At 44.3% G+C, this 71,243-nt stretch overlaps 2 protein-coding genes and 1 pseudogene across 8 annotated transcripts; 1 reads left to right on the top strand and 2 right to left on the bottom strand.

Annotated features, from left to right (window-relative positions):
• Nucleotides 1-610: 610 nt before the first annotated feature.
• On the bottom strand, nucleotides 611-20,438 carry PPP2R1A (protein phosphatase 2 scaffold subunit Aalpha). Its single transcript, XM_061596683.1, has 15 exons — nucleotides 20,307-20,438; nucleotides 14,960-15,050; nucleotides 13,281-13,381; nucleotides 12,030-12,262; nucleotides 11,747-11,894; nucleotides 11,457-11,612; nucleotides 11,055-11,169; nucleotides 10,022-10,092; nucleotides 9,530-9,664; nucleotides 8,107-8,280; nucleotides 7,667-7,727; nucleotides 4,401-4,555; nucleotides 3,419-3,561; nucleotides 3,146-3,237; nucleotides 611-2,050 (listed from the first exon to the last, which is right to left on the bottom strand). Exons 1-15 carry the CDS (start codon nucleotides 20,382-20,384, stop codon nucleotides 2,034-2,036), a joined length of 1,770 nt encoding a protein of 589 aa, XP_061452667.1. The 5' UTR covers nucleotides 20,385-20,438; the 3' UTR covers nucleotides 611-2,033.
• A 15,668-nt stretch (nucleotides 20,439-36,106) lies between these two features.
• Nucleotides 36,107-70,115, top strand: LOC133370727 (sialic acid-binding Ig-like lectin 14). Of its 7 annotated transcripts, none has more exons than XM_061597426.1 (14): nucleotides 36,122-36,190; nucleotides 41,511-41,694; nucleotides 44,705-44,785; nucleotides 46,738-46,875; nucleotides 51,704-52,141; nucleotides 58,812-59,129; nucleotides 59,261-59,314; nucleotides 61,184-61,435; nucleotides 63,559-63,624; nucleotides 63,747-63,998; nucleotides 64,581-64,889; nucleotides 66,364-66,448; nucleotides 67,770-67,899; nucleotides 69,245-70,115. In XM_061597426.1, exons 4-14 carry the CDS (start codon nucleotides 46,764-46,766, stop codon nucleotides 69,440-69,442), a joined length of 2,214 nt encoding a protein of 737 aa, XP_061453410.1. In that variant the 5' UTR covers nucleotides 36,122-36,190; nucleotides 41,511-41,694; nucleotides 44,705-44,785; nucleotides 46,738-46,763; the 3' UTR covers nucleotides 69,443-70,115. The 7 variants fall into 7 exon arrangements, with proteins under 7 accessions (XP_061453404.1, XP_061453411.1, XP_061453410.1 ...); XM_061597423.1 differs by lacking the exon at nucleotides 36,122-36,190 and adding an exon at nucleotides 40,554-40,616; XM_061597425.1 differs by lacking the exons at nucleotides 36,122-36,190; nucleotides 44,705-44,785 and adding an exon at nucleotides 40,554-40,616.
• On the bottom strand, nucleotides 46,407-46,525 carry LOC133371050 (5S ribosomal RNA; annotated as a pseudogene).
• Nucleotides 70,116-71,243: the final 1,128 nt, after the last annotated feature.

The following is a 71,243-nucleotide window of genomic DNA, read 5'->3' as shown; positions in this document are numbered from 1 at the left end:
ACACAAAACGCCCTTTAAAAAGAAGAGGGATCCATTGTCTAGTGGAGACAAGTGTTTGCTTAAGGTTCAGTCTCTAAGTATTAGGCCACAATTGTCTGGGAAGATCTCTCCCGCACAAAGCACTACCGAAATGAATGGATGTTAACACAAATGCAGAACCATACTCTGAGGTGACACGCCTCCTGCAACTACCTCACCTTAAAGGAGAGGTGGGGAACCTTTTTCATCCCGAGAGCAACATTTCCTTCTGGGGGCCATATGCCAGCGGCAAAAATGGGAAAACCAAGAAATGTGGTGACTCTTTGTACAGCAGGCTACATTCCAGCCATGCAAAAGCCAGAGTTTTCACCCCCCCACACACACAAATATAGCTCCATCCAGGCAAGCAAGAAGCATTATCATAGTTCAAGCACACATTACACCTAGTCAGAACGGGATGGAGGGTGCAGGGCAGGGTGGTGCTGGTGGTGGGGAAGAGTATGGCCGGCTGAATTTGGGCCCTGGGGCCTGAGGTTCCTCACCCTTGCCTTGGGTTCAAATAGTTTTACTCAAGTCAAAAGGCTCATTGTCCCAGTCCCTCACCCCACCCTGAAGTGAACAAGATGTCAAATAACGATCGAGCATTTTATTAATCATAGAGAGGAAAAAATAAAACAAGTGTACACAAAAAAAAAATCCAAGTTTTAAAATGACATGCCACTAACAAAGGGTACGCGTGTGTGTGTTAGGGTGCGTTGTGTGGTTAGAACACACACTTGTTTAATTTGTTCAGTGCAAGAACTGCAGAGGCAGCAGGAGGGAACTTAAAAGTGGAGGGACCAGGAAATAAACGAGCCAATGAAGGAAGGGAGGAGGAAGTTGTTGGGTGTTTTTACAGTCACATGATAGACGCTGGGAATTCCAATTAGCTAACACCCTACCGGATAGTCCAAGCATCACTAGAGTCAGCTACCTGATTGCCCCTCATGTTCCTGTCGATTGATGTCTTTCTCATACCCCCTTCACCCCTCCAAATTTAGGAAAGGCCAAACTTTAGAGTCTAAGAGTGGCAGGACTATGTGACGAATTTTAGCCCAGAGGCAGTATCCCACATGATGAGGACACGCAGAAACTCAATGTCTGCTGGGTTTCATACCCCCCATCCCAGGTAAGATTATCTTCAAGTGCTGCTTCTCTGACAAGCTACCTACAGGTACTTCCTTCCAGCAGAAGGCAGCGCATGAAGGGGACACAAGATGAGCAAGAATAATAGCACGTTTGATCAACAGAAATTAAACAGCAGGGATTTATGCACCCCTTCCCACCCTCTCTGGGGTTGTGAGAGGAGAAGCCTCTGCTGCACTGTACTTGGAGCAAAAGAGAAGTTTAGCTAACAAAGGCACCCCCTTCGTAACCAGCTAATTTTTATATCTGATGTTTTCTCTAACTAACTGGTGTTAGACATGGAATGGAGAAATGCTGGGGCTTTTTAGTCACTGGGATGGGGGAGTTATAGGCACAATCAGGCTGCCTGTGGAGCAAAGATCATCAAGAGAAAGGCCAAATCAAAACCATGCACAGCTACATATAGTGCTGTGGGGACATTCTCATGCAGACTATGGCCTAAACAGCTATAGGGGCTCCAAGCAGGTTTTGCCTCCCCAAAGAGCTCACACGAATCATGCCAAGTGTGGGTTTTAAGGGGCTATTCTGCCTCTCTTGTGGGCTTGCCACCAGGGGGTAGGACTGGAGGGGAGCAGGTAACGGGCTGCCATTTATACCGCCTGGTGGCAGAACAGAACAAAAACTGAACCTGGCTAAGATGGGAAAGGGAGAGAATATCACAGCTGCCCAAGAAGGTTTCAGAACATGGAGCTAAGAGTAGAAGAGGGAGATGGACTCTAGAAGGGGGCAACAGTTGGCCACTGGCCGATATCACCATGTGGATCCGCGCTGGGCATGGGGCTGGTCATAGACATGCAGGGAAAGGGGGAAGAGAAGGATCGGTCCAATGGCGCCCAAGTGGAAGAGGCAACAGAGCCAGGTCCTCGGGCTCAAGCTAGCGCCAACACTGTGAAAAGAGAGAGAGAGAGAAAGGAAGTGAGTTAAATTGTAAGAGTTACTTGCAAAAAGTCATTTATAAATTCCTGCAAGCACCGGCGTTCCGGAAGACTGGGTTTCTTCCTTGCATGAACAATTCCAGTACGTTACCCCATGGGTAATTATCTATTGTAAGGGATAACCAAGTCCAGAGACAAGTGATTCTATAGCCAGAAACAAGAATGAAGGCTGTTCCACCCTCGTGCGCTTGTTGGCTGATGGCTGCAGTATGAATCGACGGCTTGTAGGCACAAAGGAGCCATCAGAAGTCATCCAGCCATAACATTCATGTCACCTCAACCACAAACCCCTCCAATGGAGTCAGTTCACCCAATTAGACAATACCTGCTGAGCTCTGAGTAACCAAATGATGTACATGCACTGTGCAAACTGACATGACAAATATTCTGTTCCAGTGTTTCAAAAATGGGAAGCCAAAAGTATTTGGGGGTGAGGAGAGCATCTGCTTCACAAAGAAAGATTACAACATTTGGGGCTTTTTAGTTTAGAAGGTGGGCAAGAAGGAACATGGGATAAGTGTATAGAATTATGAAAGGTGGAGAAATCAGAAGAAAAAGACCTTTTCTGCCTCTCAAAATACTAGAACCTGGGAACACCCAATGGAACTGAAAAGTGGGGAGATTCAGAACAGGCAAAAGTTTACTTCTTTACATTGCACACAGCTTAACTATGTGGAATTCACTGCCAACAGATATTGGCGATTGCCACAAAATTAGATGGTTTTACAAGGGGTCTAAACAAATTCACGTAAGCTAAGGCTATTATTTACTAATTGGCAAAAAGCCCTTGCGGTTTAAGAACGTACCTATAGCCAACAAATATTTCTATCAAACTTTAAAAAGCAGGGAAATTGGGCTGCTACATTGAATGTACCAGGGGAGCAGGAGAACTGACCTCCTCTGAGATATTGTACTGCCCTACAAATTTGTAAAAATGCAAACACAATTTGGGTTGGTCTTTCACAGTCCAATCCACTTCCTGTGTAGCATATGCTCAGAGGCACGTTACCAAATTCTTCCAAGCTACACAGGAACTCCCAACTCACCAGTCAGCGCCTCCTGGGCAAAGTATTTGACATCCACATCAGGGTCCTGCGTTAGTTTCTCCAGCACTGGCTTCACCTCATTCTGAAGGGTGCTGTGAGGATAAGAGGGGGCAAGACGGATGAGTAGGAAAAGCGAGCAGGAGAAAGCAAAGGTTCCAAGGCTTCAGTGCTTCCCTTTCTTTCCTCCCTGCAAATGCATCCTCTAACCAGGAGGAGTTCAGGGACTGTTGCCATAAATGGGCCAGCACAATGGCGCCCAGCCGTTTGCAGTACCTGTTGTCCAAGATTGGTCCAATTTTCTGGAGGGACTTGGCCACGTTGAAGCGGACATTTGCTACGGCGTCGCCCGCCATCCGCAACACGGTGGGAAGCATGTGCTTGGTGGTGATCTCCTGCCCGCACACTTCTGACAGCACCTAGCAAAGGAAAAACATTCTGCAATCTGAACATGACTGTTTACCATCAAGTCTGGAAAACAGAAAATCTCACTGGGGAAGAGCTCTTTTGGGCCTGCCATAGTTGTGTATCCCCTTCCAATGGCCCTAATTTCTCTCCTCCTCCACTCCTCAATGGTTCACTGAAGCTAGTTTACAGATGTTACATTCGGGGGAGAGGAGATCTAAAGTCCTGCACATAAAACTCCTCAAAGGTTGCAATTAAAAAAAAAATATGCACCCTGATTAATTTTAAACCCACAAACAATTTTATTATGTGATCATGCAGACACTGAAATCTCCAGTACAATTCTGGATAATAATTTATTATCAGGAGCAAGAATCTGAAACTGCATCCAATAGGAACTCAGCTATGTTCCTTCTAGATCAGAAGGGCTGAACAGAGATATGGGATGTGGAAAATTAGACTGATTAACAACTCATGACAGACTACGATAAAAGTAGAACACATTTTTATGTAATACAGCATCTCTTGAGATTAGGTATTGGATAGCACATCATAATTTGAGTAATTTAGAAATATATGATGCATATCCCAACACTAAGAAATGTACCTCTTGTGGTGAATTCTGAATTTATTCAGTAATTTTTTTGTAACATCTTATTTGCTTGGTAATAAATTTATCAATTCTGTTTAAAATTTAAACAGAAAAAAGAAAGTACACTTATCCAATTTATCCAATTCATTCCAGAACCAAGAGATTTGCCATTTCTAAACGCAGGATCAGCAGTTCTTGTGCAGTAGCAATCACCTCCTTCCTTTTGCCCTGAATTCATTCCCAGCTTCCTCCTCTACTCACGTTGATGCAGAAGAGGGTGGTCATGCGGTGCAAGTAGTTGGGGTCATTGGACATGGCCAGCACCTTGGGGATGATTGTAGCATGGGCCCAGTCCTTGCCAAACTTCTCCACAAGCTTCTTGAGATTGCTGGTAGCTGCCTCTCGGATGGCGTAGACTGGCGAGGAAAGAAGAGTTAGTTATTCCTTATTTATATCCCACCATCCTTCCAATACTGAAACTCGCGGCGGCTTCCAGATAAAAGCACATATAATTAAAACGTAAGAGGAACAGCGTGAGCCAGCCACGTAAGTTAAAGCTTAGAATTGCCTGAACTAGTGCTTTGGTGCAGCTTTTTCAGCACATGGAGTGGGAAAGCAAAAGTCCTCCCTGAAAATTGCAAAATCTCGGGGGGGGGGGGTCCCATCTTTTTCAGTTGCTTATTTTTCAACAAGACGGCCAAAGGTTCGCTCTCGCTCTCTCTTATAACAAAGCTAAGCCACTGCTCCACATGGCGGCTTGGCTGTACCGGGTAGTCCAATTGCCAGGCACTTTGAAACTGAGGGCCAGAATGCCCGATGGGAAGGACACCTGCCCACGGAGGCCCTCACAAAAGTGTTGTATCTTTTGCTTGATCCCCACAAGAGGAGCTGATATTCTCACCTCCACCTTTTCAGGGGACAAAGGGCCCAGTAAAAGGTGGGGAGAATTTTGCTCCGCTCTGGTCTATGCTAATGCTGCACCTGATGGGAATTTCCAAGGAGACAACTTCGACATTTTTGCACCCCCATCCCAAAGGCTTGTTCCTGAGGTTTACCAACAGAGTAATCAAGTGATACTCTGCTTAATCTACTTGCAGTGCATTCCAATACGTGCCTATGCAGAAGTAAGGGCCACTCCCAGGTGAGTGTGCACTGGATTGCAGCCTAAGTCTTTCCTGGGGATAGAGTAATTCTGGGACTTGTGAAAGTGTTAAAAACTAACAGGAAACGACACAATCCTGCTATGTGCAGTAGAGGACTGCATATATATACAGAGAAATGCAGGGAAACAAGTCTAGCACCAGAACAAGCCTCTAAATTGCTCTCTCTATGCCACATCCATGTACTATATGTATATATTTATCAATTAAAACAAAATTATGAACTGAAAGCCACCACTGGGCTCAATTAACTATGGATGCAGTATAGCCATTTTAGGCCTTGACGTCTTTATGGTAAAACCTCTATATGCGTTGCACTGAAAAAAAGGTGAAAACCTAGTTGAATTTTATACCACAAGTGGCATAAGGACTGAGTTGGGACTGTATTCTTTTGGTTAACACATGTCACTTCTTTCCTGCCCCTTTAGAATTTAAAGCAGGAGATGGGTGTTGAGAGTTCCATTAGGGAGAATAGGGATATTTCAATTGGCAATCTACATCAGATGTATTAGTAGATCTTCACTGGTTACCAGTTGTTTACCGGGCCCAATTCAAACTGCTGGTATTAACCTTTAAAGCCCTATACGATTTCGGCCCAGTTTATCTGAAGGAGCGCCTCCAGCATCACCAATTATGCCGCCTGACAAGATCAGCCACACAAGACCTTCTCTCGGTCCCACCAGTTAAAACAGCTAGGCTGGTGCGGACCAGAGAGAGGTCATTTTCGATTGTGGCCCCCACCCTCTGGAATTCCCTTCCTTTAGATCTCCGCCATGCCCCCTCCTTGATGGCTTTCCGCCGATCTTTGAAGACCTGGCTATTCAGGCAGGCCTATGGGGTTTCTGGGGTGGGTTAGTTTTTAAGGCTGCTGATTACATTTAAGAGTGGGCAGTTTAATTATTGAATGTTGTTGTTGTGGTTTTATATTGTATTTTATTGTGCTGTTGTACGTCACCTAGAGTGGCCGTCACCTAGAGTGGCCGTTAATTCAGCCAGATAGGCGACTCAAAAATAAAATTTTATTATTATTAATATTGTATTTATCGCTGTTAAGCACCTGTTCCATGAAAACGTTTGAAGTTAGCAGTGAGGAAAGTTAAGCTTTCACTGATTTTATAAACTGATAGCTCAATTAAAAGATTGAATTGGTCATTGATGCAATGTTTTATTGGATGGGGATGAGACTGAAAGGCAGAAATTCATTTCTGAATCATTTTGGATGTAGTGAATTTTAAAAAGGAAAGGCTAAAAAAACAAGTCGTAGCTTTTGTTTATATGACTTTTGGTCCTAGTGTTTCAACATTCCCCAAACAGCACCATATATTTAAGCATTAATAGCATGAAAAAAACCTTAAAATTATGCAAAAGAACGAGAAGAAAATTTAATCAGTTAACACCCCTCGCTGAATACACATTTGTCTCGTTCAGACATCTTATCAAACCAGGGAAAGCCAACATGGTGCCATTCTGATGTTCCTGAACTGTAACTCCCATCATCCTTGACCACTGGTCATACTGGCTGGATCTAATGGGAGTTCCAACATCTGGAAGGCACCACATGTTGGCTACCTGCACTAAACCATAGTCTCAAGCAAGTATCAAGGTCCCAGGCTTCCCCTCCGCTGTGGCTGCAGAGTAGTTCAGCCTTGCTTCCAACAAATTATAGTGAAGATTAACCACGGTTTAGCTTCTCATCTGATCTAAAAATGAAGCAGGCTTCACAGCGCCTCCTGATGGTTATGCCAGAGAAGACCGGGGGGGGGGGAGAATGCAAGCCCAAGGCCTGCTGCGGCTTGTTTAAACCTTCTCATGTGTGAACCAAGCCACTGAGTTAATGCGGCAAACCACCATGGAAACAAATTACACTACTTGTACATCATTATAAAATAATGGCATTAAACTTGAGTTCAATTGCTTCTGTGGCTGGAAAAGAACCCTCCATTCAACATACAAAAAATACAACCCAGAAGCTTTTATTCCTTCACTAAAAGCTTAGATGAGTCAATTCTCTCTGCTGGAAAAGGAGCTAACATGATAGACCCCATTAGTTTTGAAATATACTTTCAACATTAGAGATCATTTGTTAGATATAAAGCTCTGGATATTTTAAGGAGATAAAACACAAGATTCAAAGAACCACTTTAGCATGTACTCTTCTCCCCCGGCTATAGTTCCTTTCCTAAAAGTAATGGCGATAAAATCAACCCTCCAGCTAACAAGAGGAGAATGCATCTCTGTTCCTGTCCATATCTATTATCCTACCTTTCTTTATTTGGACAAATGGCATTCAGGTTAGAAATGGTAAATGCAATCAAAAGGAAATAAAGGCAAGGGAAGCAAGAGCAGTATTTCAACTTAAGAGCTTACCGTGATCCACCAGCCACGCCATGCAAAGGGAATTCAGCTTCTCATCAAAGAATTCTACACCCTATGGAGGGGAAATTGCAGAGAGCCCAGATTAACTTGTATGAATGCCAGTTATGGGATTCTCACAGCCAGAAACAAAACGTGGGGAAAGTGGTCACTGCTCAAATGGCAGGTAGGGGGCAAACCAGTACAAAGGTTACAAAAAGCCACAGGATTTTGGCTGAATGGCCAATACTCCCCAAAGCAAATTGACAGTAACAAACACCTCCCACCACGTTGGAATACACACAAGCTTTCACACAGTCTAAAAACGTGCCTGCAGCAACTCAGGTCTAATAGACCCAAGAACATTCAGGTCACAGCGTTCTCCTAGCTCACAGTGTTCTCCCAGCACATCAAGTCTGTTTCACTCATATCCAAATAGCCAAATGAGCACTTACGAGCTGCCCAGCCAACAGGGGCATGTATTCGATAATGGCCAGCCGCACACGCCACTTGGCATCCTCTGCCAACTCCACAATGGCTGGCAACAAAGACTGGGATAACTGTCGGATGCCGATGACCTCATTCACACAGTCCAGGTTGGAGATTATGTTGAGTCTGACTTCAGGGCACTACAGAAAGGGGAAAGGTTCAGATCAGAGATGAAAGGTTCCCCCTCCCAGCTGTGGCCCCTAAAATTCACATCCCTCTTCTAGAACTAGTACATATGGAAGGCTGTAAAGACATGTGCACCTTCTTCCACCACCTAGTCTGCAATCTTCTGGCCTGGTGAGGGGGCTTTTATTTATTTATTTGCTTCATTTTTATATCGCACTTCCCCCCACCCCATCATAGAACCCAAGGTAGAGTACATGTGCTTCCCAGGCAAACATCCATCTAGGCACTAACAAGACTCAGACCTGCTTAGCTTTATTAAGGTGATGGCCTCATGTGCCTTCAGACCATAACCCAATGCATAGCCTCCCATTTTGGAGTTGGAAGATGGCATAAATTGGCCATAAACTCCTGAACAAATACAAGGACAGAGACAGTACAATATAGGAACCTGATGGAGCATCCAGTTCAGTATTGTGGAGTCGCCACAGATCTTTTTAGCACCTGTTACACAGGATTTAACTGGCAATGCCAGGGATTGAACCCGGAAACATATACATATAAAGCAAGTGTTCTACTTTTCTATGGTCCCTTTTTAAAGAACCCATTCTCTCACAACTACAGCTTGATTCCCAGGATTCCCTTGGGGGAAGCTGCACAGTTAATTTACATCTGCAGCGGGTAGATATGTCCCTAGGCGCATCTGCAGCTCAGCCAACCTTACAAGACTACTCCCCCAGCATTACATTAAGCCATCCTTCCTCAACCTGGTGCCCTCCAGATGTTGCTAGACCCTAACTCCCATCAGCCACAACCAGCAAGGCCAATGGTCAGCGAAGATGCGAGTTGTAATCCAGTGTGGTGAAGTGGTTAGAGTACTGGACTATGACTTGGGAGACCAGGGTTCACATCCCCAATCGGCCATGAAGCTCACTGGGTGACCTTGGGCCAGTCACTGCTGCTCAGCCTAGCCTACCTCAGAGGGTTGTTGTGAGGATATAATGGAGAGGAAAAGAAACATATACTTCACCTTGAGCTCACTGGACTAAAGGTGGGATATAATTGCAAAAATAAAGAAACATACATCTGGAGAACACCAGTAGGGGAATGATATATTAAGTACTTCTTGGGTGAGGGAGCTAAGCTGCCATGAAATAATACAGATCAGGACAGGGAAATGTCCCATCCAACCTCACCTCCAAATAGTTTAACTAAGAACTGTTAACAAATGGCCAAAAGGAACGGGGATGGGAAGACATCACTCACCTCATCTTTGAGTTGAGCCAAGAAGAGAGGAAGAAGGTGTTCGATTGTGTTGTCCTTGCCCAAAATGGGAGACAAGCCCATGATCACAGACGCCAAAGCTGATTTTACATGTTGATTAGCATCTGATACCAGTTCCTGAATGGCAAAAAGGAGCATTAGAAAAAGATGCTTGCACACTTTAAGGCCACCCAAAACATTGTTCTCTGGGTGGCTGACAAATATACAATACAAGCAAATTGCACACAGTGAACACAAATATCTATGCAGTAACATCCCCAATTCAAAGCACACCTATCTAATTTCCTGATCCTCTGTGTAACAAGCAACTCAAGAAGAAGGCACCCCTATTTTCATAAAGAGATGCTTGCCTCCATGGTTTCTTCAGCCCCTTAATGTAAGACTGCTCCTGATTGGACCTATGAAAAAGTACAAGCTGATGCTTCAAAGAACAAATTCAAAGCTCACGAGAGATTGTCGTCTCCTGGCACATACCTTAATGCAGGGCAAGATCTGGGTCATAATGACATTTTCACGGCAATCAGCAGACAGGTTTTCACAGAACTCTAAGAGAGGAGGCAAAAACAGTAATCACACTGATAGGGCATCACAACTAAAGCGATGCAATGGGGGAAACGGATTTTTATCTCGCCAGAAAGGACCAATAAAGATATCAGCTCTAAGTTCAGCCAGTCCCTTTATCACTTCATCATCAGACTTGCTAACCCACTACATACAATGCATGAATTCCTGACTTCCATTCCAGAACCACATCTTTCTACCTCTGAACCTAGATAATTTTCTCATTTCTATGCTGCTCAAAAGGTTAGCTGCTGCAGAATCATAGACCCATGTAATGCGACACCTGCTTTCCTGACCTGTGTGTGGAGTCTCATATCTGTAATACAGCCATACCAAATCAGCCTTTCCTCAAGGCTTTTTTTAAACTGAATATCAGTTGCATTTTAAGCATGTTTCTAGCTCTCATAGTTGTGGAAATAGGCTTGAAAATAAGTAGGTGTCACTTTCAAATGGCTCCAGCACCAGTATATGGATCTTGAGTGCTCTGAATGGTTACACCGTCCCCACTTTCCCACTAGGATTTTAACCATCTGACTTCAACTGAACATTCATATTTCAATTGCTTATATTGTCCCTATTTTCTTCAAGACAAACAGCAGGTTCAGAATGAAGTATGCATATGGATTAGAATGTATATACAAAAAGAAAAACTCAATTTGCAGTATTTTATTGCATTGTTTAAGTGCTGACTTTGCTTTTTCTAGATCTGAAAAAGCAGTGTTTGTGTCATAAAACATGAACTGCTATTTATAGGGTTTCAGATAAATGAGAATATGGGCAGAGATAGATCACCTCTTAGATCCCTTTGATTTCAATCACTTTAGAAGGCACAGACCATCACACCTACTTGGGTTCCCTTCTCCCACCCAAACTGCTCATACACTGCTACAAAGAGATCCTGCGTGGCCAACAGGGCAGGACTCAAAGCAGAGTGACTGCAACTGACCTTTGACCTTATGGGAGGCAGCAGCTCGCACTTCAGCTTCACAGTCTTTCATGAGGTTCTGGAATGCTGGGACCAAGTCGGTTTTGGTGATTTCTGGTCCAACAGCTTTCTGGAGCTATAAGGAAGAAAAAGCATCAGATCTGAACATGCAGGAAGTTCCAAATGGCTCTACCTCCCACCCTGCCAGAAAGAACTGTGCTCTAACTGCAAAATGCTCTGGGACTGCAGAAACAAGGAAAGGACACTGCCTCTAAGCAGAGGAATAAAGGCGCTCTATTGGGGAGGGTTGCACCTTTTTAAATATGTTGTAGGTAGAGTTGGAGATTATTTGATCAAGAGGTATAAATCTTTAAAATAAATACCACTCATCCACTGCCAAGACATACAAGCATTTGTACTAACCTCTGTGAACTTGTCGGCCACCATGTAACGGACTCGCCAAGATTTGTCCTCTGCTGCTTGCCGTAACGTTGGCATCACCAAAGATTCCAGGTCCTCCTGGGGTAGGAGCTGTGCAATATTAACACAGGCCTCCACAGCCAGCAAGCGCACAGAGTCCTGCATGAGAGACGTGAAATGGGTTACAGAAAACTTTCCTCTCAGAGCACAGGTGACCTGTAGAGCACACCAGCCTAGACCTCCGATTTAACTAGCTCCCATCTCCTCAGAAACGAATGCGCCATTGCACAGACCTGCTCATCAGAGGCCAAGTTAGAGAACATAGGGATGATCTCGCTCTTGACATGCTCCAGTTCCAAGACCTTTGCAAATTCACCCAGTTTAGAGGCTGCCGCTCGCCTCACCATCGGAGTATCATCTGAGCACAAGTTCCGAAAATACCTGCAGGAAAGGGAGAAGTGACAACAACTGCTGGGGGGGAACTATGGGGACATCTGAAATTATTATCTGTCGCACTTTGACGTCCATGACTCAACTAACGGGCCCCAGCCTTTTCTTGAAAAGGATCTCACTTACTGTCGGAGCTCAGCCTTAACCGAACTGGAGACTCGAGGGTAACAGACACTGAAGAGGCCGCAAGCAGAGGTACGGGAGGTGAACCAGTCACCTCCTGCCAGGCGCTTCACAAGGGGCACGAAGTGGGCCTCAAGGTCAGATGGAGAGTGTTCATGGGAGATTGCTCGCAAGGACTCCACCGCTTTGTCCCGCACCACTGTCTCCTCAACGGTTGCAAGGCTCTCAAGGGGTGGCTGCAACAAAAGAGGGAAGATACATTACACATTAAAAAGCAATACTGACAACAGTATATCAATGACGGCTGTGACACCTCGAAGACTAACAAATGTGCGACGGCCTAAGCCTTTGTGGATTTCATATCTGTAACAATAAATAGAAATGAGTAAGAAAAATTGAAGAAAAATGTGATGCATCTAAAGAGGAGGCACTGTGAAGTTGCCTCCTAAGAGACATTACACTGGCCCCATCTCTACTTACTTTCAGGCAGGCAGTAAAAATGTTTCTATTCTTCACTTTTTATAATATATGAAGGTTTAATTCCACTTCTTCAGGTTATTTTCTGCTCTGTTCTTAATCTAGTTTACTGTTAATCTAACAAGGTCCCCAAGGCAGTAAACAAAGATAAAACCTTGGAACAAAGTTTAAACATTTTGGCTCTTTGAGGAGCCTCACTAGGGGCAAAAGACTGTTTTTTTTAAATAAGTAAGTAAATTGCTCTAGGAAGAAAACAGGCTTCTAATAATTAAATTATGTCCCTATTATAGTCTTGGGCCTCTGAGGAATTTCCAGAAAGCCAGAAATTATTTTTTCAAAAACATATGAAGAGGAGGAAGAAGATAGGGAAAGCAAGGAATGGGGCTGCTGTGTGTTTTATGTGTGGGTTGTGTCTGTGCATGTGCCCTCAGTCAACTGGGCAAGGAATCCAAGTACAAGGTCATAACATCTGCCATTTGGGGGCAACATTACTGGGATCAAACTACTTTGGAAAGGCATTCCACGTGCTATTAAACTGCACATTAGATGCAAGCAAAGGACAGATACAGATGACCATTTTGGCACATGTCCTCTCTACCAGTTAGCAATATTATCCAGAAACCATGCTACCCCAGGGGAAGAAACTCACCATTGGACAGCCTGGTAATCTGCAAAAGCTCAACACTTCCCCCACCAGAATTTGGAAGAAGAGGAAGCGTTCTCAAATTATTCCACTATGTTATATCATACTCTTCACCAGTCGTTCAAGAGGCTTACCAGTAAGCAATGGACATATTCAGGGCCCCCAACCAGAGCTGTGAAGGTTCCCAGTTGTTCCGCCAGAGCAAGTAGCACCTCGTCCTCATCATAAATAGTGTCTGCAGGGGCAAAAAAAAAAAAAAAAAGCAATTTAAGCAAACAAGGACTAAAATCTGCTTGTCACAGAGCACAGAATCAAGTAGCTAATGTGATGTGAGAATCTGAGGGCCAACTCACATGTGAACTATCACTTCAGTGCAGGAAATAACAAAACAAAGAGTCTAAGAAATCTATGAGGAGGCCTGGACCCATGCATGTGCGCTAACATGACTTGTCCTGCCCACTACTCAGTCACCCACACTCTCTTTTACCACACAGGGAAGAGCTAGATGCAAAGCACTAGACAAAATCTAAGACTTTGCTCAGAGAAACTGAATGTGCTCTATGTGGGGCTGCCCTTGAAGACAACTCAGAAACTTTAACTGGTCCAAAATGCAATGGCCATATCACTGGCCAGAGTTCCATTTAGAACTCATATAATCCCTGTTTTAAAACAGCTGCATTGATTGCAAGTTCATTTCTGGGCCCAAATCAAGGTGTCACATTAGTGATTGAAGCCCTAAATGACGAAGGCCTCTAATATCTGAAAGACTGACTTCTTCCCTACAGACTTCTTCCCTACTGACTCTCTTGCATGTTAAGATGAGCAGAGGGGACCCTCTTAGTAGTTCCACTGCTCTCAGAAGCTCAGGGGTGGTGGCCCAGGACAGGGCTTTCTCTGTGGCAGCCCCTAAATTGTGGAACTCCCTCCCTATAGAGGTGCATCTGGCACCTTCATTATACAGTTCTCGTATGCTGAAAACACACCTCTTTACCCTGGTCTTTGACACTTGAGATGCCTATTTTTAGGACCCACCCAATTCTTGCGATTGTAATTTGTTTTAAACATTGTTTTTTAAATTGTTATGACCCGCTCTGGGACCTTAGAGTGAAGGGTGAGTAATAAATTAAAATGTTATTATTAACAACAACAGCAGCAGCTTCCAAGGGAAAACCACATTTTTGTTTTTACTACAAATAGACTAAGGTTGAAATCCAAAACACGCCTATTCAGAAGTAAGCTCCACAGGATTCAGTGCTACTTCCAGGTAAGAGTGTATTAGATTGCAGCCTAACAGTCTTAAAGGCTAAGTAACTGAATCAGGGCATAAGCTTTCTTGGGCTAACCTACTTCATCAGATGCAGTCTCCAGTCCATGAAAAACTTATGCCACAATAAATTTGTAAAGTCTATAAGGTGCCACAAGACTGTCTTTCTTCTGAATTTAATCAGATGTTGTTTGTTCCTAAAGTTGCCAAAAACATTCACAAAGTGGAACACAGGAAGGATTCATCAACTGATTTCAGAAGCAGAACCTTTGACAATCAGAACAACCTTGAGCCAACCAAATTCAGCAAGAAGGTAGTCCTTTTCTTCTAGCAAGGCTCAGCGCTGCTTAAAAAGGGATTTAAAACTCGGACCTCAAGAGTTGCACATTATACATACTGCAACCCTCAAAAGGAAATTACTAAGGTGTCTTTGGCAAAGAGGCTGGGGTACTGCCCAAATTACAATTCACACTCACGTTAAGTTCAGCTTCCAGACTCAATTCCTAATCCCTAAAATCAAACTGACAGAGTTCCTGGTCTTTTCATTACCTGTGAGAAAAGGCAAAAGCTCGCTGCGCGTCCTCTCAACTCCCAAGGCCAGTGCAATGGTGGAGAGTTTCTTGATGCTGTTCAGACGAAGCTGCATATGGGAGAGAGAAATTCAAGGGGCAAAATCAAAAAGATGAGCCACTGAAGAAAATATGCCAGCAAGTCCCAATTCTGCATGAGATGACATTGATTTACTAGATTTGTAACCATTATTATGTCAGTCATGCAATTTGTTACTTTCACACTCATCTTCACAAGACACCAAGAATGTGGCAGCACATCTTCCTTTGGATGTTCAGATAAATTACACGCCAAGAGGTGCAGGGATGGTTTGCACTGTTAAATTCACCCATGTGATTGTGCACACACCTATGTGATCCTGTGGAGAAAGGCTAGTGTAAACCAGGCTGTATATACAAGAAGGTAGAAACCACCTTTAATTGCAGAATCTGGAAAGAGCAGGTTTGCTAATGGAAATAGCTGTCAGCTCCTTGCATCTATTGCCCACTGACACTAGCCTCTTCGCATACAAAGGTGTACCAGTAGACACAACAGTGTGGACAAATTTTGCCAGTGTGAGCGAGCCTTTAGAGACTCCACTTGGATAACACAGGTTGGGAACAAAGTCTTCCTAAGTCTTGGACACTATCCACTGATCCCCCACCCTCCTGCCTCTTTACTCTAAGAAGTACACACAAACACACACACAAACTACATAAACTAGGTCTGGGGCATAGCACATAGGTGGTGCCTGTGCTTTACATAGGCTGCTCCTTTAGAGCACTGTTTGCACAGAACCTGGCTTATTATCGTCATTCATTTCAAGCTGGTACTTCTCCATTTGCAGCTATAACGTTCACCCTGGGGCCCAAGGCTAGAACTGGATACAGGTACTTGGAGGAAAGCCCAATTGTACAGAGTGGAAATACTTAAAACATACATAGGACTGAGCCCTGAACAAGGCTGTTTATTTCCCCAGCGATTCCCACTAAGAAATCTTACACATCGACCAACTTCTGCTGTTGTAGGGCTGACACATAGGAGAAATTCATGTGACCAAGTTTATAACAATGACAACTGCTACTAACACATGAGAGCTGATTCACTCAATCTGGCAATCAAAGATTTGCCATCCTTTTGGAGATTTATAAGTCAGGTCATTTATCAAACAGACTCGTGGTGGATCACTGCAACTGTATGTTGCCAGATAAAGGCTTCCTGAAGATTCACAGTCTTGTCTTCCAAAGTCACACTAACATACATTGCCTGCATTCTTTATAAAGCAGCACAATGGAACAAGTGATGCCAGACAGAAAGAGCAGCTGCCGAAAAAGTAACAACTTTCTTAAGGAAGATGCTCACTGGGCCCTGTGCAATCATAAATAAGCATTGCCATAGCAAGTTCAAGCAGGACATAGTCGGAAAACATGAACAATGCTCAGGAAAAGGCCCATGGGAGGAAATACTGCAGAGATGAGCCCTGTAACATTCTTGATTACACAAAGGACAAAACTGCTACAAAAGGCGATTGTCCACTTATTGTTTTTACACTACTACGTGCAGTCAGTCAATTGAGGCAAAGTGAGGGGACAAAGGCTGAAGAGGGATAAAGAACCAAATACCTACCAATTTTCAAACTTTTCTGCTGGGAAATGATTTTCAGTTCTCAGAGGCAAGTTGGCAATTCCAGGCCTGAATGGTCAAATGGTCTTTCTTCCAGTTCAAGGAAACAATTCCAACTTGAAACTCTACCACTAGGAAGCATAATCCTTAACAACCAAACAGGCTACATGAACAGCTCCCAGTGCCTACATAGCTAAAGAACTGTGCCTCAACCCTGCAGAGGCACACAAAGTTTGCATGCTGTGACACCTGGCTGACCTGTTGAGCCAGCTCACTCGCACCCCCACCAGTGAGGCAGGCTTCTGGCTGGGCAAGATTAGCGAGGAACGGCACTTAGGTGAGGTTTGGGTAGGGAAACAATGACTGCTAGTAATATGGTCGTCTCAGGCTGGTGTCCAGAGCTTGATAGACACATTCTGGCTAATGGGCTCCTGGCCACCCTGGGCTCTGGGATAATGCGTTGAAGCCCTCCAAAACAATGAATTTGGTTAAGCAGCCCCAGTGATAGTCGAAAGTATTTATTTATTTATTACATTTATACCCTGCCTTTCTTTTTTCATGAAACCCAAGGCGGCTTACATATGGTTCCCAGGCAGTCTCCCATCCAGGCACTGACCAGACCTGATGCTGCTTAGCTTTAGCAGGGAGCTGGCCTTGCGTGCCTTCAGACCGTAACCTGGAACCAGTAGGAAGAGCTGCTTTTTTCTCATTAATCCCCCTCTACTTATGTGTGCGGGGTTTTTTTTTACTCTTTTTGTGTAAGGTGCATTAAACTATTCTTTGTAAATCCCACTGGTTTTGAATAGTTAAAAAGAAAACCCAAAACACAACAGTTATGTTTGCTCAAACCTTGCAGAGCAGACTAAGGCAATGTGCCCAGGAAACTCTTAAATGATCTGGGGAGATGCAGGGGCGGCGGAGAGGAATGGTGTAGAGTGTCTGACATGCCAGGTGGATTCATAGTAAAATCTCCCTCATCTATGACTTGATTGTGGACAGGGAGGCTAATCTGGCCTGTATTCCAGGGTGATGGAACTGGGAAAAGTTACTCTCTCCCAGTTGTGCTCTCTTGGGTTCAGCATCAGAATAGACTGGAGGGCTGGGTGAAGAGATTGATGTGGCCTCCTTTCTCCAGGCTTCCCATTCTTTTGATTGCCAATTTAAAGTGTTTTAACCTTGTGTATGACAATCAGGACAGACTGGAGACTCTGCTGGTATACCACCCACCCCGCTGTCCATCACTCTCCCTGCCTGAGCTAACAGAGATAATCTCAGTTCTGGTGTTGAGACCGCCCAGGGTGATTGTTCTGGGGGATCTCAAGATCCATGCCAAGGCCACCACACCCAGGTCAGCTCTGGATTTGACAGCTACCATGACAACCATGAAGCTGTCCCAACACGGCACTGGTCCAAGCCATACGGCACGGCACAGTCTAAATTTTATTTTCTCTATCTGGCAGGAAGATTGCGATCCAAAAGTGGGAGATTTTGTATTACACCAGCTTAGGCTGACACACCAGCTAAGATAAAGATAGGCAGACCTTCGTGATCCATGCCTTGATAACCTCCGGTATGCTTCACTGCAATGTATCATACTTGGGGCAGCCATTGAGAATGTTTTGCAAGCTTCTGCGAGTACCCTTGCAGCCACATTCTGTACCAACTGGGACCAGGTGTCATCCACATATTATGCCAGTAATCCATTATCTTCACTGGCTCCTGGTCTGTTTCTGAGCCCAATTTAAAGCACTGGTTTTGACCTCAGCTCCTGCAGGAGCGCCTTTCCTCACATGTACCTACCTATGCAGTACATCATCATCTGAGGCTCTTTCTTAAGTGCCCTGCCAAATGAGGTAGGGCAGGTGGCCATGAAGGAAAGACCTTTCCAGCAGTGCCCCCCCTCCACACACACCCAGCTGTGAAAGACCTCCCCAGAAAAGTCTGCCTGGCAACTACCAGGCAAATCACTTTTTCTTTTTCCCAGGCCTTTCAATTTATGTGGTGATGTAGCACTGCTTCAGCTCTGTGAATTTTTATTCCTCTGCTTTGTGTGTAATGTTGCAAAGTTCTGTTCCTCTACTCTGTTTCTAAAGTTGTTTTGAGCTGATAGTTCAGGGGGAGGGGTTGCTACATTTTATTGTAGTTGCAATCATTTAACTCAAGCAATCAATAACTTGTTCTCATTTTTATGTTGTAAGACTCCCAGAGAATGTTTGTTACTGGGCAGTCCATAACTACTGGGTTGTATCCAACTAAACTGGACTCTGAGTAGATCCATTAAAATCAGCCTAAGTTAAGCATGCCCATTTATCCAATGGGTCTACTCTGAATAGGACTAGCATTGGACAGAACCCACTATAAATAAATGAATATGGAGTATGCTGCACCTATTACCTGTATTATTATTTTTAATAGTACCCCCAATATTATGTAACACTGCAAGTTTAATAAACCATGAGGTAGGACTCTGCCCCAAGGAACTTACAATCTAACTTCAATAGTAGGGATGACAACATAAAGAGAGGGGAGAAACAAGGATAGCAAGGGATAAAGGTGTGCTTATGGTAGCCACACATAGTTGAGTCTGGTTTACAATCTCAAAAGGCCAGTAATTAACCACATGGAAATCCAAAAATGACAACCTAAAGCCCTGTTCTGTTCACATTAGGCCACAACTATTTAACAGCATCTGTTCATATTCTTGCATTTAAGTTTGCCATTCCCCCTAGCCCAACCCTTTACTGATATTTATACTGTAAACATCTCAGGGCAGAGACCTGTACTATGATATTCTATAAATAGCCATTTACACTTCTGCTGTTTTATATAGAATATTAGAATGCACCCCAGATGTCACTTCTGCCAGCCCCCATCCAATTACAGCACTGCAGCCATTTGGGACCCAATAAATAAATAAATAAATAAAATAAACACAGAACTTACTCTTGTGCCACTAAAGCATTATTGATGAAAGTGAGAGACCTGTCCATCTCCACATGGCACCATGCTGGCATTAACGACAGATTTTTTTTAAAAAAATGCATTCCCTATAATCAAAAACCCGAGGAAGAAGGAGAGAGAAAGAGAGAAGGGAACAACTCATATACCCCATACAATAAGACATTCTTATTGAGTGTCCCCCCCTCCCGGTGATAGGTCTCTTGATTGGCTGCCCTCCATGAGAAGAGACCGTGCACCACTCACTGGGCCTTGGTTTGACAAACCCCTTGCGGGAAAAGCCACAGAATCGGGGACAAAAGACCTCTCCCCTAGAGAACAGACGAAGACCCCTCCTTGGTTAATCAGGAAGCCTCTGTATAATGAATGGACGAGGCTTGACCCAATCAGAACACTCCTCTCACCATTTCATCAAAAGGTCTATTTTTATTTTTTTTAAAAGCGACCCTCCAGGTTCTTGAATTAACCCCTATACCAGAGACATAGCTCGGCCAACCAATCACGTGGCTGCTGGCATCATTGCGGGGTCGTCAATAGATATTACAGACCCTCCATTAGCCAACACCTTCCTCCTTGTCTTCTCATATGAAAATCCTTACAGCCAATCCAGTTCAGTTTTTATCGGTTTCACACGGGTTTTTCAGATGAAAGGCAGCCACCGATTGGCTACGGTACAGGAGACGTTCCTTTCAGGCGCAGACTGCCCACATAACCTCCGATCGCTTTCCCTCACTCCCAAGAAAGCGTCCGTAGACACAAATCGTACCTGGACGTCCTCGTTCCGCAGCTCATCGATCAGCACAGCAATAGGGTAAAGCGAGTCATCTCCGTCGGCTGCCGCCATCTTAACTCCCGGCTTTGGGTCTGAAGGGTGTGCGGGGTTCACACAGACGCCTTGCAGGGGTGGTTCACACGCCATTGGTTGCTTAGGTTGTCAGTCTCAACTATTCCTAAATTTCATTGGCTTATTTCTTACAAACCCCACCTCTTCTATAATCCCGTTTGAAATATCTTTCTATCAGTCAATCTCTCTCTTGCTATTCATTGGACAAGAATGTCAGAATTTCACCATACAGGAAAAAGCATTGGGAAGTAGTCCTCTTAGCTCCCACCTCTTTCTTATATCTAATTCGCTGAATGTACTCTATTCCCGCCTCCTTCACCCGTTATTGGCTGAACTTCACAATTGTATTCCCTATCAGTCCAGCTATATGGCTCGCAAACCTTTATGGCATATAGTAGAAATTCGTCCCTCCATTTTAGGGGAGACGATTGGCCATTCATTTTGAGAGACAAAGGATGGTGTCCAATCCCAGGGTAATACCGGCGTTTGCTTTGTTCAAAGAGGCGGGGAAGGACAAGGTGAAGAGGGGGGAAAGCGTATGTATGGGTTGCCAAAACAACCGCGCGTTATTCCTGCAATCAGGGCAACGTCGTTTTCGTGTGACGTCACCTTATACTGTGACGCAATTGTATACAGTGATATTTGACGTCATCGCTACAAGATAGCATGATTAAATACATTTTATTGAAAATAAAATAAAAACGTATCTGAGTATGTGTATAGGGTTGCATCTAACGTTACTCAGAGCAGACCTATAGAAATTAATGGACCTACGTAAATCATGTAAGAACTTACATATATACATATTTGCATTAAAATCATAGATTAATATAAGCACTTTTACCAAGGAACAAGCCCTACTGAATTTGATAGACTTACTTAAGAATAAATTTCCAGAGCGGTGGCCATGTCACTCTCTTGCAGTAAAAAACAGTCTTGTGGCATTTCAAATGAGGTATGAGGTTGCATGAAATCAAGTCTGCTTTGTTAGGTGCATTAGAGCAAATATACTTCTGATGTGGTGTCTGCATACTTTAACATATCAGATACCCAAAGAGCCTTTTCCAATGCAGATTAGTGGTCCAAGGAAGCTGATTATGGAGAGCAAAACTAGCTCTGGATTCAGCACTTTGCCTCTTAGAGTTTAATGAATCCCTCACGTTTCTAGCAAATTATCAAGTGTTCACGGCTCACATGTGAATGTCCTCTCCTCCAAGGAGAAACTGAGGCACAGCAACAAGTAGGCAAAGAGAATTTGGGATCAGTGGTTCTGATGCCAAGTCAGTCAACAAATGGGGCTCGTATTTCACATAGGTACAAGGTGCAAGCAGAAGACAACAGCTGAATTGTGTCCCAAGATTTTTCTCAGGACGATACGTTTATATGGGGAAAACCCACAGAGGACAGAAACAGCTAAATTACCTAATCCAGGGGTTCTCAAATGTTCTACTGCTGAGAGACCACTTTTGAGTGACTCCTGAAAATTACTGCGGCCCATCAGTCACTAAATGGTGGGGCAAGAGCAGAGTCAGTCACAAAATGATGGCAGGTGGAAACAGTTTGGAATAATCAGCTGGCAATTATTGACACCACTTTCTACTGACACCTACTCCATCTCTGCAAATTTCTAAATCTTGACCGCAGCATTTTCCTTGTGGTAAGGGGTTCCATAGCTCAGCTTTTCTCAAGCTAAGTACAGACAATTGCTTTGGAGGTATTGTGACATAGCCTCTCCATTTCAGGCATAATTTGCTAACCCAGAGTCTCTAGCTGAAAAGTCTTTTTCTTTTATATTTTTCCCTTCCCTCCTCCACGTGCCTCTCAAGGTATTTTTTTACTCATCTCCCATAATTTCTCCTCCCATTCTTCTTTCACGCTCAATCTGTCTTTTCCCTACACCCAGGCAACCTGTCAGTTTCTTTCATCCCTCCTCCCTGTCCTTTTACATTCACTTTGGCCTCCTAAAATGTCTTTCCTCTCTTACCATGTACCTTTCTATTCCGTTTGTTTGTTTTCAATAAATATTAACCTTTTATCACACTTTTAACAGTCATTCCCAGTGGAGGCTGATGGCTCCTATGTCTGTGGATCAGTGAATCCACTCTGGACTTTAGTCTGAACTTTCAAGGAGCTGTCCCAGATGGTGCAGCTTGGACAGCCCCTTGAAAGTTCAGACTAAAACCCAGAGCGGATTCACTGCCCCATTGACATTGGAGCCACCAGCCTCCACTGGTCAACCTTCCCAGGGAACTCTAGGAACTGTAACTCTGTGAGGGGAAGAAGAGTTTCCTAACAACTCTCAGAACCTTTAAAAACTGCAGTTCTCAGAATTCTTGGGGGAAGCCATGGCTGTTTAAAGTAGTATGATCCTGCTTTAAATGTATATAGTGCAGATGGGGCCTGTATATATGTATGAAAATGAAAATTGACTGCCTTCAAGTTGATCCTGACTCATGGCGACCCTATGAACAGGGTTTTCATGGTAAGCGGTATTGAGATGGGGTTTACCATTGCCTTCCTCTGAGGCTGAGAGGCAGTGACTGGCCCAGGGTCACCCAGTGATCTTCATGCCTGCGTGGGGATTCAAACCCTGGTCTCCCAGGTCATAGTCCAACACTCTAACCACTATGCTACACTGGTTGTTGTAAATTTCTTATGATATAGCTGTGGCATACAAACATTTTTATAAATAAATAAAATAATATAACTGAACTGGCAAAAACAAAAGGAATGCGAAATGAATCTACTGTAACTAACCCTGTAACCAAGCCTAATAAATGCTTGTATATTATTTCCCTGCTTGCCCTTGCCTTCACTTTCAGCTCCCTCCTCTGCGGTTTTCCACTAGCAGTAGTTACACCAGTGTTGGAGGCAGCGTGCCTCCAAGTACCAATTGCTGGGAGTCACAAGTAGAAATAGTGCTGTTGTGCTCATGTCCTGCTTTTGGACTTTCCACATGCATCTGGTTAGCCACTGTGAAAACAGGATATTGGATGAGATGGGCCACTGGCCTGATCCAGGAGGACTCGTCTTATGTTCCCTGTGCTTAATTTTAGATTGTTCTTCTGGGCAGAAATCTGTCCTCTTATTAGGAATGGGGGAGAAATTTGATTCAGTTTGCATTTAAAGTTGAATTGATCAAATCTGCATTTTCCGAAACAACTTGAGAACCGAAACACAGCTATCTGTCAATATTTGCACTACTCCGAATTTTGCAATGCCGTTCTCCAACTAAGCAATGTTTGCAAAAATGCATATATCAGAAGCAGCGTGCATAAAAATGAATACATTAGTGAAAATAACATGTATGTGAGGTGCTCCCTTTCTCCAGGAAAGCTTTGGAAAGCATGGAATAGTACGGCTCATAGCCGCAGCAGGAGAAGAAAAATGGAAGTGAATCCTTTTCCATATTGGCCAACTGTTGAGATTTCCATACCAGAGAAGGGTAAGAACAGGCGTCCTGCTAGATCAGACTAAAAGGCTGTCTAGTTTAGCATCCCGCATTAGGAGAAACTGATTGCAAAAATGTGTACATTAGTCGACCTGCATATAAAAATGTATTTAGTAGGAGAAATTCTCAGTAAAATTCTGGAGAATTTTCATGAGGATTTTTTAAAAAATCACAAATTGCTGCAGACACGTGGAGAACTGAATTTAACACTGGAAAAATGAGAAACTGAGAGAGCTGAAACTGACAGATCCTTCCATCCCTACTCTGATACACTATAAAGCTTCATTCACATTGTGTGTGTGTGAGTCTGAAGTTTCAAGGAGCTGTTGAATGTGCTTCCAGCTTCCAGCACCTTGGACAGCTCATTAAAAGTTTGGACTAAAACTCAGAGTGGATTCACTGCCCCCTCTGATATTGGAGCCACCAGCCTCTACAAATGTATAGTGTGGATGAGTCCAGAGTCCCAAAGGAGGGCACTATGGAACTATGCATCTAGATGCTATCGAAGCAAAATTGTGAATTATTATTATTGAATTTATTTGTCGCCCATCTGGCTGGTTCACCAGCCACTCTGGGCGACATACAGAATAAACAATACATTAAACATTAAAATTTAAAAACAACAGTAAAAGCCTAGGGCATCCCAAAAGCCTTCCTGAAGAGCCATGTCTTCAGGGTCTGGCAGAAGCTCATCAGAGAAGGGGCATGACGGAGATCATTTGGGAGAGAATTCCAAAGGGTGGGGCCACTATTGAAAAAGCCCTCTCTCTGATCCTCACCAGACTGGCTATTTTAACCGGTGGGATCGAGAGAAGGTCTTCTGAGGCTGATCTTGTTGAGCGGCATCCCTGACGATGTTGGAGGCGCTCCTTCAGATAGATTGGTCCAAAACCGTATAGGGTTTTAAAGGTCAAAGCCAACACCTTGAATTGGGTTCGGTAAGCAACCGGTAGCCAGTGCAACTCCTTCAATACAGGAGTTATGTGATCTTGTCGGCGGCTACCTTTAATCAGACGAGCCGCCGCATTCTGTACCAGCTGCAACTTCCGGACCGTTTTCAAGGGTAACCCCACGTAGAGCGCATTACAGTAGTCTAGGCGAGAGGTGACCAGGGCATGCACTACTGGTGGGAGCAGATGATTGGGGAGGTAGGGGCGCAGCCGCCATATCAGATGGAGTTGATACAGCGCCATCTGGCTTACAGCCGAGATTTGAGGCTCCATGGACAGCTGGGAGTCAAGAATGACCCCCAGGCTGCGGACCTGTTCTTTCAGGGGCAATCGTACCCCATTAAGCACAAGGTCCACATTCCCCAACCTTCCCTTGTCACCCACAAACAGTACCTCGCTCTTGTCCGGGTTCAGCTTCAGCCTATTCCTTCCCATCCAGCCACTCACCGCCTCCAGACATTTGGACATGGTTTCAACAGCCAACCTTGGTGAAGATTTAAATGAGAGATAGAGCTGTGTGTCATCTGCATATTGATGACACTGCAGCCCAAATCTCCTGATGATTGCCCCCAGCTGCTTTATATAGATGTTAAACTGCATCGGGGAGAGGATGGAACCCTGTGGCACCCCACAAGTGAGAGGCCAGGGATCTGAAACCTCCTCCTCCAATGCTATTCTTTGGTACCTACCGGAGAGGAAGGAACGGAACCACTGCCAAACAGTGCCCCCCATACCCAACCTCCTCAGGCGGTCCAAGAGGATAGTGTGGTCAACGGTATCAAAAGCCACTGAGAGGTCGAGGAGGACAAGGAAGGTGCATTCGCCCCTATCCCATGCCCTCCTCATATCATCTACCAAGGCGACCAAGGCTGTTTCAGTCCCATGTCCAGGCCTGAAGCCCGATTGAAATGGATCCAGATAAGCCGCTTCCTCCAAGTGCGCCTGCAACTGTTTAGCCACCACCCGTTCTACCGCCTTGCTTAAAAATGGCAAATTTGAGACTGGGTGGTAGTTGTTCAGATCTTGGGGATCCAAGGAGGACTTCTTTAAGATTGGTTTAATTATTGCCTCCTTGAGAGTTGATGGCATTACTCCCTCTTTGAGTGATGTATTTACCACCATCTTGATCCCCTCACTCAGTCTATCTTTACAGCTCATAATGAGCCATGATGGACACGGGTCAAGTAGGCAGGTGGTTGGCTTTAGAGTTGAAAGCACCTTGTCCACTTCATCGGATGGAAGAGGCTGGAACCTATCCCACAACACCAGAGTACCATTGGTCACCTCTGGCTCACTCACTGTGTCCACAGCGTATGGAATAGCACTCTTAATACGATCAATTTTCTCCACAAAGTGTTTTGCAAACTCGTCACAGGAGACCTTACCATGTTCCATTGGTTTCAGAGCAACTGGACCGACCAGGCTCCGGACCACTTGGAACAGTCTCCTGGGACAGCACTCTGCAGATGCAATGGAGGCAGCAAAAAAATCTTTCTTTGCTGCCTTCATTGCCACATGATAGGCTGTCGCCGCCGCTCTAACATGTGTTCAATCGTCGTCAGAGCGAGATTTCCACCACTGGCATTCTAGCCGTCTCACCTCCCGCTTCAGACTTCGCAACCGAGGATTGAACCACGGTGCTGTCTGAACTCTATTCAGGGGGAGAGGGCGTTTCGGAGCCACCTGATTTAATGCCCTGGCGATTGCAGTATTCCATTCTTCCACCAGGGTTTCAGCCGTGTGGCAGTGTGCCTGCTCCAATGAATCCCCAAGCGCATTCAGGAATCCATCAGGATCCATCAGACGCCTGGGGCAGACCATCTTAATAGGTCCTCCACCCCCACAGAGGGTTTGTGGCACCGACACGTCTATCCTCACCAGATAGTGGTCTGACCATGACAAGGGGGTGATGGATGTACCCTCAATTTTCAGATCACTCCCCTCCTCTCCCAAGACAAACACAAGGTCAAGTGCATGACCGGCTACATGGGTGGGCCCCATTGGAATAAGGTGCAGCTCCCAGGAAGCCATGGTTTCCATGAAGTCCCGAGGTGCTCCAATGAGGCTGGCCTTCGAATGTACATTGAAGTCCCCCAGTACCAAAAGGTTTGGGGACTGTACCCACACATCCGAGACCACCTCAAGCACCTCGGCCAGGGAGTCCGTCATGCAGCGGGGTGGACGGTACACGAGCAGAATCCCTAGACTGCCCTTTGGGCCCAACCTCCAGTACATGCAATCTGCCACCTTGGTCTCACAGAGAGGAGGTCTGGTGAGAACCAAAGACCTTCGGTAGATAACCGCCACTCCTCCTCTCCAACTACTGACCCTCGGTTGGTGTGCATACACCAACGGTTGGTGTGCATGGCAAGATTACCATAGAAACAGAATCTGGAATAAAGTAGCATTCATATTGGCAGTTTAATACAAATCTTTTATTTATTATGAAATGTTTGTGCGCTCCCCCAGCTGCACATTCATGTTCCTTAGGTGGCTGTCAGCATAAAGAAGACACTAAAATATGAAAATACAAAGTAATAATTCAAAGCATCAGCAAAAGCAATAAAATGTAGCAAAGAACTTCCTTTTTTCTTTCTTTCTTTTTTTGTCAGAGAGAAACTAGCAGCTCAATAAAATCCAACTTTGCACAATGAGAGCCCAAATTTGGTTTTAAATGCTAGTTGTTGAAAAGGCCAGGGCGAATAAAAGGCTCTTTACCTTGTGCTGAAAAGACCACGAAGAAGGTACAATGTTAGACTTCCTCGCGAGACACTCCACAGCTGTACCACTAAAAAGAAGGCCTCCCCAACAACCACCCAAATCAGCCTGCTGACATCTTTCTTTCTTTCTTTCTTTCTTTCTTTCTTTCTTTCTTTCTTTCTTTCTTTCTTTCTTTCTTTCTTTCTTTCTTTCTTTCTTTCTTTCTCTTGATTGATTGATTGATTGATTGATATCCTGTCCTTCGTCCCAGTAGGAGCCCAGGGTGGCAAGACCTTCTTGTGTATGGGTGGTGCTGTTCTGGCTATAAAAGGTTTGGCACTCACTCCTAAACATTGCTAATAGAAGGAACCAGGTATGGCACCTTGAGCTCCTTGGAGGAAAGGTGAGATATAAATGTAATAATAAAAAGAATGGTTCCTTGAAAAGAGGGGGGTAGGGGAACCACATATACTGCCCTGGACTCTTTGACCGGAAGGTGGGTGATAAAAATGTCATAAGAATATAAATGGGACTCCATACACACTAGGGATTGTAGCCTAGTAGTCCCGCTGGAATTAATGGACCTCAGTCATGTCCATTCATTTCAGTGGATCTGCTCTGAGTAGGACGAGCATTGGATACGATCCCATACATTTGAAAAGTACATGGCTTCCCCTCAAGAATCATGAGAACTGTAGTTCACTATCACACAAAGCTACAATTCCCAGCATCCTTAACAAACTATAGTTCCCGGGATTCTTTGGGGGAAGCCACATACTTTAACTGCGCTTGTACCTGAAAGATTATCTTACCCTTTATATATCCAGTCGATCCCTGTGCTCTGCAGGTGAGGACCTCATGCAGATACCATCTTATCAGGAGATCCGTTCCACACAACATAGGAAGAGGACCTTTAGTGTAGTGGCACCTACCCTTTGGAATTCCCTCCCCTTAAATATTAGACAGGCACCATCTCTGTTATCTTTTCAGCACCTACTGAAGACTTTCCTCTGTCAACAAGCCTTTTAAGTAGAGACCTTGTCCCAGTCTGTGTCTGTGTTGGAATTGCTTTTAAAGATGTTTTTAAGATGATTTGCTTTAATATGCTTTAAAGTCTTTTGTTTTTAAGATATTTTAAAGTCCTTTTAGTATTTTTGTTTTCCACCCTGGGTTCCTTCTGGGAGGAAGGGTGGGATATAAATTGAATAAATAAATAAATAAATAAATAAATAAATGGTGTTGTGCACACAGCCTACAATTCAGATGCAACACTAAAAAGCCTGAGAGAAATGTACTTGTTACTGCAGTGCTAATGCAAATACACCTTGATAGGTACAATAAGTAACTCTGTGCTGTTTTCCATGAACTGGGGGCTGGATCATACCTTGGGGATCCCGAGACAGGCTTGCTGCATGGAGTGTAGGAAGCTGCAGTGCAGTAATGCCTCACTTTGGTTTTGTCATTCACAGATGGTCCCCGGCTCCCCTTTCTTCCACCAGCCACAGCCAAGTTTAGACTTGCAGACTGCAACTTCCCATCCCTACTTTTCTAGCTTTTGCACAGGAAACACATCAAGAGGACGGTTCCCTGCAGTGTGCAGTTGGCTGCATTTCCATACAGATGTACAGGGCTTTTCATCCTCTGGTGTTCTCCCCCCCCCCGCCCGCCTACTTACAATTCTCTGTGGTTATCTGGTGCAGAATCTGCATTCCAGTGGAACTCAGCATGTTTGACTGTCCTGTTTTTTCCTTTTTTATTCTTATCTGATTGCTGCTGCAGGAATGGAAACCTGCTGTTGACACTGATGTACACTAGGCCTGCTGGGTGGGAAAAAAATAGGGGGCTGTATGATTTTTGAGAGTTCACACACACACACACACACACACACACACTGGACAAGATTTGCAACTTTTTGAATTGGTCTGGGGCAGGGCTGGGGCCAGACGGTAGATCTGAATCTCCTGGTAGGTCCCTGGGTGATATGCAAGTAGATCATCAAGGATTTCTCACTTGGTTAATAATAGTAGCAACAATAACATGACTCTCTCCTGCCCCCATGAATTATACTGCTGAAATGAAAATTGATGGGGAAAGGCTGTAGCAGCTCAGTGGTCAAGCATCTGCTTTGCGTAGTTCCAGGTTCAATCCTTGCATCTCCAGTTAGAACAGGGAAGGGTTCCTGCTTGAAATCCTGGAGAGCTGCTGCCAGTCAGTGTAAACAATACTGAGCTAGATGGACCAACAGTCTGACTCAGTACCAGGCAGCTTCCTTATGTTCCCATGGAGTAACCAGAAGAGAATTTTTGTTTGGAAGGACTGTGAGCTCTGTTCTGTTCTTCTACTCAAAACAAATTCCTTGTATCAGAACCCTTTACGTGTTTGCATCAGGTTCGGAATTCAAGTAAGAAACCCATGTAGATCCCACACGCCTGAAATCTGCCTACCCCTGTAATTAGGTAATTTTAGACTCTGGATTTAATGGTCTTCTCCTCCCTGCTCCTCCTCTTTAGATGGTAAAGTGCAGGGATTTTTTGGTGAGAGTACTCATCGATAAGGATGGCACCTTCTTTTGCTGCCCATGGGAGCCATGTTGTGCTGGAACCCATGACACTTTTATCACAATGAAAATGGAAATGGACTGCCTTCAAGTCGATCCCGACTTATGGCTACCCTACTAATAGGGATTTCATGGTAAGCGGTATTCAGAGGGGGTTTACCATTGCCTCCCTCTGAGGCTAGTCCTCCCCAGCTGGCCAGGGCCTGCTCAGCTTGCCACAGCTGCACAAGCCAGCCCCTTCCTTGTCTGCAATGGCCAGCTGGGGGGCAACTGGGCTCCTTGGGACTATGCTGCTTGCCCACGGCTGCACAGGTGTCAGGGTGCGTAACCCCTGAGCCACTCACTGTGAGGGTGATCTGTAGCTGGCCCTTTGCACCCAGGAGACACGAGCAGGGATTTGAACTCACAGACTCTGGACTCCCAGCCAGAGTCTCCTCCCCACTGTGCTATACCTGTTATGAGTACCAAAAAATGAGAAGCATTTTTTACTAGTAAAACACTGCTAGGAACATAGTAATGCTGGGGATTGAACCTGGGACCTTCTGCTTGATGCTCTACCACTGAGCTATGGCACTTCCCCCTATATAATTTCACGTACTTTAAAATGTGGTCAGCCAATCCTGCTGCGTTTGGGGCCCATCTTGCTCATTTTTCCACGTGGGGCCCTTTATGTCTGCCCAACCCCCTGCCCTGATGGCACCAGTGCAAATGGCATTAACCTTCTCGACACATGCTTAACATTTCATGGAACGATGCATGGTTAGAAGTTACATGGATATCATGTTTGCAAATATGATAACAAAGAGGCTTGTGTGGCATCTTTAAAACCAAGAGATGCATTGCAGTATAAGTGTTTGCAGACCAAAACCTAATTTATCATCCCTATATAGATATATTATTTAGTTATGTACTTAAAGCATTTTTATTCTGCTCTTCAGCAAAAAAAAAAAAAAAAGGATGCCAGAGTGGCTTACACACATCATTGATAAGCCAGTCCCTCTCCTGGGGCTCATAATCTAAAAGACATGACACAAAGGAAAAAGGGACTGGGAAGGACGAGTGGGAAAAGAAAACCCAGACACTTTTTAAAAACTTCTTGTAATGGCCAGATGAAAATGAAAGGTCTGAAGCACAGGAGGAGACAGAAGTTGCTGGCCTTCCAGCACAGCTGCAAGACAGGCCCTGCAGTTCCATCTCTATTGGGATTAGGATTGCCAGGTTCCTGGCCCGAGACTGATCCTGTATCTTTAGGAGAAGAGAAAGTCAGCCAAGTGCAGGTGTTCTTGCAACTCTGTAATGGGAAAAACCACAAGGTGGAATTCTCCCTTCCCCCTACACAACTTTAAATATACAGAAGACCTCTTGGAGCAAACCCTAATTGGGATGTATTGGAGTGGGGATGTAAATATGTCAATCCAACCATCATGAAATTTGTTCTGTGATGATTTGCATAAAGCTTCAAATACAAGATTAACACTGGCCAGTCACCAAAGCAATAACTGGTGATGACTCAAATCTTCCTGGCTTGCCATGCTAATATTACTGTAAGAGTCAAAGTCTCAAGTTCAAATCCCTCTTCAGTTATAAATTCACTATGTGGCTTTAAAAAAACCACAATCCATCAGCCTCAGCCCAACTGTCTCCAGTATAGAGAAAACAATATTGACTTCCCTTATATTATAGAGAAGTCTCTATATATAGTCCCTATGTTGCAAGCAAGGGTTTTTGCTAAGGCAATACTGTACGTAAAACACTTTTAATACATGACTCAGCACTATATTCAGTGGCTAAGGCTGCATGCCTAAACAGTTAATAATAAAATGTAAGTGCCTTACTTTGAGTAAACATGCCTAGGATTGCTTTGTCAGTGTTGTGATTAATTGTCCAAAATTCCAAACTCTGCCCCCCCAAATTGAAATATTTTGCATTAAGACAAAAACACGCAATCTGATTCCTTTCATGAAAAAGAAAAGAGCATTCCCCTTACTTGTTCAGTGTCTTTATTTTATGAGAACAGTCCAGAAATAACAATCATGGTTATTTCCCCCTGCACTTCCCCCTGCACACCCACCTAAAAAAAAAAAAGTCATTCGGTAGTGGTAAAATTGCCCCCAAATGAGGAGTAGAGCTCATTATTGTTCCCGGTTGAGAAGATAATTGACGGGGTGGGTGGGAGCAGGTGTCATCAGTGAGCTCTATCCACAGTGGAGAAAGACCCCTTCAGAAGCAAGCAGAGAGCCTCCTGCTGCCTAATGGATCTTTAGATGGGAGGAAAACAGCCTGTTTAAAAAAGGCTGCTGCATGTGAGAAACACCCTCCTCAAAATAAGTAACTGACTTGCACCACACACACTTCCATCTGAAAATCTAATTAAAGTTCAGTTTTAGATTATTATTATTGTTATGTTTAAATCTGCATTCTGATTTCATGCATTGGAGCCCACATTCTGAAGCTTATCTTGCATATGCTCCCATCTTAGAAAGCTTACAGGGCGCAAGATTCAGGAAGTTAAAGAATTTTAGTGACTAAACCTTATAATGACGTTATCCATACAGATCTAACTCTCTTTATTTACCAAAGACAGTCCCTGTTTATTTCTGGTCCCCGGCTGCCCCTGTTTTGTCCCAAGTGTTTGACTTTTGGAGATACCTTGTTAAACTTAGAGTAGTGTGAGTTGCTAGAGAACTGTTACTCTTTGGGTTCAGCTCTTGAAGTCAAATAAGCCTAAGTAAAGTTATGTCTATTAACTTCAATGGGTCAAATCCCGTGCATGGATTCTTAGGCTTCATTACTAGATGAAGCTGATTTTTTCTCCTGTGGGTTTGGCCCCTTTGATATTAATTGATGTATATCAGCTCGCTGTTTGAGAAACTGCAAAATCTGGGATTTACCCCTTCTGCTCTTCTCGCTCTTGGATATGCTAAAGCAAAAACTACTATCCAACAGCAAAAGAACAAACATTATCTTGGCTTCTAACCCATAAGTGGGAAAAAAATCTTCTAGAGTTAATGAATATAGAAGGGTTGTCAACGTGGCACCCATAGGTACCAGTGTGCCTGCCAGGATCTCATATGGTGCCCACAAAAATCTCCGTATATATCTCCTAAAAATACACAGTACACAAGAGACTGTTGCTCTTCCTACTCAGATCTTGTTTGCACTGGTTTGGCCTCTGCTCCATTGAATACCCACCCTCCTTAAAACCTGTCCACATTTCACTGGATGCAAGGACTGGATGCCCACCCTCCCATTTGTTCTGCCCAGAAGAGACGTGCAGACAGCTTCTCTGAATGAGCACGGCACCAGCTGATGTAGGTACCTTTTCCTTATTGATGAGGCTGCTGACAGAGGGGCTTGCTGACACCATTTTGTGGTCCTGTCTCTTTTCTGCTCTTTTATACATGGCATGGAAGGCATCATGCCACACCCCACAGCAATCATATGTTGTGCCACACCCACACAGCAGCCACTTTGGGACTGGCAACCACAGCACTTTCTCAAAAGCCCAAATGTCCCCACTGGCCCCAAAAGGCAACCCCTGGAATCCAGCATAGAGAGGTGGAACAGAGTCTTCTGCATTGGAAAGTGTGCCTTGGCTTTAGAACCGGGGTTGTAAATATGTTACTATTTCCATCTGTGAAATGCTGGAGGCTGTAGACAACTGACTATCAAATCTGCATTTCGGATGCAAGCCTACACTAAAATGGTCCCCAAACATTGGTTCCCAAGCTTTATATCTCACTTATCAGAGCAACCCTTGCTCAACAAGGCTTCTTGCTGTCCCACCTTACAGAGAAATACTGTCACCCGTCATCACCACCCCGCAAGGTGGAAGAGAAGATCTCATTTGAATAACACAACAGCAGTTACTGAAATCCCTCATATCTATGTTTTTCACACCACAAGCACGTTGCTTCTCAGGGGAATGCCTTCTTTGAGGAACTGAGAGCTCAGAGATCTGCCTTGCCCTTTCGCTCAGACACTTCTGACTAACAGTATTTTTCACATGAAACAGACTGTCATTTATTTCTGGGATACATTACAGGAATTGCCAAAATCTCTATCTTGGTAAACATTATGTATATCCTCTGGTAACGTATTGGCAAGTGCCTCTATGGGAACCACTGGCCATTCCAGAGCTTCTGGCCACATCTGCACCATACATTTAAAGCACCGTCATACCAATTTAAACTGTCATGGCTTCCCCCAAAGAATCTTGAGAAATGTTATTTGTTAAGGACGCAGAGAGTTCTTAGGAGACCCCTTTCCCCCTCACAGAGCTACAATTCTCAGAGTCCCCCAGTGAGAAGAGGAACTGATTGTGAAACCACGCCAGGAATTGTAGCCCTGTGAGGGGAATAGGGGTCTCCTAACAACGCTCTACACCCTTAACAAACAACAGTTCCCAGCATTCTTTGGGGGAAGCCATGATGGTTTCAAGTGGTATAATAGTGCTCTAAATGTTTGATGCGGATGTGGCCTCTCAAAAAAGAGCTGCCTGTCTCCCCTATGGCAGCTGAGTGAGCGTAATATGTTGTGGTTTCCTAGCAACATTACGACTATAAAAACCCAAATATCACAATAAAAACAGCTGGTATAGCACAGTGGGGAGGAGAGCCTGGCTGAGAGTCCAGAGTCTATGATTTCAAATCCCCACTCTGCAAGCTGCATAGTCCCAAGGAGCTCAGTTGCCCCCCAGCTGGCAGCTGCTGACAAGGAAGGGGCTGGCTTGTGCACCTGTGGCAAGCTGAGCAAGCCCTAGCCAACTAGGGAGGACTAGCCTCAGAGGGAGGCAATGGTAACCCCCCTCTGAATACCGCTTTCCATGGACACCCTATTCGTGGGGTTGCCATAAGTTGGGATCAACTTGAAGGCAGTCCAATTCCATTTTCTATCACAATAAGAATACTCTGGTTTTGTTTAAGTCAGGGGTGAGGAAACCTTTTTCAGCACAAGGCTGGCCTTCCCTTCTAGGCAGCCTTCCAGGGTATAGATGCCAGTGCTGAGCAGGGACAGAGGCAAAAATGGGAGGAGCAAAAAATGTGATTTTCTCCTTTGTACGGTAGGCTCGTTTCTGCACACACTCACACGCTCCGTTCAGGCCAGCAACAGGCATTATTATAGTTCCAGGCACAAAATGCTCAATGAGGGTGCAAAGCAGAGCTGGTGAGGGGTGTGAGTCAGATAAAGAGGCTTGGAGGGCCACATTTGGCCCCCGGGCCCCCTGGCTTGTGATAGCTAAAATAATAATAATAAATAACAACAGTAATAATTAATATTAATAATTGCCAATTAGGCATATATGTCTAAAGGCAATATATACCTTTTTAATTAATTAAATTTCTGTCCCGTCCTTCCTGCCAGAAGGAGCCCAGGGCAGCAAACAAGGGACAAAAAAAATCTTTAAAATAAAACATTTTGAAGATGTCTTTTACAAAATTAAACATCATAAAAAGCAATTCCAAAACAGACACAGGCTGGGATAAGGTCTCTACTTAAAAGGCTTGTTGAAAGAGGAACGTCTTCAGTAGGCAGAGAAAAGATAACAGAGATGGCGCCTGTCTAATATTGAAGGGGAGAGCATTCCGAAGGCTGGGTGCCACAACATTAAAGGTCCACTTCCTATGTTGTGCAGAACAGACCTCCTGATAAGCTGGTATATAATAAAAGCAGCTAAAAAAGAGAGAGTTAAAAACAGCACAGAAAATAACAGCAAATGAATTGAGAAACAAAAGGGGGGCATTTAATAAGCAGAGGTGACTAAATTAAATGTTGATTGCTTTGATAGCTGGTGGCTACTAGCAAGAGAACACTCCCACATACTAAGCTAGGGACTGAAGACAAAAGAAGAGAAAAGAAAAGAAAAAAGAAAAGGCTGGATTCTAGCCAGACAGAGTTTTGCAGAAAGTAGGTAGGGCTCAAGATTATGCTGCTTGCTTTTAGTGGAATCCGTGCAGCTTTAAAAAGTAACACTATCTATCAGGAAATCTGCCTAATCCCTTGTGCCCACTTTGCAAATAAAACAGGAACTGAACCAAACTAAAGCAATAACTAACAGAAAAACTTCATCAGTCTCCAGGATCTTTTCTTCACATGGGCATTGCCATTTACCTCACAGCAGCTGCCCCTGGACTGTGCAGCTACTCGGGTAAGTAGGGGAGGAAGACACAGAAGAGAGATGAAAGGTAGAAAGCCTGGCTGTGTTCTACCTCTGTGGTCAAAGGCAGTATGCTTCTGAATACCAGTTGCTGGAAGGGGAGACTGCTCTTGCACTCAGGTCCTTTACATTGGGGCATCGGGTTGGCTCCTGTGAAAATAGGATGCTGGACTAGATGGGCCACTGGCCTGATCCAGCAAGCTCTTACATTCATGGCATATGCCTGGCAATTTGGTTATATTGGAGGATGCATACTATTATGTCTCTGGATGAGTCACATGTCTCCTTTTTAGCTTTGTTACTGTGTAGGAACCCCAAGAACCACCTCACTGCTCTTCTCACAGATGTAAAGCAGGAGGACAACAGGTGAATCCCGTTAGACCAATATTCAGATGTATGACTCTCTAGTGTGCCTGCTGAGCTGGGACTAGTAGTCCAAACCCGTTACGATCTTCATCAGAGATATCTCAAAGCTACGAGAGCTGTAGCATGAAACAAGATTTGAGACACAATTTGCATGTCTGTCTTGCAATTTCCCATCCAGCCCCAGCTTTTCTCGATGATCACACCATCCCTTAGCCAAGAACACTTCAGTCCGTATGCATATATGATGTTGCCCCATTGCGTCATCATCTGAATTTCCCTTTCCTCACTGCCTTTTAACATGTGTTTTAGGCACGTCTGTGCTACCAATTTAAAACTGTTTTAACCACCCCAGCTTCTCCCAAGAAATCAGGTGACTCCAGTTTTTTAAGGGAGGGGGTCTGAGGCACTTGTATCGTCACAACCAAGCAATCATCTGCACAAATCTAGTTCTCAAGAATTGCATGTGTAGTATAGATAGATCTGTGTGGGCTGTTTCGCTTCCACCACCGATGCAAAAAAAGATGAATGATTTTTTTTTGTCTGATTCAAAAGGTGTTTTGGACTGTCTGCCAACTTTCTTCATCCCACCCCCAATCAAATCTCTCTCCCCCTGCAGTAATACTGTGGATTTCTGTGGCTCTAAATTCACTGGGTGGTTGTAGCTAGCAACCCATTGGGCTAATCCATGGGTGTTGGTAAAGGCAGGGCACTTAGATGACCATTTGGGTTGGCTTTCCTTGTGATCTCAGAGGGTGCCAGGGTACAGAGAGGGGGTATGGAGACTCTGAAGGACTCCCCACAGTTATATCACATACCACAGATGCAAGTAGAATTGTTCTCTAACATTAGAACTCGTGGATATCCAATGAAGCAGCTGGCTGAAACATGCGGTAAGAACATAAGAAGAGCCTGCTGGATTAGGCCAATGGCCCATCTAGTCCAGCATCCTGTTCCCACAGTGGCCATGCAGACCCCTGGAGGAAGCCTGGACCTGAGTGCAACTGCACTCTCCTCACTTATGGTTTCCAGAAACTGGCATTCAGAGGCACACAACCTCCAACAGTGGAGGGAGAACGTAGCCACCATGGCTAGTAGCAGCTGATAACCTTATCTTCCATGAATGTGTATAATCCCTTTTTAAATTGTTTTTTTTTTAAGTGTTTTTAAATTTGTATATTTGTTTTTAATGTTTTTAATTGTAAACCGCCCAGAGAGCTTTGGCTATGGGGCGGTATACAAATGTTGTTATTATTATTATTATTATTATTATTATTATTATTATTATTATTATTATTATTATTATTATTATTATTATTATTAACAACAACAACAACAACAACAACAATAATGATAATAATAATAAAAGCCAGCCAGATCATCGTTACCTCCTGTGGGGAGCAAATTCCATAGCTTAACTATGCACTGTGTGAAGACGTACTTTGCCCTGAAGCTTCCGACACGCCACTTCATTGGATGGCCTTGTGTTCTAGTGTTATGAGAGAGGGAGAAACCAGCATCACGAAGCAAAATTGAGGAGGTTTGTCACTGGAAGCAAGTCAGATCGCTGGCCAGTTTACTGTCTTCACTGACTGGTAGCAGCTCTCCAGGATTCCAGACCTCTGTGGAGATGCCAGGGATTGAACCTGTGACCTTCTACATGCCAATCATATGCTCTACCCAGTAGTGTAGTGGTGAATTCAGAAGTCCAGGGTCCCTTCATGATAGTTACAGCCATGCTCCTCCCCCTTTTTTTTGCTGCTAGGCTGAGAATGAGATCCTCGTTGACACCTTCTCTCACAACAACAGATGTCCCCAGGAGTGTTAACTACTGAGAAGAATCTTCTCAGTGGCTGACTCACCTCCATTCATTCTGATTGGCTACATTCAGCAGGAAAGGACAAGGAAATATGCTAGAAGACTCTTCTCAGTGGCTAATACACTCTCCTTTCATGCTGATTGGCCTGTAGGGTGCTGGAGACATAAGTACCCTGCTGAGACCCTGGTCCAAAAAAAGTAAGGGGTCTTAGATGCCCTGAGACCCTGCATGACTATACACCTGGCTCTTTCACTTGAGCTGACACTCTCCCCCCACCTCCGCTGCTGTTCCTTCTGTTGTGGTTGGGGAGGCATCTTCAAAGTGGTGCTAGCATACAGGCGCAGTGGGTTTCTCACAGTTGGTGTCATGTTTAATAATATGGCCTTACAATAGAAAAATTGGCCCTTCTAGGAAGCTGAAACTTCTCCTGTCAGTCTTCAGTTCAGTTATGGGAGAAGGGGATAGTTCACGCAGGGTCCAATCTATTTTATCCATAAGGCAAAAGAGAGCAGAGTTTAATGGCTAGAGGCAGGGATATGGCTAGGCACTTAAAGGACTCAGGTCATAGGCCCATTGGATGAATTTGCATATGCTAATTTATTTTGGTAGATGCTTCTGGGCAATTGAAGGTAGCAGGTAGCTGGCATCTCACAAGCTTTTACGGTATATCCAGGTTTTGTGAGGATTTTTTTTTAAATTAAGTTTTAAAAAAGGGAGGGGAAAGGGCAAAAGAACTTGAGTCTAAGACAAAAGATGAGGAGGTGCAGGGAATGCTTATCAAATTTGCAGATGAAACAAAATTGGGAGGGATAGCTAATACCTTGGAAGACAGAAACAAAATTAAAAGGGATCTTGATAGGCTGGAGCATTGGGCTGAAAACAACAGAATGAAATTTAACAGGGATAAGTGCTAATTTCTACACCTAGGAAAAAGAAACTAAATGCACAGTTATAAAATGGGGGATACTTGGCTCAGCAATACTACTTTCCAGAAGGATCTTGGGATTGTTGCTGATCACAAGCTGAATGTGAGCCACAGTGTGATGTGGCTGCAAAAAAGGCAAATGCTGTTTTAGGCTGCATCAACAGAAGTATAGTTTCCAAATTGCGTGAAGTATTGGTTCCCTTCTATGCGGCACTGGTTAGGCCTCATCTTGAGTACTCTGTCCAGTTCTGGACACCACACTTTAGGAAGGATGCAGACAAACTGGAACAAGTTCAGAGGAGGGCAACAAGGATGATCATGGGATTGGAAGTAAAGCCCTAAGAGGAGAGACTGAAAGAAGTGGGCATGTTTAGCCTTGGGAAGAGAAGACTAACTTAGCACTCTTCAAGTACTTGAATGGTTGCCACACAGAGAAGGGCCAGGATCTCTTCTCAATCATCCCACAGTGCAACACATGGAATAATGGGCTCAAGTTACAGGACGCCAGATTTTGACTAAATATCAGGAAAAACATCCTAACAGTTAGACTGGTACAACAATGGAACCAATTACCTGCTGGGCTTTCCAACCCTGAAGGCATTCAAAAGGCAGCTGGACAGCCACTTGCCAGGCATGCTTTAAGCTGGATTCCTGTACTGGGCAGGGGGTTGGATTCAATGGCTTTATAGGCCACTTCCAACTCTATGATTCTATGACCTGGGGCTTGATAATGCCTCACGTTAGAGGAAAGAACATTACTGAAAGTGGCCAGTTTTACTGGTTTGCATTTTCATTTTCTTCTGTTCACCCCTCCCCCAGTTTATTACATTCATATACCCCCTTTCCTCCAAAGAGCTCAAGGTGGCAAACATGGTTCTCCCCCTCCCCATTTTATCTTCACAACAGCCCTATTAGGTAGATCAGACCGAGAGACTGTGACTAGCCCAAGCGAGTCTTGGCTGAGCGAGGAGATTTGAACTCTGGTCTGCCAGGTCCTAATCCAGCACCCTAACTACTATGCCATAATGGCTTCTATTGTACTTTCTCCACTCAAAGCAAAGCCAATGGCAAGCTACTGCCATTGAGGTGATATGTTGAGATTTCCTATATAGATATAGGGGGAAATGCCTGAGAAAGCCATCGCCCCCTCAGCATGCTTGCACAAGGCATTTTGCTGAGACTTCTGCTTTTCTGGTTCCTGTGTACTAACTCCCCTTCTGCGTCTACCCAAAAGTCTCTCTGAGGCTCAGAGCCACATACGGAAAGTCAGAGGGCAACCTGGAGGCTCCTCTTTTGCTGCTGCGGGATAAGTAAGTAGAACTGGAGTTGTGAGGAGAGAAAAGGGAATTCTGGGTCTGGACAGGGAATTGTACATCTGTGGAGCCAGAACTGAACTTCAGTCTAAAACGACTTTGTTGTCTTGACTCTGAAACTCTCCCAAAATGGTAATGGTTCAAAAGACGTTCAAAAGAAGTTGGTCAGTAAGCAGAAGCGTGGGGGGTTCTTTTGAGGATGGTGAGTGGAGCCGGCCCTACCATCAGGCAGGGTGAGGGGGCTGCCTCAAGCAGGAAGTGGATCTGAGATGTCACAAAAAGGCAGCAAATTGATGGTTATTTTATTCCTTCTACTAATACTAGTATTGCTCTGCTGCTTTTACTACTACTGGTAGGGAAAAGGAAGAGATGGCTGAGTGATTTCCTGTCTTGGGGCCAAATGGCTTGGTTGCCCTTTAGTGCTATGCACCTTGTTGTACGCACGTGCATGTGTGTATGTGTGTGTGTGTGTGTGTGTGTGTTCACCTGTTCCTGCTCCACTTCAGGTAGCAAAATGTGTTGGGCTGCCCTGGTGGTGAGTAGGGATAGAGGAGAAATTTGATTCAGTTCACATTTAAAGGTGAAGCTATCAAATTTGCACTTTCCGAAACAAAGGAGAACCAAAACACAGCCATCTTTTGAAATTTGCACTTATCTGAATTTTGTATTATAGTTCTCCAACCAAACAATATTTCCTAAAATGCACATATTAGGGGAATGTGTGCATAAAAATGAATATATGAATGAAAATAACAGACAAAAATGCATTAGGAGAAATTGCTTGCAAAAAAAGGGTCCATTAGTAATAACTGCATATAAAATGTGTTTATTAGGATAAATTTGCACTAAAATGCTGACACATTTTCATGAGGTTTTTTTTGTAAATCACAGGTTGCTTTAGAAGAAACAACCAAAACTGGCAGATCCTTCTGTCCCTTATGGAAAGCAAGTTTTTTCTCTCTGTCAGAAGTGTTCTTCCAACCTCAGAAAAGCAAGCAAAATATATTATTCTCCCCCCCCCTCGGGTGACTATTGCAAAAGAAGATACAGGAAGAGAAGCAGGATTCTTGGATAGGTACTTCTCCTGTTTCTTGCATTCATTTTTACACAAAGTACAAAGAGCATCTTGCAGGCACAAGTAGACATATCTAACAGGAATAACACATGAAGTGTTGGTCCATCTAGCTCAGTATAGTCTACACTACGGATGGATGAATCTGCCAGTTTTGATTGATCTCAGTTTCTCATCATTTTTCCTTTTTTTTTTTAATAATTTTTATTCAAATTTTTCAAAAGACAAACAAAACAAAGTAAAAAAACATAACAATACAACAAAAAATAAAAATAAAATAGTTGACTTCCGATTTGTCGCAGATCAGCTATAAGTATATAATATACATCAAACCTGTCCCTTAATGTATACATACAGGATCACTTTTCTCCATAGGCTATCTTAGTTAATCGTCAAATCCCAATATCATCATTTTATTTTGATCTTTCAACAAAAAGTCTAAGAGAGGCTTCCATTCCTTAAGAAATGTATCTGTCGATTTTTCTCTAAGTAGACATGTCAATTTATCCATTTCTACTAAGTCCATTAATTTCAATAGCCATTCTTCCGTTGTTGGTGTTGAGTTTCTCATCATTTTTCCAATGTTAAGTTCAGTTCTCCACATTTCCATATCAGCTGGCAATTTTTTTTTTAAAGCTTGCATGAAAATTCAATTCAGTGTTGTAGTGCAAATTTCTTTCAATATACACATATTTGTATGCAATTTTGCCTAATATACACACTTTTGCAAAGCATTTTTCCTATTTAATGCATTGTTACATGTAATCTTACCACCACATGCATTTTTATGCGCACTTTACCCTAGTCTGTGCAGTTTTGTGTCCTTTACTTGGCTGGAGAATTGCACTGCAAAATTCAGAGAAGTGCCAATTTTGAAGGATGGCTGTGTTGGTCTGTGTAGCGTTTCTTAAAGTGAGATTAGGTATTAAATGATTCAGATCTACCACCCCAGTCCCTAGTCTACATTAACTGGAAGCAGCTCTTTAGAGTTTCAGATGGGAGATACTGTATTCCCAGACCCACCTAGAGATGCCAGGCTCCCCTGCCCCCCAGCACACCCCCAGCACTGTATTTATTGGTATCTGAATAATTTTCTATTACCTATGCTTATTTTTATCTAGACTGATCCACAATCAGGATCTTGCACAGTTTTTCTTAAAACATAAACAGCAGCCAAGAGAGAAGGCAATCTATCCATCTAGCACTGATGCACAGGGATTTAATTCTTTTACCCCTGTCCTGACATTATCCTAATTAGAATGCTTCCTCCCCCCAAAAGCTGGTATTTGCTCCACAGGTGAGCCATAGGATTATGAGAGGAGTAATTTCATTTGTGGAAACAGCATGGTGGTGGGAGGATAGAGGGGCAGGTTCAACTGCCCTTCTTTGGCAGTGCTGTGGTCCTCATCTAATCCCCTTCCTGTGGTTCCTATCAACTTCTTAAAATCACCCAGGAAATCTGAACCACTGATCTTCTGCATCCCATGTCATTTGGATAGTGTTTGTAGAGCTGTGAATCTGGTCCAGCCATATCCCAGATCATGAACTTAATTATATGTAGGCTGATTTGGGTCGATCTGGGATTTTTCTGGAGTGGGCCAAGACAGCCCCCGATCTCTCCAGGTTGGGTGCACCCAGAGTAATCCAGAGCTGGGGGGGCAGATAATTGAGCACATCATTGAGGGAGGGAGGCATAAAAAAGAAGACACTTGGCTCCTTAGCTTGGATTTCATACATGTCCTCTCACCAGGGTGTGAGCTGCGTGCATATGCCTGGGGGTGGGGGCTCAAGTGTGTGTCTCCTGCGGTGTCTGGGTGCCTATGCAAAGCAATTGGCTACACTCAAGGTGTGTATGGTTCTCCCCCCCCCCCCTCTCTCTCTGTGTGTCTGTAGCAAAGATGGACAAGAAATTAGATTCAGTTCGCATTTAAAGCCAAATTTATCAAATTTGCACTTTCCGGAAGTGAGAAAAGAAACACAGCCGTCCTTTGAAATTTGCACTTATCCGAATGTTGTGATGCAGTTCCCCAACTGAGCAAAAATGATTACAAAAATGCATACAAGGGGAAAATGTGCACAAAATGAATATATTGATGAAAATCACATGCAAAAATGCATTATATTAGGATAAATTGCTTGTTAAAATGTGTACGTTAGGTAAAACTGCATACAAAAATGTATTTATTAGGTGAAATTCTCACTAAAATGCTGAAGAATTTTCATGAGGATGCTTTTTTTAAAAAATTGCAAATTGCTGCAGAAATGTGGAGAATGGAATTTAAGATTAGAAAAATGAGAAACTGAGAGAACCAAAACTGACAGATCCATCCCTAGTGTGGAGACTCCCTTGGCACTTCTCCTCTCCCCACCCACTCACCTACCTGCCTCTCCTGGCCATCTCCATCCTCCCAAGCTTCTTGAGAGTGGTTCATTCCCTTTTGATGTGTTTGACTCACACTCCAAAAGAGATCTAGTCTGCTATGGAGCATTTCCCAGTTACTGTGTTTTGTTTTGTTGAACAAAGAGTGGAGAAAGGCCTCAACTGGTTTAATAATCAACCTCTCTTCCCAGGGAACTCTAGGAATTGTAGCTCTGTCAGGAGGGTAGGGCTGTCCTACCAACTCTCAGCACCCTAAACAAACTACATTTCCCAGGATTCTTTGGGAGAAACCATGACTGTTTAAAGTGGCATTATACTGATTTAAATGTATAGTGCAGATGTGGCCCAAGATCACCCACAATTCAGTTCCCCACAAATTCAGAAACTCTCAAGGGGCTCAGACAAAACATCTGGGCTTCATGACCCATTGGTCCAGCCTTAGCAACAGCACCCTGGCCAGAGGTAATAAACTAGAACTTTTTGATAAGTTATAATACAGAGATTTCATGCTGGAATCTTCAGTTGAAGTTTCTTTGTTCAAGAATGGCACTTTCAGGTCAAAAACAGTGTGTCCTCCTGGGAGGTTGCAATGTTCTCCTTTGTATTTCTGAATGTTTCCCTTTCACTTGTCAGATTTGTGTCCATTTATTCTGTTGCGTAGAGAGTGACTCACTCATTTGTCCGACGTAGAAAGCAGAAGAGCTTTGCTGGAAGGTAACAGTGCATATTGCATGGAAATATCCCAGAAACTAAATGATCTCAGCAAACCATACAACTCCTCCCTAAGGGCCAAACTAGGGCCCAAGGGTGGTATTCAACTACACCAGGACTGGGGAATCTTTTTCAGTCCAAGGGCCACATTCCCTTCAGAGCAACCTTCCAGGGGCCATATGCCATTGGTGTGCAGGGCCAGAGGCAAAAAGTGGTTGGAACACTGAATATAAATGTTATGTTGTATAGTAAACTAGTTTTGCACACACCCCATCCTCTGTTCAGACCAGAGGTATTATCAGAGATCAAAGGCACGTTCCAGCCAGGGAAAAACATTTGGGGTGTGAAGCAGGGCCAGTGAGAGGTATGGCTGGAGAGAGTTCTGAGGGCCATATACAGAGGCCTGGAGGGCTATATTCAGTCCCTAGGCCTGAGATTCCCCATCCCTGAATTAAACCGTTCTGCTAGCACAAGGACTTTTAGCTGTGCAATGAAACTTCCCCTCTGTCCCCTCTCCCAAGCACGACCCTGTGCAACCCCAAAATCAGTTCTGGGACTCCTCAAATCCTTTGAAGCAGATTTATGGGGTGCATAGCGGTTGCATGGGAAGAGGTGATAGGATGGCTGGGAAAGTTCCATTGCACAGCTAAAAGTCCTTGTGCTAGTGGAACAGTTTTGTTGGATGCCATTCTGTGACATTAATTACATCAATGCAGTTTACTAGCACATTTTTTTTAAAAAAATGAAACCAACAATTGTAAGGAATCCTGGGACATGGGGGTGGGAGGGAGAGGTGAACCCTTTTCCTCGCTCTCACAATGGTTCTATCATTTACATTTTTTTTAAAAAGTGCAGCTTGATTGCATTTTCACATCTAATATTAGGTTGGCCCAAAGATACAGGGCCAGATGTACTTGCGAGCTAAAGCAATGTGGCCGCCTTAGGTTGCACATTTGGAAGGCAACAAATTGTCAGCTATTTAAGTTTGTTTGTTTGTTGTTGTTGTTGGAATGGGGAGGGGGGCGCCATTTGGATTTTCCCATCTTCACTTCCAGAATTCTTGGGCCAGTTCAGCTAATGCAGGGATGGGGAATCTTTTTCAGCCTCATGGCCGCATTCCCTCAAGGGTAACTTTAAGGAGTCACATGCCGATGGTGGGCAGGGCCAGAGACACAGGTGAGCAAACAAGACATATGACTCTTACCTTTGTACAATAGAAGGCAAAGGTCCCTACATGCAGCCACGCCCCACAAGCCCCTCTCTCCCTCCACCCAGGCAAGCAAGCAGCATGATCACAGTTCTAGGACACGTTCGAGCCAAGCAAAAGCCCTCAAGGAGGGGGTGGAACGGAAAGGGGCATGGCCTAGGAAGAATCTCAAAGGCCAGACAGAGAGGCTGGGATGTCTGCTTTTGGCCCCTAGGCTTGAGATCCTGCACCCCTGAGCTAATGTAATCCTTCACTGTAATCTCATTACAAATGGGGAACTGAGGCTAGGGATTGTTGTTGTTATATGCCTTCAAGTTGATTTCGACTTATGGCAGCCCTATGAATCTTTTTTGGATGTATTCATAGGGTTTTCATGGTAAGAGGGATTCAGAGGTGGTTTACCATTGCCTGCCTCTAAGCCTACGGCACCCAGTATTCCCAGGAGGCCTCTCATCCAAGTACGAACCAGGCCTGACCCTGCTTAGCTTCCGAGATCAGATGAGATCAGGCGTGTTCAGGGTAGTATGGCTGTAGGCAAGGCTAGGGATAATGACCCTTATAAGCCCAGCCTGTGAGTTCATGATATATCGTGCAATTTGAGCTGGAGACTTCACCGCTAATTATGCTATCTGTACATTTTTGTTGTTCCAGGATCAGTGATTTCTGAGCATCCTCCCTGCTGTCAGGCGGTGTGCTTTGAACTTTTCTGCTCACTCACTGCCTCACATACTGTCTCTTTTTCCTCCAGAGCTCCTGACTTAGAAAGAGACATCCATGCCAAAAGACAGACGGGCCTGGCAGCTCATGGACCTCCCCTGGGCAATGAAGAATCCAACCTGCTTGATGGCAACCATGACAGTACTGATCCCTGCCATTTTTTGCCAAGGTAGATATGGTGTACAGTACTGAGAACCTGTGGCCTTCCAGATGTTGTTGGATTCCAGCTTCCACCAGCTGCAGACAATATGGTCAACTGTCAGGGATGATGGGAGATGGAGTCCCACAACTTTTGAAGAGCCACCATTTCCCCATCTCTGGTGTACAGAAATGAGAACATCCTCTAGATAAATAAACTGAAATAACTATTATCTCATTCCACATAATGACGTTAATTTGATTTCAATTAAGAGATGCTCTGCAAGGGATTACTTTGATATTGGTCAATGAAGGTTGAACTAGATATTATGGGGCCATGTTACTATCACCAACCCACATCCCCCCCATGTATCTCCCTGGTACCATCCAGCAGCAGAAACATGTGAAGTGACAACATAGCTTATGGATCCTCATTATTTTTACAAGCAATCCCCTCAAAACCATTGTCAGATCATAGGACACCTTTGTGTCCACAGATGTGTTCTGTAATTTTTTTGTTGTCATCCTATGTAAAAAATCCAGCCTGTCTAAGATCTGAGGGGAGGGAATTCCAAAGGGTAGGTGCCACTACACTAAAGGTCCACTTCCTATGTTGTGTGGAACGGAACACTTGATAAGATGGTATCTGCAGGAGACCCTCATCTGCAGAGCACAGTGATCGACTGGGCATATAAGGCGTAAGGTGATCTTTCAGGTATCCTGGTCCCAAGCTATATAGGGCTTTGTACACCAAAACAAAACCCTTGAACTTAGCTTGGTAGCTAATGGGTAGCCAGTGCAATTCTTTCAGCAGCGGGGTGACATGTTGGTGATATTCTGCCCCAGTGAGCAGTCTCGCTGCCGCATTTTGCACCAGCTGCAGCTTCTGGACTAACCTCAAGGGCAGCCCCAAGTAGAGTGCATTATAGCCTAGAGGATACCAGTGCACGGACAACAATTGTCAGGCTATCCTGGTCCAGAAATGGCTGCTGCAGCTGTCTTACTAGCCAAAGCTGGTAAAAGGCACTCTTAGCCACTAAAGTCACCTGAACCTCTAGTGACACAAATGGATCCAGGAGCACCCCAGACTACGGACCTGCTCTTTCGGAGGGAGTACGATCCCATCCAAAGCAGGCCACTGACCAATTATCCGAACTCAGGAAACACTAATCCACAGCACCTCCATCTTGCTAGGATTCAGACCCAGTTTATTGGCCCTCATCCAGCCCACCACTGAGTCCAGGAACAGGTCCAGGGCTTGCACGGCCTCTTCTGATTCAGATGTTACAAAGAAATAGAGCTGGGTATCATCAACGTACTGCTGACACCTTGCTCCAGATCTCCTGATGACCTCTCCCAAGGGCTTCATATAGATGTTAAACAGCATTGAGGACAAGATTACACCCTGTGGCACCCCACAGCACAACTGCCAGGGGACTGAAAGATAATCGCCCAATGCTATTCTCTGAAAACAACCCTGGAAATAGGATCAGGACCACTGTAAAACAGTGCCTCCATCTTACCAAGTCAGCCCAAAAGGTTGCCATGGTCAATAGTATCAAAAGCCCCCGAGAGATCAAGTAAGAATAACAGGGTCGCTCTCCCCCTGTCCTTCTCCCGATAAAGGTCATCCATCAGGGCGACCAAGGCCAATTTAGTCCCATAAGCAGGCCTGAATCCAGAATGGAATGGGTCAACGTAATCTGTTTCATTAAGAGTGCTTGCAATTGCTGCGCAACAACCCTCTCAATCACTTTTCCCAAGAAGGGATATTTACGACTGGGCAGTAGTTGTCACAAACCAATGGATATAGGGTGGGCTTTTTCAGGAGCGGTTGGATCACCTCCTCTTTCAGGACAGCTACAACAACTCCCTCTCGCACCGACATGTTGACCACACCCTGAATCCACTTGGTCAACCCCCCTTGGTAAGCCTTAATAAGCCAAGAAGAGCAAGAGTCAAGAGGACATGTCATTGGCCACATCGTTGCAAGCACTTTGTCCATGTCATCAGGCCATATCACTGGGGACTACAGTAGATGTAGGTGGGGCATCAAGATTGCTATGGAGGTGAGTAACTTTACCGTCAAAGGGCCTTGCAAACTATTCACAGTGGGCCTCTGAAGGGTTCAGTTTCCTGGAGCTGATGTCAACAGACCTCTGACAATATGGAAAAGCTCCACTGGATAGCTGCTTACAATGTGATGGTGGCACAGAAGTGGCCTCCTTCACTGGCCTCACCGCCACAGAGTAGGCATGGTTATGATGTCTTACTCATGCCTGATCACCCTCACAGCACGCCTTTCGCCATTTGTGCTCTAGCCGTCACCCAGTCTGTTTCATTGCCCTTAGTTCACTGGCGTACCAAAGTGAACACCGGGCTCCATAATGCCAGAGAGGGTGCTCAGGGGCAACTATGTTAAGAGCCCAATGTGCCTCATCGTTCCACAGCATGACAAAGGCTTCAACCGGGTCACCTGTTTTATCTACTGGGAACTCCCCCAGAGCATTCAGGAATCCAGTGGATTCCACTAGTCTCTGGGGGCAGATCATTTTAATCTGTCCACCACCCCTGCAGGGGAGGATCAGGGCCGTAAGTATAAACTTCACCAGGAAGTGGTCTGACCAAGACAACGGGATAACATCCCCCTTATCTCCAGACCACCCCTTCCTCCATCTGAAGCAAAAATTAAGTCGAGGGTGTGCCCTGCCCCATGCGTCAGGCTAGTGACAACTTGAGACAGCCCCATGGTCATCATGGAGGCCATGAGATCTTGAGCTGGAACACTAGAGGCAGCTTCAGCATGGACATTGAAATCACCCAGAACTATCGTTCTGGGCTCCTCCAGTACCACAGCTGAGAGGGCCTCCACTAACTTGGTCAGAGAAGCTGCCGGGCAGCAGGGTGGTCGTTACCCCAGCAGCAACCCTAGTTTACTGTCTCCTTGGCCTGACACCAAGCGCAAACCCTCACAGCCAGCTCCAAGACAAAGCGGATTCCTGGTAACAGAGACTGAAGTTCTGTAGACCACAGCAACCCCTCCCCACCATCCCTGCAGCTTGTGCTAGTGTTGCACCGAGTATCCAGGTGGGCAAAGCTGGGTCAGATCAACTCCTCCCAGCTCACCCACCTAGGTCACAGTAATGCACACCAAATTGGCACCCTCATCTATGATCAAATCATGGATGAGTATGGTTTTATTGTGTACCCATCTGGCTTTAAACAACAGCACGCATAGGCCAGTGGGCATAGCAGATGAGCAACAAGGAACCCATACATTGGAGGAGTGGGAGTGAGGAATAAGCTGTAGATAGCCTTGCGTTTGTCTTCTATGGTAGCTCACCTCCTCCCCATGGCTAATCCTCCCTCTGCCCATGATCACTGAGATTGGGGTGGCATCACCCATGTCCCTCCTTACTAAGACTCTTCCTAAACACCTGATATGGGCACAACAAGAGCCCACCAACAAAACCTACCTGAACCAGTTATCCCAGGAGGCCTCTGACAGAATTGGAAACAGTCAGACCTACTCGATATCTTTTACACAGGGCACTTCTACTTCCCCCCTGTCTCACACCCAGGGAGGGCTATCCTTCTGCTAGTTGCAGACTCTCACTTTGAAGGCATCTGTCGTCTTTCTCCTATCACTCAGTTCACTGCACAGGCTCTCACACTGCACAGCAACTAAAGCCCTGTATGCCCTTTCCACTGCCAGTCTCCTCTAGATTGGTTTTTTTTAAAGTAGAAGTGGTAGTGCCCTCGCCCTCAGGACTCCCTAAGGAGCTCCCCAAGGATGATTCCCTTTGGTGTCACCCCTTTGGTGGTGACCCCGCTGGCAGCACATCTGCTGCCCAAGGGCAGCTCAGCTTTTATGCTCCCTGACCCAACCAGGAGCTAATGCAAGAGGTTGCAAGATTGACTGCAGCCTCTCTCTGGATTCAGGGTCAGGCAGAAGGTCCCAGACCTTGCAGCACTTACCAGGGACCTCAGTTGTCTTGAGAGACAGTAACCCAGAGTGAAGAATGAGAAAACCTGGAAGTGATGGGCCCAGGGTGCAAATGGCATTGAGCTCTAGTGTGGGGCCTGAGGAGCATAGGATTGCCCCTCGGTTTCCAGGCTCCAGGATCCTGGGAGCTTCTGCACCTGTTGCTAGACAGCACATCTGTGTCTCCCCCCTCTTCTTGCCATGACCACAGGTAGGACAGTCATCTGAAGTGCTGCTGCTGCTGATGTGGTGGGTGGGAGTGAAGTTCTGGGACTGAAGACCAAGCATAATTCCCAGGCAAGTTGCTCTGGAGTAGAGATGAAAGAGAAATTTGATTCACTTTGCATTTAATGGTGAACCAACCAAAATTCACCCTTTGCAAAATATGTGAACCAAAACACAGCCATCTGTCAAAATTCACCCTTTTCCAGATTTTGCAATGCAGTTTTCCAGCCAAGTAAAGTGTACACAAATGCATATATTATGGGAAAGTTATCATAAAAATGCATATATTCATGAACATTAAATACAAAAATGGATTATAAGGGAAAATAGCTTGCAGAAACGTGTATATTAGTCAAAACTGCACACAAACATGTTTATTAGGAGAAATTTGCACTAAAATGCTCATGAATTTTCCTGAGGGTTTAAAAAAAAATCACAAATTGTTGCAGAAATGTGGAGAACTGAATTTATGCCTGGGAAAATGAGAATAGTTTTGTCCATCCCTACTCTGGCCATCCTTTAATACTGTTGAATGTCTGGGATGCTCCCAAGGGTTGTAGTTCTATGGCAGGAGGGTCACTTGCAAAACTGGTCTTCTCATATAGTCTGTCCACATACCAGTTAATACCTTTCTTCTTTCCTTCGGCAGGTGCGGGGAGCCAGGTCTCAAGTTATACACTGGAAGTGCCAGACTCTGTCACCGTGCAGCGAGGTCTCTGCGTTCACATTCCCTGCAAATTCACTTATGAGGATCAGTTCTCAACCACATCTCAGGAATTATATGTCTACTGGTTTAAAAATGATGGCTCTCATCATGATATGGACCCCTCCTACTATTCCTCCCGCTATGTTGCTGGTAGCCTTGTGGCCACCAATGACCCACAGCAGACAGTGCTAAGATCCGCAGCATATCGTTTCCAGCTAACTGGAGATCCAGCTCAAAGAGATTGCTCCTTTGCCATCAATTATGCTGAACTTCAAGTTGAGGGGATATACTATTTTAGAATTGAGAAAGGAGAGAACTTAAGATTCAGTTATCTCACTAATCGGGATAGATCTTTTATTTCACCTCAAGTTTCTGTGACAGGTATGAGGTCTTCCACTTCTTTGTTTCCATATTCATTCCCTGACTGTTTTGTTCTCTTTCATGCTATAAAGAGGGAAACAACTCTGCCTACAGATGTGGCAACAGCTTTGGAGATTATGCAGAGGTGGAAAGTGCCTCCTGCCTCCCATTCCTCTCCACTGTTGCAATGCCAAAACGTAGATCACTTGTATCTTCTCAGTGTTTGAATACCTTGCACACCTCTCTAGAGGGAGAGACTCTGTTTTGGATGAGATTATGATGATGAACTGGAGAAACAGGAAACATGAGGCTCTTTCACTTTCACTTCTGGTTCCCTTTGCATCATTACAAGGCCTGAAGTGGGCCATTTCTTGAAGGTTCATGTTTCCCTCCTTCTCCATCCCCTGGCATCCCCACCACAGCCTTCTCAGATGTAGTATAAACAGGGAGGGGGATATTCACTTGCCACATTTAAAATTGGTCTCAGTTGAGAAATGAGGGCCTTTCCCTTGTGAGCAACCTTCCAGGGGCCACATGTCAGTGTTGGGCAGGGCTAGAAGCAAAACTGGGCGGAGCCTCTAGTGGGAGGAGCAACAGTTGCACCTCCTATCTCTGTGCAGGCCTTTGTGTTGGGAGTAAAGCACCAACACATGTTACAAATGACCTGAACTAGAGGATGTGTGTGTGTGCGGAACAGACAGAAAGGCAATCTATTCTTCTCTCTGCTGATTCCTTCTCTCAAATATTTGTTTTTTTTTTTGCAGGCTTTGTTCCTCCCCTTCTGCCTTTCTCTTCCTGTCTTTGTTCTCAATTAATTAGTAATGGCTCCCTGAGTGGAAGCTGCAGGGCTGTTCCAGCGTATATGGCTTCACCTCTTTGTAGTAATAAACTTTATGTTTCTTTATTCTTTCAACCACCAGTCTTAACAGACCAGTTATCTCTGCACTCTACTGCAATGTGTATCTACCAAAACTCTTAACAGTTTGCACATCACTTAGCCATAGTCAACAGTGGTTTAAAGGTGAACACACAGTGTGCCAGGTTCATGGGGCTAAAAACATGCTCCTCCCCTGCTCCTGCACTACAAGGAGCTACGCCATAATTTGGCTTAGCGCAGGGATGGGGAACCTTTTCTGCCCCGGTTGGACAGATCTATATCTGCCCTATCCCTCATGGGCCAAATCTGTCATGTGGTCATGGCTGCCTACCTGTCCAGCACCTGACATCATAATGATGGGGTTTTTGGAAGTCCCCCCCCCCTTTTAACTGGTGTTTCACTGCAAACCCCTTCTTGATCCTGGAGCAACATGTGCTCCTACCACCCCTCAGGTACTGGGGTGAGGAGAGTGCACCTTGCACAAGCAAAGGAAGCTTATTTGTTCCTTTGAAGCCATACTTGTACCCACGTCACATATCATGTCAGATGTAGGTCAAACCAGGTCAGGAACGGGCTGGCAGACCAAAATGGATCCCTGGTAGGCCATAGTTGGCCTGGAGGCCGGAGATTTCTCAATCTCTGGTAATGTCCAAACCCAGGCTCATTGCTTGTTTCTGCCGAACAAACCATGAGCAGTAAGCCAAGAACAAAACTCTGTTATAGCTGATGGTTTGTTTGGGAGAAAAACAAATCACGAGCATGGGTTCAGATGTAATGTTAAGCCAGACCATGGCTTAGCTTCCGGCAGCATGGCAAGCAGCCGAGGAGCAAAGCACCTTTGAAGCTAGACCCCTGCGCCAGCATGTTGCGCATTCACCTTTAAACTATAGTTCAGTGTAACTAGGGCTTAAGATGATGTGCAAACCGGGCCACAGTACACTACCTGCTAGCCATGCAAAAGTCAGAGGTTTCTACCCATGCACACCCCCCACACATCTCTACGTCCAGGCAAGCAAGAGGCATTGTCACAGATCAAGGACCCATTCCAGACAATGGGTGTGTGTGTGTGTATGGGGAGGGGTGCATGGCTGGGGGAATGTTCTGGACACAGAGGTCTGATGAGATTCATTTGGCCTCTGAGCCTGAGGACCCCCAACCCTGCTGTAAATGACAGCGTGTGCAATCCATCTTTTAAGTACTTAGGCTGCAGGCTCTGTTTAGGTTCTTAGGGCTGGAGGTGGCAGAAGATTGCCAAATCTGACCTCCCTCTGCCCGAGACAGGAGCCTTTCGATATCAGCCTCTGCCCCAGCACAGAATCCAGATCTCAGTTTGCTTGGAACAGAAAATAGATGGGAACAAGCTGCTTCTTAGCAGAGGTGTCTGCAGTGCTGATGCTTCCAAACAGCTAAGACCACCAAGCCAGGCGCAATTTGCCGTGACTCTCTTCTTTCAGAATAGTACCAACCTGCTCTTAAAGAAGTGGACTGCTTATGTGGTTTAAGGTGAGATGTTTATTTGTTGTTATTATTTTTAGAACAGGAGGCCTAGAACTTCTTTTTTTTTTTAAGAATGAAAGTTCTGACTCACAGTCAGTGTTGCAATAGCTGAGCTCGCTGCCGTCAGGAGCAGAGGAAGCTGCCTTATACTGAGTCAGGCCATTGGTCCATCTAGCTCAATATTGTCTACTCTGACTCGCAGCAGCTCTCCAGGTTTTCAGGCATCTGCAGCTGTACCTGGAGGTGTTGACGATTGAACCTGGGACCTTCTACAGGAAAGGCAGATGCTCTACTGCTGAGCTATGGTTGTTCCCATGACCTCTGTTCTGTTGTGGGAGAAAATGTGATAGACAGTGGGGAAGGAAGGAATCAGTCAGAGGCGAGACCTTGGGCCCCTAGACAGGGTGGGAGCATTTTAACTGCTGCTGTCAATTTACAAGTGGGAACCATGGAATAGCTCAAATTACATTTCATGTGCAAGTTCTCTCTGATTGACTACAGTGATGCATGCCTTAGTTACATCCCGTTTAGATTACTGTAACGCGCTCTACGTGGGGCAGCCTTTGAAGACTGTTCGGAAACTTACACTGGTACAAAGAGCTGCAGCCAGAGTGCTAACTGGAGCTGGTTACAGGGACCAAACAACCCCCTTGTTACGACAGCTCCACTGGCTGCCAGTTTGTTTCCGGTCACAATTCAAAGTGCTGGTTTTGACCTATAAAGCTCTATACGGCCTAGGTCCAGGCTATTTGTCAGACCGTATCTCCCCATATGAGCCTGCCCGGGCATTGAGATCCTCAGGAGAGGGTCTTCTCTCAGTCCCAACACCTTCGCAAGCGTGTTTGGTGAGGACGCGAGATAGGGCCTTCTCGGTGGCTGCCCCCAGGTTCTGGAACTCTCTTCCCAGGGAAGCACGAATGGCCCCTTCCTTGCTATCCTTCCATCGGCAGGCAAAGACTTTTTTATTCCGACAGGCTTTTGGACTAGAAGATGTTTAAGATAGGACCTCATAAGGTCTGTTGTATTGTTCTATGGTCCTATTCTTAATGTTTTAAATTGTCTTAGTATTTTAAGTGTATGTTTCATGGTTTTAATGTTACAAATAGTTTAATTCTATTTTAATTGTATATTTTTGTATGTTTTTTTACCTGTGTGTAGTTTTTATTTGTAAGCTGCCCTGAGTTCCAGTTCTGGAAAAAGGGCGGGGTAAAAATAAAGAGTAATAATAATAATAATAATAATAATAATAATAATAATAATAATAATTCTCCGGTGGGAATGACAGCTCAGGGCCAACCCAGACTTTACACAAGAGAGTCACGGGAAGGGTCACAGACAGTTCTTAAAAGGCTTCAAACCTGGTCAGAGCAGCAGGAAGGGGCTCTTAACCCTTTCCCTATCAGCTAGATATTGCCCTCCCCAAGCTAGGGAAGGTCAAGAATTCTGATTTGGTTTGCATTTTAAGCTGAATCTATCAAATTCACACTTTCTGAAACAATATAACTGAAACACAGCCCTCCTTTGAAATTTGCACTTATTCAAATCTTGTGATGCAGTTCACCAACCCAACATTTTCAAAAATGCATATATTAGGAAATAGTGCACATAAAAGTTATAAATGAGTTAAAATAACATGCAAAAATGCATTACATGACAAGAAACAGCTTGCAAAAATGTGCACATTTGACAAAACTGCCTACAAAAATGTGTTTATTAGGAGAAATTTGCATCAAAATGCTGGAGAAATTTCATGAGGATTTTAAAAAAGAATCTCATATTACTGCAGAAATGTGGAGAACTGAATTTAAGATTGGAAAAATGAGAAACTGAGAGAACTGAAATACAGTCACATTAGAGGCTAAAGGCATAGGGATAGGGTTGCCATATTGCCCGGTTAGCCGGGTTTTACCCGGATTCTTTGCATGCCACCCAGCACCCGTTTAGCCCATTAGGTGGCCCGGATTCTCAGCTTTAATTTAAAAAAAAAGTAAGTTTCTGGGTGGTGCGGTTCTCAACATATGCATAAAAACGTCAGCCGCCCCCCCGACTGTTAAATCTTTCTTTAAACAGTACTTTACAGCACTTTGTAGCTTAACCCCGTCCATTCAGGATTGCAGCCAATCAGCCAACTGGACAATCCAAATATCAATATGCAAATAATTTGCAAATAATTTGCATAATATGCAGATTAGCCTGCCCAGATTTGTGGAACTGGAATATGGCAACCCTACATAGGGAGCACCTATAACATGGTCCCTATTCATTGCAACCAACAGATATCCAAATCTCAATTGCAGTTACTGATGGGAACGCCTGTTGAATCTTGGAATGACTGCAAACTCCAGCAACAGCTTCTAAATGTCTGTGCAAGTGATTCCTATTTCACGATTGGCTGGTCCCTGCCTATGCTTAGAAAAAACGGCAGTGTTCACTGTAGGTCAAGGGATCTTCTTTTGGCTTCTCCCCATTTCCACAAGTACTGCAGTGCAGCTCTAGGCAGGAGCTATTGGAGTCCACCAACACCACCTACGGAGTTGCTACTGCTTCATTCAGACACTGCCTGGCAGTCCTCTGACATCAGTGCATCATAGTGCAGTGGAGTTAATTGAATAACACAGAGGTGTGCAGACATTCCTAATTTTTTCTTTCTTAGTTCTATTATACATAAAGTTCTTGTTATGTTTCCTGCCCCCTCCCCTGCAAAATGTTTTATTTAATTCATGTTATATAAATTCCTGGGTTCTTAGAAAGGTGTTCTGTTTCATGCATTGTATAAGAAAAGAAGAAGAAAAGGCTTAATACTACATTCTTATTTTATAATAATATAATCTATTCCAATTCATTCTATCCCAAGTTTTCTTTTAATATATTGCATCATCAGCTTCCAACTATCCAATCTTTCCTTATAATGACCATGTTTATTTAACACTACTGTCAATTTGGCAATTGCCATTTGCTCCCATAACCTTCTCTTTCTTACTTTCCTGGGTTAGTACAATTTTTTTGCAAACATAGTCCTAGTCAATGTTAAGGTGTATAATACTTGAATACCAATATTCTCTGATATCTTTGTGTCATTCACATTGTTCAGTAAGCATAGCATTAGATCTTTAGTTAATCTTAGCCCAAATATTTAATTTATGACTAATATCACTATGTCCAATAATTTCTACCCTCCCAGCATAAACAGTATGTATGACATCTCACTTCTTATAGCTACCAAACCAGCACGTGCCATTACCTTCCCCTCCTGCCATCCTACTTTTCCAAGATGTGAGCAATGCCACTGCATTGCCATTGTGATGCAATTTTCTTTGTAATTTCTGGCTGTCATGAAATTTGACCCTGGCTAAATTAAAAGACTCCAAATTTCCTCTAGGATTTTGTTTGCAAGTCTCTTTCCCATTTATGTTTTATCTCTTTATGTTTGTGAGTTAAGATCTGATATAGCTCTGAAAACCATTTTATTCTTCCTGGTTAAACTTTTCAGATTCTTTTCTATTCTTTTTTCCTGTCTCTGCTTCAGCATGTTCAGAAAATTTCTTATTTGGATATACTGATAAATGGGAGGAGTCACTAACATTTCCCCTTTAACTTCATAGAATCATAGAAACGTAGAGTTGGAAGGGGCCTATAAGGCCATTGAGTCCAATCCCCTGCTCAGTGCAGGAATCCAAATTAAAGCGTACCCAACAGAGGAGGCTGTCCAGTTGCCTCTTGAATGCCTCCAGTGTTGGAGAGCCCACCACCTCCCTAGGTCATTGGTTCCATTGTTGTACCCCTCTAACAGTTAGGAAGCTTTTCCTGATGTTCTGTTGGAATCTGTCTTCTTGCAATTTGAGCTCTTTATTCCATGTCCTGCACTCTGGGGTGATTGAGAAGAGATCCACCATTTGACTGTTTTTCTCACTGCTTGAATTATTGAAGAGTCAGTGGCTAACCCACCTCCCTTCCCTGTGATTGGCTCCAATCAGTGGGAAGGGACAAGAAAGCAAGTTAAAAGACTCTTTGCAGTGGCTAACACACTCCCCTCTCGTGCTGATTGGCTCTTAGGAAGCTGGAGACGTAAAGACCCCACTGGGACCTGGCTCCCAAAAAAGTAAAGGAGTGTAAAACTCCCTGAGACCCTGGATGCCACGAGAGATACATAAAGTCCCTGTTAATGGAAAAGATAAAGAATGACAGGCTTGTGTGTGTGTGTGTGTGGGTAGAATAGTCCTAGTGACCATGCATAATTCAGGTATCATGTATCCTGTTTCCCAGTTAATATCTGTGACTTTTCTTCTCATTCCTTCATGGGGACTTTTGTTTGCTCAGAGCTGACAGAGAAACCAAAGATCCTGAACTCCTCTGAGCTTGTTTTGGGGAAGAGCATCACTCTCACTTGCCAGGCACCAGGGACCTGCTCATGGACCCACCCAAAAAACTGGCCCAAAATCTCCTGGAATACTAAGTTAATAGGGTCCACAGGGTCTCCACAGAACTATCAACACAGCAACGGGAGCTGGACCTTTGCTTCTGGCTTCACCTTCACACCCCTCCTGGAGCACCAAGGCAAAGCCCTCACTTGCCGTGTCTCTTACCCAGCAATCTATTCGAAAGCAGTTGAGAACACCATCCATCTGGATGTTACCTGTGAGTAGCTCTCTTAATTCTGTTTTGCCTTTCCTCCCCTCATGAACTTTCAGCAATTCTCTCTACCTCATGCAAATTAAATCCCCCCCCCATTTATCTTCTGTTTCCCTCACTGTTTTCTTATGTTTCAGACCCACCTCAGGACATCAAAATCTTTGTGAGCGTAACAAGGCCTGGACACTCTGGTGAGACACAAAGCTCTAAATGCTTTTGCACATCTCCTTCGCCCCACCTCCTAAAACTACTGAGTCCCTGACTTCTTTCAGTGTATTATTGAAAATCTGGAGAATCTTCAACATGTTCCACAGGACAGCAAATAGCTGCTAGGGTCTCAGTGGGGATTATGCACTGGAAAGTGTTTTAGAGTAGGGTGGAAGGTGGGGGGAGGGCACTGGCTGGGATGGGGGGGCAGGCAAGTGGGCTAACTGGGTCCATAGAGAAGCTATTCCATGCACTCTTACACTCTTGCACCCAAACCAAAATTTACTCCCCATTGTGGCAACCTTCAAGTTGTTGACTGGAGTCTGTCCTTGTAATTGCTATGTAGTTTTATATAATGAGATGGTTTCATTGCATGCTTTAATTGTGGAAGTTTATATTTTAATGTTTTAATGAGATTGCTTTATTGTGCATTTTAATTATGGATGCTTATATTTTAATGTTTGTGCAGTTGGTTTCTTTACCATCTGTAAAGTGCTTTGAAGCCTATGCTGGCATTAAGTGGTATATAAATTAATTAACTAGCAGCAGCAGCAATACTACTACTACTAATATGTTAAAGCAACACAGGAGCAGGGAAAGTGGGGACAAACATGCTAAGCTCCCCCTCTCAACATGGTCACACCCTTCATGATCTGGAGGGACAACTTCTGAAGGGGAGATCCTTCTGTATGATTGCAAAATTGGAAGAGAAACTGTTGGTCCCATCCCCAAAGTAACTGCATCTAAAAGCAGAGTGAGGGATTACAGCAGGGATGGAAAAGTTGTGGCCCTCCATATGTTGCTGGGCTACAATTCCCATCATCCCTGACCACCCTGGGTGGGGCTGTTGGGAATTGGTGCCCAACAACATCTGGAGGGCCATAGCTTCCCCATCCCTGGATTGCAGTATAAACCAGACCTGCACAACCTGACCCATCAAGCTTGATCAATAAATCTGTCCCCCCCCCCTCCCCCGGGAAAGCAGATTGTCAGGGACCTCACAAGCCATGATAAATGGCCACTTCTTGTCCGAGGCATTTTGCTGCCTGAACCAGAGCCCAAATGGTGTTCTCCCTCTCTGACTAGGACCACCACTTTAAAAAGCCTTGCTGCTCCATTCTCCTGCCTTCGTCAAGTCCCTCCCCTCATGGTGCTCCCTGGAACAAGGAAGGCCACTCATGTCGCACCCAGAGAGAGGGCAAAAGAATTTACAGATTTGCATGACAATTCCATATGCTGATTTATATGTTTGGATGCAAATGTAGACAATCATTACTGTAATTTAAATGGAAACGCAATACAACTCACCATAACAGGAAGGCTGTGACCAGGTGAGCTGTGTGCCTGTTCAGTCTGCTATCCAGGTGCTCACTGTTGTTGATGGGCAACTTCAAGGCCCCACCGGCTCTCCCTTCTGAATTCTTTTTTCCTTTCTTCAAACCAGTCTTGGACTAGAAAGTCCTTCAAATAGAGGACTGCTCTCTGACAAGTAGGGCACATGGCCACCCCACTTGAAACAGATAGCTGCATTTCAGGGCTGGTCCTCTGCAAGCTATGTTTGGCTTAATGGTCACCACTTCTGCAGGCCTGGTGTGAACCATAATTCCTCAACAGACACTTGGACAGCAGACTGACTAGGTCCTCTCTTCTCCTGTCCTGTTTGCACATCTCAGCAATATGTGAGGCTTCCTTAGCAAAAGGCCTCCCCAGCCTATTGTGATCGAATGGTCTTTTATTGTTTTAATGTGTTTGTATGCGTTTTTGTGTACGTCGCTCAGAGTGACTGGACAACCAGCCAGACGGGCGGCTAATAAATCCAATAAGTAAATAAATAAAATAATTTTCTCTTACAGACTTATCCCGGCAGATAGTAGAGGAGGATTTGGTGGCCCAAGAAGGTGACACCATCAGCCTTCTCTGTCAGGCTCAGGGCAATCCTTATCCCACCTTGATATGGATGAAGAGCAACAAGACCCTTAACAGCTCCACGCAGGACCAGACACTTCTGCTCTCTAACATTCAGTCTGAGGATGCGGGGGAGTATCAATGTCAGGCCAAGAATTTTCATGGCTCGATCTGGAAGATGCTCTTCATGGAAGTGCAATGTGAGAGATGGGGCCTTTCCTTGGGGACCTTCATCATATGCTAAGTGGCTTGACTTGCAATGAATCCCAGCAAGCATTCCTACTCAGTTTTTCCTGCACATGATAAATATATTCTTCCACAGTCATGCCGAAGTCCTCAGCTGGAAATGTGCATGGTTGGGGTTGCCTTGCAGAGTGTGACAACAGAGTAGTGTGTAATGCAGAATTCAACAGCTTGAGCACAACTTCAGGAACCCCATGACAAGCATACACATTTGCAAAGCTTTCTAAAAAGTTAGCTTTAGACTGCAGAAATGCACGCCGGGGTATTAAACCACAAATTTAAGTCACTGAAAATATTCAGTGTCGGAAGTCAGTGGCTGTATCCTTGTTCACTGTAAGAGGGCATATTGATGCAGCCTATAATCAGAACGACAGCTTTTTTAAACACAAAGGCCAAACTAGAAGTTTGCTGTTCAAGTGCCTGTCCTGTTTTCACATAAGCAGGTTGCGTAGGAAGCAGCTGTGATTTTTAGAAGAAAAGGTATGGATGGTTGAGGACAGCTGAACCTCCCTCTTCCATCAAGAGCTTTCCTTCTAATGAGCATCTCCTGAAAGAACAAACCCAAACGGCAACAGAGTTACAATTTTCTAAGCAGAAGGGGCAGAAAATAGTTCTTTTGCTTATCCAGTGAAAAGCCTGAATATTATATAGCACAGTAACACCTCAGTTAACAAAGCAGATACTTTCCTGGACATTACTGTTTAAACAGAAACTTTTGTTCCACAGGTAGGAATTACATGGAAAGAATAGGGACAGGACCACTAGATGGTGGGGGCAGCTTCAACAGGGGCTTTAAAGCATGCCTACCTAGCACCCACCCACTCTTCCTCCTTCCCCCTCCCCTTCTCCTCCTCTTCTGAATATATTGGATCCTTCCTTCCCCAGCTCCTGGGAGAACAAGAGATCTCTTTAAATCAAAGCAAACACACAGGCATATCAGTTTCATCCTAGTAAAGCAAAGGCACAGGCTATCATTGACTGATAGAAAAGCAATGACACAATCTAGTCAGTTTCACCTTAAAGCAAAGGCACAGGCTTGAAAGGTCACCCATAGCAAAGCAAAGCTTGTCAGTTTCACGTTTAAAAAGCCTTCCTTAAGGTTCCTGGAGGATACCTTAACAGAAGTATTACTTTATTCCTTTAGGAAGTGTCCTAAGCCATTTTGCTCAGTAATTTATTCTCTCACTCCTCGATACTGTATTATAGTCCAAGCATCAGCATTGTATGCCTTCCATATAGCTGGAGAACTGTTGAACAAGCACAGAATCTGATATCCACTGGGCTTCTCCACTTTTTTTTTTTTTTTTTTCAAAAGCAAGCTGCTGGTCATCATGGTGGAAAAAAGAAAAGAAAAAAGCAGTTTAGAAATCAATTAATTTCCTTTTCCTTTTCAATTTCCCCTCTGCTGTCCCTTTCCAAAAATGCAGTAAGAGGAGCAGAATAAATTTTGCATATAATAATGGGAGCAGAATAATTATGCTGAGTAAACATGTGCAACATTTCATGCACACAATGTATTCACATTATAGACACTGGAGAGCAGAAGTGGATCCTTTTTGGGAACAAGGGTGTAGAATGCCTAGATCGCAATTAATAACACTGTGTATTTTTGTGTCAAGGTATGGTGCTCTTTAGTCTTGCTGTGTCCAGTCTGTACCCACTGGGCAAGGGGAGACCATTTCTTTGGAGGCTCATTGCTGGCCTTAAGGTCCTAGCAGACAGTGGAGGCTGGTCCATTAGGATGACCTCCACCTGCCCTTAGCCAGCCCCCACCTGCCTGCCTTCTTACTACTAGTCCAGGGGTTGGCCCTGGCTGTCAATTTGCTCCACATTAGTCTCAGCCCTGTTCTTGTAGAAAGCAGGGAGGAGGATAGGGACAAAACTTGCATTAGTTGGCTCTGCCTAGCTCTGGCTCACCTGTCATTGGTCTCTCAGCCTTCCAACCTATCATTCCCAAAAGGCACCAGCCACCATTGCCAGGCCAGCATCAGGAGGCCCTTTCTTGCACACCAGAAGACCTGTAACTCATCAGTGTTCAGGCTCTTCTCTTATTAATTAAATCTTGCTATGTCTGTTCCAGATCCTCCAAGGACAGTGACGTTCAGTGTCTCCCAAGCACGCAGGAGGGACCCAACACTAGCTCGAGGTACCAGAAAGTTTTAGAGTGCAAAAGTCAGCATCAGGAGCTTTCCTCCTCTGGAGGATGATGCTGGCCTCAGGGGGTGATTGCTCTTTCATAGAGGTGACTGCACTTTACTGTGATTGCAGATTGCCCCAGGGAAGTAGCCAATGGCTCCCAGTTGACGGCCCAGGAAGGCGACTCATTGCAGCTGCTCTGCAGGACCAATAGCAACCCTCCAGTCACCGCGAGTTGGGTCAAGGAGGGCAGGACCTTCAAGAATCTCCTAGATAACTGGTTGAATTTGACAAAATTGACAGTTGAGGATGAGGGTGAATACAGGTGCCAGGTCAAGAACTCCATAGCCTCTGCTCAGGGGATCCTCCACCTCTATGTAGCATGTGAGTGAGTCAGGGTCTGGGTCAATCCCTGGGAATCCTTGCTGCAGGGAGAATGTTAGGACTATCGATTTCCCATTCTGCAGTATAACCCTAACCCTATGCTGAATGCACTGTACGTTCAATACTAAAGCACTAAACATCAAGAAAAGTTTCATCCCATCAGAGTAGCTGTCTGGAGTAACATTCATAATTAAAGAGGTTGACTCCCCTTTTCACTAAGAGGCACCTGAACCTCTCAACTAATGCCACTTTTCCCATGTTGCTGCCCCATGCCTGGACAAGCTCGAATCACCTCATTTTCTCCCCATACACAGCTGTTAAAGTCATGTAAATCACGCCTGTAAATTCTACCATTATTTTAACACTAAACCCAAGGGGGGAAAGAAACACCATAGATTCTGATCCAAGCCTATTTGATAAATTAGAATGTATCTTATGCAGTAGTAGAAGCCATGCTAGGGAACTAGGGTCATGGCAGTGTCTTGTCCCAGGTGCCTCTAGTGGTTGAATTGTGGTATTGCAACTAGTGCAGCTATTAGCTGGATCTGAATTAATTCACAGTGGTTGTTCGGTTCTCTTCAGATGCTCCCAAGCTCAGCAGAAACCCCCACGCAAACACTACCTGTTGGCGTGAAGACAATGACCTTCTCTGCAACTGTTCCCTGCACTCCCAGCCTCTACCTCAGATCCACTGGCAAGTAGACGGGAAGATTGTGACTGAGAACAGCAGCAGAACAAACCAGAAGGTCTCTTTCTCCATCCAGGGGAATGAGGTCACCAGCTCCCTATGCTGGACAGGCAGTCCAGAGGGGGACCACAGCATCATCTGCCTTGGGAAGAATTCTTTTGGAGTCTACACAACACATTTCCTGCTTAATTCCTTGAAAACAGGTGAGACTCCACCAGATTATGGATTCCTGACCTGTGCTTTCCTGCTGATATTATAAAATTCCAAAGAGGTAGATTAACAGCCCAATCCTAAAGTATACTTAATTGCAAGAAAATCTCATTTATTTCATTAGTCCAGGGATAGCCAATGTGGTGCCCCACCCCTCCCACCCTTGCTGACAGTAAAGGCTATTAAAACTAGACCGGACATCTTAATTTTTTGCATTCATTCAGACTGTAGTCCCAATGTTATTTTAAAAGCAAAAAGAAAGAAACGTCATACTGTCCTTTATGACAGTTCTGGTCTGTATGAACATTTTCCTTTGAAATCACTAGCCTGTGACATTTTGCCAGACCTTGTGCAGCAACCTTTCTCTTACAAGGAGGTGAAGCCAGCTCCACCTTTGTGGGTGTGCAAATCTTGGGCAAGATGCCCTTACTGAGCCTCCCTTCTGGTGTGGGTGGGCTCACCTCCTCCTTGCTGCCCACTGGCATGTCCCCACCTTCTGGTCCCAATTTACACCACCAGTAAGAGGTGGACGGCAAGACAAGCAGCAGCTGCTGTTTCTTCTCCATGCTCCTCATACTCCTCGCCTGCGTGCTCAGCAAGGGGATCAGGCAGTGACAACAAGGAGGGGGAATGGCTGGGCGAGGGGGCTTCAGGAGAAAACAGTGCCCCCCAAAACAGGGCTGCGGACCTTGGTAGGTGCCCAGTGATGCCCAACGGTGTTGACAGCCCCTCAGGGAGGGCTGGTGGTTTGATCTAGCAGCTCAGCTTCTGACACTTCTCCTTCTGGCATTTCCACCTGGCATCTTTGAGCCATCTAACAGACAGGTGATGAGAGGGAAGAGGAGAGCCATCCAACATTTAGGAAGCCTGAGAGTCATGACATTATAGGATTGTATACCTCAAGGACCACCTGTCTCTGCATCAACCAGACTTATCCGTGTGCATTTATCCAAGGAAGCTGTGGAAGGTGGCTACATGAGAACAGACTTTTTCAGAGCTTCCTCCCCTCCTCACCCTGTTTGTGGAATGCTCCCACCAGGGAAATATGCCCGGCACCATGATTGTGCATTTTTAAGCAACAGGCTAAGACCTTTCTATGTGCAGGGTTTTGGTAGTTAAGTGAGCCTCTAACTGTGCTACTCATCTTTTCGTGGGGTAGAGTAGGGCTTGTCCTTATTTTAATGTTGAATGAGCATTATAGGAATGTTGTATTGTACTTTTTAAAAAATGGCTTTTTAATTGATTTTAACTTTGTATTTTATCTTATTAAGTTGCTTTGAGATTTTTTAAAAATAAAGTAGCCAACAAATGCTAATGACCTTGTCAGCTCAGTTGCAGCAGATTTTGGTAGCCTGTTTCCCAAAGAGGTGGTATTAATGGTCAGATCTGCTTTTGGGAAAGGGAGGACGGGAGCCAGGATTCCTGATTTGCAATTCCTGATTTCCTGATCTTGGTTTATCATTGCAGGAAGCCATTCAGCACTGCTCATTTCCGGGTTGTGTGGGGCTTTGCTGGCAGTTGGTGTCTTCACACTAGGCCTGTGCCTGATCAAGTGAGTTTATCCCTCTCTGATTTCCACATTTTCCTTTGCTTGGATCTCCTCTCTCCACTGGGTTCACAACAGAAGTCCATTATTCCCTTGGTCTGACCAATGAAACCAAGTCTTCTAGCAACTAGCAAGCAACTAGATGTGTTGAAGCCAGGAAACATCAAACCCTTCCCAACACAGATTTTACCTTGCCAGGCCTCACCCTGACTCTGTCCTCTGTCCCTCCAGGTTCATGTGTTTCAACATGAAAAATGGTCACAAATTCTGAAATGCGGCCAAATTTTCAATTTGTGAGAAACTTGGTCTTTCAGCTCCAGCTGATCTGAACAGATGGTTACAAATGCTGGGCTCTGGGCTCTGTTTCATTGTTTGATAACACTGAAGTTGAGTAAGAATTCCATTGTTTGTCACATGGTTCACCACCACTTACCCCCCCCGATATTCTGTGCAACAGAGGAGCACTACTGCAGAACTGGACTAATGTACTAATTATTAATTACATGTATGGTGCCATCAATGTGTGTGCTTCTTTATAGTATACAAGAAGGCAGGTCCCTGCCCTACCAAGCTTACAATCTAGGTGGCAAGTTTCAGGCCAGGGGACCCAACATGGCCCTCCAGGTCTGTTTATCTGGCCCTTGAGTATCTCCTGAGGCCACTTCCCTCCACTGTAGGAAAGGGGGAGAAATTCAATTCATTTCACATTTAAAGATGAATCTACCCAATATGCACATTCGGAGACCCTACACAAACTGAAGCACAGCTATCCTTTGAAATTCACCCATTTCTGAATTGTGCAGTGCCGTTCTCCAGCCAAGTAATATGTATGCCAGTCAAGTAACATGTACACAAATATGTACATGAGGGTGAACGTGCATATAAATGCATATATTAATAGGGAAAACATACAAAAATGCATTGTCTTTGGGAAAATTGCAAAAATGTGTTTATTAGATAACATTCTATACAAACTAGAAGGAACCTGCACTAAAATGCTGATGAATTTTCATGAGGGCTTTATTTTTAAAAAATCTGCAAACTGATGTGGAAATGTGGAGAACTGAATTTAAGCTTTGAAAAATGAAAAACTTGAGAGAATAATAAAATAAGAGAGAGGGAAGGTACGGGTGATGCAAATTCATCACGGGATGAATGAGAGCAATTGGTTGAGAATGAAAGCAAACATATAGCAGGAGAGATTAATTTTGAAGAGGGCTCTAAAGGAAGAGACAGAAGTGGTCCCATATAGGTGTTCTAATCATAGATAAGCTCACAAAAAGCAATGTATGAGAACCTTATAATGTATTGGTCATTTTGCGCTTAGGTTTTATAAGCAGAGGAAAGCAACTTCGAAAGCAAGCACTGTAGAGGCTGTGGATTCTGTGGATTCTGCCAATGGAGGGCACCAGAGAGCCAACAACTTCAGCCTGATCTATAGCAACATTATGCCTTCGGTAATCCTCACATATAGTTTTGCTGTCTTGTATCCTCTTGGCCTCATAGAGTGAAGGCAAATAGTTCTTTGGGTGCTTAAACACAGAGGGCAAGCACACAAGATCAGGTTCGTTAATTTAATTTACCAGCAGTACCTCATTTCTTTATTTAACAAATTATATATCAATGAATTAATAACATTTAGTTATTTACTAGCAGTCTTGTACCTGGCGTTGCTTGAGGATTCTAAGAAGCCAAAAAAATCAGTGCAGTTTTGAAAAGGTCAGTCCACCGTCTTGATTCAAAATGGCATCCAGTTGTATAGACGAAAAGCTGATCCTGGATCTCAGGAATGATAATGCAAAATTTGGTTACAATGTCTTAAGAAGTGTCCAAATGCTCAGCGAACAAGCAACTTTCCAAAATATGTAGTAGATAAAATTATTTATGTACTGCCAACTTATTAAAAAAATTGAGGTACCATACAACAATAGTTATAAATATAAGCATAAAACACCATAAAAACAATACAAAACCATTATTAAAACGACTGCCTAATCAAGAAAGCTTAAGCAGCTTGCATAGGCCTGTCAGCATTAAAAAGGTCTTCAGGACACTCTGATCCTGGCGGCAATACCTTTTGGTGTTCAGTCTCTGGACACAGCCAGATCGAGTGATAGGTGGATCTAGAATGAAAAGTGGGTGGAGTTGGTAGCATTGCGGGATTACATAGCCCTGCATCTTTTTCTTCTTCTCTCCACCATCCAATCTCCCCTCTGTTTTTGTGTGTCGCCTCTAGGGCTTGTGAAGAAATTCAGTTCAGTTTGCATTATAATGCAAACCTACCTGATTTGTACTTTCTGAAGCAATATGTGAAATGAAACACAGCCGTCCTTTAAAGTACACACTTTGCTGAATTTTGTGATGCAGTTCCCCAACCAAATAAGTGCATAAAAATGCATTGATTAGCAAAAATAGCATATAAAATGCATTATATTAGAAGAAATTGCTTGCAAAAATGGTGTATAACAGGAACAATGTGCACTAAAAAGCCTATTAACTTTCATAGGACAATTTTTTTAAAAAAATGCAAATTGATGCAGAAATGTGGGGAACTGAACTTTAGACTGGGAAAATGAGAAACTCAAAATGACTGATCTCTCCATTTGGAGCCACCCATCTCTCTCTTTCTCTCCTTTGCTCCCATCTCTCCATCTGTTTTGGCTTCCCCCCACCTCCATTTACAAAGGGAGTTGCATGATTTTAGGCTGAGGGCTGCATGCAACCCCCCGAAACCTTCAGTTCCCCATCTCTGTGTCAAGAGAAAAGTTCAGTCTTTTCCACAGCTTCTCTCTTCTCTTTCAGGGTCAAAGGGCACCCTATGCTGGCCAGTCTAAAGCAGCTGGAGAGAGGAACCCTAAAGCCAGGCAGATCTCCGGATTTCCCAGTCCGAGCACAGATGAGCCAGATGACCTTCACTATGCAACTGTGGAGTTCAAACGCAAAGGAGGACCAGTCCCAGAGGAGGAATCTGTGGAATATTCACCAATCAAATGGAAATAAACAACCTTGTTCCTCAACAGGCGCAATCCCATTATAATGGAAGAAAGTTATTTGATGGGCAATAGGGGCTGGGTATGGAAGCTGGGAGTGAGTGGAGTGGGCTACAATAGTAAGCAATTTGGGTTTAGCATTGACAAGGTAAATAGAAGGAGAAGCCTTAGATATGGCAGATATGGAAAGAGTTTTCCATTTGAGTAACTCTGGCATTTGCAGTCTAATTTATACTCCGGGAAGGAGGAACTGGAAGAAGGCAATGCTCATGGACCTGGTTAGCCATCTTACTCTCAGCAAAATAGACATTACCTTTCATCTGCCTGTCTACTTGCCTGTGAACCTCTCCTCTCCCCAAAGTGATTAACTGGGCTGTTGTGATGTCACAGAATGTTCCCTGCTGAGTAGGGAACAAAACGAGTGTTCACAAACAGCGCACCATCTTCTTAAAGCAACCTAGTGTCCTCCAGATGTTATGAACTACAACTTCCATCTGCTCCATCATACATGACCGATGGGCAGGGATTATGGGAGTTGTGGTCCAAAACAACTGGAGATTACCAGGATGGGAAAAACCTTAAAGCTTTGGTTTGAAAAGTTTGACTTTTAAAAAAAATTAAAACATATATTGTACAGCTCTATTTTTTTAAATATGTTCAGTAAATGTCACTAATTCTTTCTAGATTTGTGTTATTTATTTATTTGACGTGCCTCTCTCGTGCCTTCATATGGTGAAATAATTTCATGCAATCTGTGGCTCTGTACAATTGCTGTCCTTTCTCCATTTGTGATGGCCATCTCGGTAGCCCTTTCCACACCCCAAAGGATTTTACAGGTTTCTTCTCATTTTTAACAATGCAATATTAGAAACATAGGAAGGTGCCTTTCGCCAAGTCAGACCACTGGTTCATTTAATTCAGCACTGCCTACACTGACTGGCAGTGGCTCTCCAGGGTTTCAGGCAGCGGATTGTCTGAACCCTGCCCAGAGACATCTGGAATTGAACCTGGGATTTTTTGCATGCACTACCACTGAACTCTGGCCTTTTTGAAGTCGGTTAAGAAACAATGGCTATATTCACCCCAAATGCAAAACCATGGTTTAGTACTATGTGCTGGGTTTTCACGAGCCCAAGCAAAACCACTGGCTCGTACACTCCCCTCACCCCGTCTCACACTTTCAGGAGCAGATTTCTGCCAAATTTAGATTGGCTTTGAAAACATCTCAGCTTAGTTAGGATTACATACAAACCAGGGATCCTGGTGGTTTAAAAACAAACTCTGTTTCTAAGTAAGCCAACTTTAAACTGTCTTTCATACATGTAGTGTGTACGTGTGTGTTTATGCCACTGTTGTTCTCTTTCCCAAATTGTTAGGGACAAGGTGGGTTATAAATCTGAATTCGTCACCCTTTAAGATGACGCCTCCTAGATCTACTTCCCCCCTCAACCTTTCATTTCGTGTCTCATCCCATCTCTTTAAGTACTTTGATGACATTTCGTCCTGGACGCACCAACCATAGTCTCAAAGAGAATATGGCAAAGATGAAGCTTCTTAATCTTTTCCCGCCATTACTGTGTCCTCCTTAGAGACACGCTGTTATTTTGAGTCTGTTCTCTGCCATCTCTCAGGCACAAACAGTTTCGAAGTTACCTTTTTTCTAGAAGTAGCTAATGCGAGGAAATGTGTGTAGATTTCCCTGCCCCATCCTCTGCACTATACAAAAGCAGTATCATACTACTTTCAACAGTCATGGCTTCTCTCAAAGACTCCTGGGAACTGTAGTTTGTTAAGAGTGCTGAGATTGTTAG

This window comes from Rhineura floridana, chromosome 15 (genome assembly GCF_030035675.1).
Source record: "Rhineura floridana isolate rRhiFlo1 chromosome 15, rRhiFlo1.hap2, whole genome shotgun sequence".
NCBI lineage: Eukaryota > Metazoa > Chordata > Lepidosauria > Squamata > Rhineuridae > Rhineura > Rhineura floridana.
Note: the sequence above shows the minus strand (reverse complement) of the source record. Positions and strands in the feature narration are given on the sequence as shown.

What these genes read in the sequence shown, in the direction of transcription:
- PPP2R1A (XM_061596683.1), bottom strand. Translation starts at nt 20,384, where the DNA reads ATGGCGGCAGCCGACGGAGATGACTCGCTTTACCCTATTGCTGTGCTG. An exon ending in TGCGGAACGAGGACGTCCAG is followed by an intron (nt 15,051 to 20,306) that starts GTACGATTTGTG and finishes TCCCATATGCAG; the next exon opens with CTTCGTCTGAACAGCATCAA. An exon ending in CCACCCTCTTCTGCATCAAC is followed by an intron (nt 3,562 to 4,400) that starts GTGAGTAGAGGA and finishes TTCCTTTGCTAG; the next exon opens with GTGCTGTCAGAAGTGTGCGG.
- LOC133370727 (XM_061597420.1), top strand. Translation starts at nt 46,764, where the DNA reads ATGCCAAAAGACAGACGGGCCTGGCAGCTCATGGACCTCCCCTGGGCA. An exon ending in CTAGGCCTGTGCCTGATCAA is followed by an intron (nt 66,449 to 67,769) that starts GTGAGTTTATCC and finishes TTTTGCGCTTAG; the next exon opens with GTTTTATAAGCAGAGGAAAG. An exon ending in ATAGCAACATTATGCCTTCG is followed by an intron (nt 67,900 to 69,244) that starts GTAATCCTCACA and finishes CTTCTCTTTCAG; the next exon opens with GGTCAAAGGGCACCCTATGC.